The sequence below is a fragment of the Cottoperca gobio genome, chromosome 1 (genome assembly GCF_900634415.1).
Source record: "Cottoperca gobio chromosome 1, fCotGob3.1, whole genome shotgun sequence".
Classification (NCBI taxonomy): domain Eukaryota; kingdom Metazoa; phylum Chordata; class Actinopteri; order Perciformes; family Bovichtidae; genus Cottoperca; species Cottoperca gobio.
Genome location: NC_041355.1, coordinates 14,836,921 through 14,909,009, shown reverse-complemented (window position 1 = coordinate 14,909,009; position 72,089 = coordinate 14,836,921). Strand labels below are relative to the sequence as shown.

At 39.9% G+C, this 72,089-nt stretch overlaps 6 protein-coding genes across 6 annotated transcripts; 3 read left to right on the top strand and 3 right to left on the bottom strand.

The window, feature by feature from the left end:
* The first annotated feature begins 20,539 nt into the window (after positions 1–20,539).
* On the top strand, positions 20,540–22,399 carry LOC115012969 (ecto-ADP-ribosyltransferase 4-like). The gene is made up of 3 exons (XM_029438867.1): positions 20,540–20,585; positions 20,715–20,812; positions 21,338–22,399. The coding sequence occupies exons 2-3, from the start codon at positions 20,738–20,740 to the stop codon at positions 22,094–22,096; spliced, it is 834 nt and encodes a 277-aa protein (XP_029294727.1). The 5' UTR covers positions 20,540–20,585; positions 20,715–20,737; the 3' UTR covers positions 22,097–22,399.
* A 5,978-nt stretch (positions 22,400–28,377) lies between these two features.
* On the top strand, positions 28,378–29,788 carry LOC115013274 (erythroblast NAD(P)(+)--arginine ADP-ribosyltransferase-like). Its single transcript, XM_029439442.1, has 2 exons — positions 28,378–28,452; positions 29,063–29,788. The coding sequence occupies exons 1-2, from the start codon at positions 28,378–28,380 to the stop codon at positions 29,786–29,788; spliced, it is 801 nt and encodes a 266-aa protein (XP_029295302.1).
* A 4,208-nt stretch (positions 29,789–33,996) lies between these two features.
* On the bottom strand, positions 33,997–39,375 carry tppp2 (tubulin polymerization-promoting protein family member 2). The gene is made up of 4 exons (XM_029436405.1): positions 39,218–39,375; positions 37,367–37,558; positions 36,645–36,798; positions 33,997–35,373 (listed from the first exon to the last, which is right to left on the bottom strand). The coding sequence occupies exons 2-4, from the start codon at positions 37,555–37,557 to the stop codon at positions 35,182–35,184; spliced, it is 537 nt and encodes a 178-aa protein (XP_029292265.1). The 5' UTR covers position 37,558; positions 39,218–39,375; the 3' UTR covers positions 33,997–35,181.
* Positions 39,376–40,900: 1,525 nt separating this feature from the next.
* On the top strand, positions 40,901–44,316 carry ftr84 (finTRIM family, member 84). The gene is made up of 7 exons (XM_029430436.1): positions 40,901–41,473; positions 41,608–41,703; positions 41,906–42,139; positions 42,577–42,733; positions 42,834–42,890; positions 43,131–43,184; positions 43,769–44,316. The coding sequence occupies exons 1-7, from the start codon at positions 40,901–40,903 to the stop codon at positions 44,314–44,316; spliced, it is 1,719 nt and encodes a 572-aa protein (XP_029286296.1).
* Positions 44,317–57,869: 13,553 nt separating this feature from the next.
* LOC115009947 (ecto-ADP-ribosyltransferase 5-like) lies at positions 57,870–59,579 on the bottom strand. Its single transcript, XM_029434288.1, is given in 2 exon segments — positions 57,870–59,263; positions 59,381–59,579. Coding segments are annotated over 2 exon segments (825 nt in total). The 5' UTR covers positions 59,447–59,579; the 3' UTR covers positions 57,870–58,504.
* Positions 59,580–60,390: 811 nt separating this feature from the next.
* Positions 60,391–61,990, bottom strand: LOC115009938 (NAD(P)(+)--arginine ADP-ribosyltransferase 1-like). The gene is made up of 3 exons (XM_029434278.1): positions 61,907–61,990; positions 61,576–61,651; positions 60,391–61,481 (listed from the first exon to the last, which is right to left on the bottom strand). Exons 2-3 carry the CDS (start codon positions 61,630–61,632, stop codon positions 60,699–60,701), a joined length of 840 nt encoding a protein of 279 aa, XP_029290138.1. The 5' UTR covers positions 61,633–61,651; positions 61,907–61,990; the 3' UTR covers positions 60,391–60,698.
* Positions 61,991–72,089: the final 10,099 nt, after the last annotated feature.

The following is a 72,089-nucleotide window of genomic DNA, read 5'->3' as shown; positions in this document are numbered from 1 at the left end:
CAATGCTTTGGATGGAACAGATGGCATTGTATTCAGTTATCTTGTCTACACAGGCTACATAACAGGTTTACTTTCATCTGAAAAGCCATCATTGGAAACTGATTGGAAAAAAATGCACTTTCAAAAAATACTTGGTGATTGGATGAACCATCTGTCAATCAAACTCTTTCCGAAGCCAGCTGGAAGAAGAGCACAATCTTAATAAAAAAGCCACCAGTGCTGCTCTTCGATCTTCTTTCCAATGTAGAAAATATTCTCCAGTGCTGATATGACTGATGCTATTGTAGCATTTACCTGAACCTCTTTGGAAGCTGCCATTGCATTTTTGAACAAACAGCCACCTCTCTGGATCGTCTCACACACCTAAACCACACCTTTAGATGCCAGCAGCTCCTCATAGGATGCTGATTGGTCCGGTTACTGGCTGGCCGGACACAAACGCATTACTTGAAGCCTGACAAGATGGATTTTCTTGTGATATCGCAAAAATCCAGCTGCCGTGAAAGGTAATTACTTTCACTCACACTTTAAGAAAATGAAATGATGCTCCTGTGGGCTTAAGGTACCAACCAGGATCAGAATCCCTAATTACCTGTCAACTTTCCACTATCGCTGACTAATAATGGCATATAATGCTGCATTAGTATTTTTAAAACAAAGATGGAAATGAAGGAGTACGCCCATAAAAAATCCCTGTACTTGTTGCATAAGCAGTCTTTGCCCTCGGCACTGGTGACATGATTCTGTGTTTCACAGTTGGGGGTATCAGAAAGTAAAGCCCCCATGCTAAGAATAGGAAATGCTGCTGCATCCTTGCTATCCTGACTCTGTATGAGGCATATTTAGATAAACATTACCTCCCTTCAGGATGAAGATTTGGAGGTTGGTTGACTATCAAGTGCTTCCAATTTAAGGATGTTTAAGGATAATGTTTCATTGACATGCAGAAATACTCCTGTTCCAATAAAGAGATCAAAACAGTACTTCTTCAGTTGCTTGAATCAGTTTCTTGTCCTGGTAGCCATAGCGTTATTCTTAATAACATTATATGGCACAGCTGAGCCTCGCTTTATCCTCTTCACAGTTCCGAGAACTGTTCAGCTCAGCGCATTCCTCTTTCCGTGGCAAATAGCCCTTTGTACTCCCTGAACTGCGATAGCTGAGGGCGTGTCCACACTCGGCTTGTGAGTGAAAATAATTTGTTATCTCATATTTCCCCAAAAATGTTTATGTCCAGAACAGCTCAGTTTCGTGCAGTAAACCTCAGGGCTCACAGGTTCCAGTGTAATAAGTGCTCCATAATCTTGTTGCTGATGCTACAACTTTATGGTCCAATACGGCTGATATGCTTGCCCCATCTCGCATCAAGTTTCATCTTCATTTGGTGGCCCATTCCAACTCTTCTTCTTCAGATTCAGTGGCGTATACCTTATTTGTAATTATTCCCAATTGTTTGCTATCTCTCCCTCCATTACCTTGTGCTATAAAGGTTATGGAGGGACTCCTCTTAGTAGCCGGCCTTGCCACATGACGCAGAGCAGACATTTCATCTAAGCTAAATAATAATTCAAAACATCTACAGTTCGGAGGGAATTTGGCAATCATTGGGTACAATAACCAAATCTGAGATGTCCTTTTAATTATTATTTCACCCTTGTTTTCTTCTGAGCATCTGTAAGCCATTCATCGTTCCAAGAGAGCATCCTTGATGTAAGTCAAATATGTTCCTCTGCCATGAATATAAATGACAAACAGGCAGTGCTCTCTGTTATGAACACTGTCCTATTCAACCTGTGTGTGTGTGTGTGTGTGTGTGTGTGTGTGTGTGTGTGTGTGTGTGTGTGTGTGTGTCACTCCATAATGTGACAGCTAGCAGGGTAGTGAATATATCCCTGCTGAGCAAGTGCCCTTCTCATTTAGCCATGTGGATGTGCTCTTGAATGTATGCGGGTGTCTGTGTATGAGTGTGTGGTCTGGCATCCCTACATGTCTGTGATGAATGTTGCCACAGACAGCTTGACTGACAGCAGCTGCACCACCTCACCAATATGGAATCAAGCACTGTGTTATAAGTGCAGCATGTGTGACGAGAGAGAGAGAGAGAGAGAGAGAGAGAGAGAGAGAGAGAGAGAGAGAGAGAGAGAGAGAGAGAGAGAGAGAGAGAGAGAGAGAGAGAGTCAGAAATAGCTGTCCATTACTCTTGACTCTGATGTGGCCATTTTCTTTCTTTTTTGTATGAATGACTTTGTCCTGGGGGAAGATGCATACATTCTTATATAAGTTCACAACCAAAACATGCTTTTCATCAGATATATTAAGCTGTGTTAACCATAGATGGATGAAGACACACCCTTAATCACTTGTTTACGTATCAACACCTCGTTATTCTCCACTAGACAGCAAAGAAGAAGAACGACAGTTTTACAGATTGCCTGGGTCACATTGTCAAAGTCCTCCAATAATGCTGTAGCAGTTGACCTTCTATATCACCGTAACAGACAGATGTGGCTATCAATAGCACCATTATTATTTTAATTCATCACATGCACCTGTAAACCACCATCAGCAGTGATATCTACCATAAATTCGCCTGGTACCGTTTGAATGTAGTTGGGGGAGGGAGTTTATTTGTTGGTATTATTCGGGCAAAACATTTATAATAACCTATTAGCATATTGTAATTCAAGTGGTACCCCAGGTTATGTTGTTTTCTGTAAAAGGAAAAGAAGAAGAGAATGATTTTGAGAGTACAGCCCTTCTCCTGCAGCTCTCCTCTCTCTGTCACATAGGCTACCACTCATGCAGCTCTCCTCTCTCTGTCCTAATCAGACAAGCATGGGCATGTGCATGCACTTCACACAGTAAACTGTACTAGTCATTCACACCTGATCCTGGTTGTGATTGTGATCCCGATTGCTGTTTTCTCTACACACTCTTTGGCCTGTAAAGCCCTTTGAGACGACATACTGGGATTTGAGGCGAAAGGTTTCAGAGATGTCGAGAACATGTTGTTCTGATGTCTTCAGATGGCTGTAGGGATTTAATTAACTGAAGAAGGTGATCAAGTTTATAAAGTTTGGTCTCATTGATCATATCACCAGAGAAGTCTGTTCTCAGCACATCGTCTAAGACCCAACTTTCACCAAAGTACCAACAACTCCCTTTTGTTCTGCATCTTTCTACATTTATAATAACAGATGAATTCACCTTTGATTAAAAATAAATTAATTCAACTTATTTAAACTTCAGAAGTTAGTCAGTTGAAGTGACACAGCTGTGAAAAGTAACACGTTAGGACCAAGGACAGTGAGAGAGGAATATTGTATAGAAGTTCTTTGTTGCCAGTCTCAGACTCTTTCAAGGGGAGAGGAAGCTGGAATAGCTGAAGTAAATGCCTGCGCAGCATTTCTTTACAAGGTGTCTGAAAAATCTTCCCACAGGATGGGTTGGACAAAGTTGCAGTGAAAATAACATCTGAGTTGTTTGACCGCCTGAACAAAGCCAAGACCTTGGCTGAATGTATAAGAATGTCCAGTCAATACTTGTTTCCTTGTGAAGAATGATCTTGCCAACTTGTCTCAAAGAGAACAAACATCTCACGAAAGCAATCACTAAGATAGATTTTCTTTTTCCAGTTTGAGACTGTGTGCTGATTGTTGGCATTATCAGCTAACAGTGAGACCCAGGTGTTATTTTCCCATCTGCTCGACTGGCTGTGTACCATTGACCACAGCACTGTTTGGATGCAATGGGGTGTGGACTGGTACGCTTAAGTGGCACGCTTCTGTCCCTGTAATCTTCCTAATTGTTAAAGTTGGTGTTCTAAGACAGCCAGCAGGAACTGACAGGAAGGATGAAGGTTGCAGGACAGTATCAAGGCAATTATGTTGTCAGCATTTATTCTTTCTCAGATCTTTCACACACCAGAAACATTACTGTACTTTGTTTGACATTACACGACGTCCAACAACACTGAGCTTGCCCGCAGAGATAAAAGACACTTCAAGGTTGTTCCAGGGAAAGGCCGATAGTTAAAAAGGAGAAATGAGGGTGAGAAAGACAGAGACAGACAAAAAAAAAGGAAAGGGCAGATGTCCACAATGTTGGAGCCACTCAGCAGTTGCTCTCATTAACTCACAGTACAGTGGGCGCACACACACTCACATGATGCATCCGGCTAACCTAGAGCTGTGATGATTGCCGGTGACAACATCTTTGTATTTGTGTAATTACACTTTGGTTTCTTAATTAAAGTCTAGTTTTCCAAGTACTTAAGTACATTCCTAATGAAGCACTAATTAACTCTGTGTTACTATATTAGAGCCTAAACAACTATAAATCACAATCAAATTATATGATGATAAATGTATGTAGATGTAAAATACAATCTAAACTGACATCCCGACCTATTTTATTTTTTTTTTTAAACCACAACCCATCTGGGGGAGGTGAGATAATTAAACATCTGAGTCCCTGGAAAAGAATGAAAAGCCTGTGAATGATGAACTACGCTAAAGAGTCATACATGCTGAGCTATATTTATTCATTATTTAAAAAGGGTCTCTCTCACTTTAGCAGGTGTGTTGAATGCACCAACTAATTAAGTCAATGAGGAGAGAGCAGAGCGGAGGTGAAGGAACAAGGGATGGCTAAACGAGCATACAAATGAGTATGCAAGTGCGTGTTTCTTTTTTCACGTGTGCTTGAGTGTAATGTATGACTTAATTTTCTCATTTAGCTTTAATGGACAGGTGCATCATTATGTGTGTGAGGAACTTAGTTAGAAGTTTGCACTTTTCTCTCCTGGACAAAATTCCCTGCAGAGTCCCTTACTCCCACACAGCCAAAATCTGGGGCAGTGAAAACAGCCAGATCTAATGTTATTATAATGTGATGAGCATCGACTAGAGCCCGTGAAGTGAAAAATGACTTCTGGTGGTGTTTATCAATGCACCTCACCCTAAGGTTCTCCAAGGAGATGATACAGACTGAAAGTTTCACAAAAAGTTTACCTGGTAGAAATATGCACTGAAAAAAAGACCCAAATCATTTTCCTCAACTGTATGGTAAATGTACTGTGAAGTTCTGATGCGATGTGCTCCGCTGCTCATCAGCTTGCAAAACCGCTGCCTGTTTCTTTTTTATCAGGTCCACTTGTCATAAAGTCACCTCCAATCTCCATTTCATGGGTTCTTTACCAAGTCATATTGTTTTGAATTCTCCTCGAGCCTCAGCAGAGTCATTTTTTATTCATGCTTTCCCAACTTCAACTCAATTTCAGTCTCTAAGTATTTCAAGAGATGCTTCATGTTTAAAACTGGATAGCTAGATAGCTTATTAAGTAATTACAACACACCAATGCTAAATTCATAGAGCAAAGTTAAACACAGTAGCAGGATGGGAATGTTAATGCAAATCGATCAAATGCAAACACAGCTATATGCTAACTCAAGGAAAGATATTCATACAGGCAATGTATAAATATGTTTTTATTTTTCTTGTATTTTTCATATCCCTGCTTAATAATAGGCAAACGTGTGTAATGGTGGCAATTAAACATGTTACATAAGTATGTATTTGTTTGAAAACGAGAACGTATACCATACTGTTATCGTGTCATTCTCCGTCTCTCCCCCTCCCTCCCTCCCTCTCTCTCTGTCTCTCTCTCTCTCTCTCTCTCTCTCTCTGTCTCTCTCCCTTTCTCTCTCTCTCTCTCTCTCTCTCTCTCTCTCTCTCTCTCTCTCTCTCTCTCTCTCTCTCTCTCTTTCCTCATTTCCTGTCACCTCTCACTGTCAAATAAAGTCAAAAAAGGGAAAGTTACAGCAAATTTTTCTCTCTGGACAAACGTCTCTACCCATCACATTCAGTTGTATGGTCGCTACTTACTAATTCAAACCAGCCTCAACCCTAATTTTACACTGTGTTTTGTATCGGTACCTGGGACGCTGACATTGAGACAACTAATGAAAGGAAGCTGCACCAAGCACTGCAAATATGGTAAGAGAATGTGTTTAGCTCACTCTAATAATTAAATCTCTGATTGATGCACACACCATCATAAAATGTATCCAGTGGAAGTATTGCATGGGAACATTGAACAACACGGTTTCAGTCTCAAAAATCCCCACAGTCAGTATAAAACTCATTAAAGCACAGAGAGATGAGGTGAGAGATTACAACAGTGTGAGGTGAGTAACTACTAGCATGTATGGGCCATTATAGCTATTGACCTACTAGCATATCCACACCATTGCATAAATGTAGCGACTTTAGGCCTCCCTCGAAGGCCACTCCCTCAAAGATTATCATTATGAACGTAAACATATCATAATAAATGTAAACAACAAACATGGCTATTGTTAATACTCACAACTGTCAAGCTAGCAATTGGAAGACTACCGTAACGTGCAACGAGTGGACGGGCAGAGGGGGAGCTTGGTCAATGGGCTTTCTTTTGTTTAGCAATTGTTATTGGTTTTCCATTAAACCCACCATGCATTAGTTTCCAGTATGTATTGGAAATTACAGTAGCACCTGACAACTGAGTTATTCAAATGAATACAATTGTGAAAAGTACCCTACAGTACGAATCCCTTTCTATAATATTTCTTTTTTATTATTACAATAGAATAATCTGGTCTGTGTGATGGAGGAGGAGGTTTTGTGTCTGAAAGTCATAGGAGCAAAACAAAGAAATAATCCAAGGAAAATGAAATGTGTACTGTTCAATAATTCATTTAAATTAAATCAACATATGCCACCTTTATCCAGTTGCAAGCTCTGTTTAGTGCTGAATTTTATATTCCTCATTCATTCATTTATTAGAAAAGGCTGTACCACATGCATTACAGCATTGCCCTATAACATAATTAGCCTTTTCTGAAATCCAAGCATCTGGACATTGTGCACACCCTGTGCTTTTATTTGTATATGTTGCCTATTATTAGCCCGAGGTCTATGCTGGTGTGGCTTTGTCAGAAATTGGAAGCAGGGAAATGTGTGCAAGAAAATATGGTTCTGCGTGTGCCCATACACACGTGTGCATGTGTAGGAGAATGTGTGTATCTGCAGTGTTATTACTCATCCCTGACTGAATTTACATTGTCCTCTAAGTCAGCAGGGTGGTGCAACAAAGGTGTGTATGTGAGTGTGTGGCGGGGTGGGTGGATGGGTGAGAGAGACACTGTGTATGCAGATTCACTATGCATTATCTTACTATTGTGTGTCCATATGTGTGTGCGATTCACTGTGGTCTACTTGACCTCCTCTCCACCTCTTCCCCGGTCCTACTGCTTTCATTACCAGTAGCATGCTTCACACGGCCGCTGTCTGCCCACACACACATGCATATCCGGAGCACAAGACACACACACAACAGCTTCTCTCTAGTGATCACATCACCCTCTGTGATCTAAGGATAGTCAGAACAACAGCCAGCAGGACCGCTGTCTAACTAATCATCCACAAACTCAAGACAAGGCAAGGGTGTGAAAGAGGTAAAAGAAAAATCAGAGGCAGAGAGAGAAAGAGCGGGAAGCAGTGATGTATGGAGAAGAGGATGGGGGACATCGTAAGAGAGGAGAGAAGGAAATAAGTGAGCGCAGAGTATTTACAGGTATACCTTGGGGCTAGACCATAAAGACAAGAACACTTCATGTGAAATGCAGCAGTTTTTGTGTAGTAATGTTTAATGCTCACATTATTATTTACATTTACACTCAACATTAAATTATTTTCATTACCTGCTTAAAATACAGTTAATTGTTATTTAGATTTTCAAAATACAAATCAAAAAGAGCTCATTTTCTGGTAATTAATTTAATGGTCAATAATAACTGGTCATGATAACTGTAAAACGTTTAAAGTGTGTGAAACTAAGAGAATTAGGGAAATTCAATGTTTTAAAAGATAAACCGAAGTCATCCATTTTTCTTTTAAAATGTCAAAGGAGAAACTTTATTCGACACTATATTTTTCCAGGCATCATCTTTACATATAAATGACATATTTTAAATGCATATAAATTTGCATACAGTGGACTAACACTCATTTTGTCATGTAAGACAATATTTATATTGGACAGGAAAACGTGATATGCATAGAATGAATTCAAATAGAAAAAGAAGTTAATGTATTTTTTAACCCTTTAATTAATTAATGTCATTTATAGTGAAGGAGGAGAGAAGGCCGGCAAGCTAACCACTCAGTCAGACATAAAATAAATCACAAACTTTAACACTATAAAGATTTAATTTAAGTAGAAAACCTTTAGGCAATAAACAAAAGTAGCCTCAAAAATATGCAATATTAAAATAATCAGGCATCTGTTCTGACAGAGGGAACACCAGGCTTCTTTTGTGAAGTATGGGAGATCACCCGCTAGCAATGTGACGAAATAAAGATCTACGAGGGGATAATGCGTTTTAAACAGAAACTAATGGCATCCAAATTTGAGCAATACTCGTTTTCCCTACTGCACGGTCCTCTTGTCACAGCCTTTTCAGATATTTGATAACAACAAACACTTTATCTCAAGACAGACACTGTAGTACACCAAAGAAAAATACATACAGTAAAAAAGAGAGAATTATAAATATTAAAACAACCATCAATCAAGTGACATCAGTATCAACGGAATAAAGAGAATCATTGTGTACATATAATATACACATAATAACCCCTTATCAAATCTCCCCCTTCATTAGCTTGTTGCGGTAGTAGTAGTAGTAGTAGTAGTAGTAGTAGTAGTAGTAGTAGTAGTAGTAGTAGTAGTAGTTCTTCACTGCATCTTTAAAATGTCTTTGTTTTACCCTGATCCTTATTTACCTCGTCTGCCTCTACCCAAGTAGAGGGATTGCATGTGTGTGCATGTGTGTATTTGTGTGTGCTTGTCTTTATGTGAATAGATGAGGTGGGCACAACGGCCCCCATTAACCTGCCATTTCACAGTCCACAAAGTGCAATAATCTAAGGGCTGAAGACAAACACACACACACACACACACACACACACACACACACACACACACACACACACACACACACACACACACACACCCACACACACACACACACTCATTTAACAAATTGAAAAAGTGTGGGAGGTGATTGCTGTGACTACACTTGCAATCACACCACTTTATAGGGCCTCTAAGGCAGTCCCACACGCACACACAGAGAAAACTGCATATGATCTTTCCCTCTGGATGATATTATTATATCACATTACATCTGATAAAAGTTATTAAAGATCAGATGTCTGATGTCAGATAGCCTCTGGAAAATAGTGGGCAATATCTAAATGCCTGTTAGTACGCATTTGACTTTTTGGGCGTGCGTACATGTGTGCACTATGTGTGGGCACACATGTGCATATGTGGCTACGAGGCTCATTACTTGTCTGACATGTGTGTAGGAGGTGAGCGCACATGCAGCTGCCATCATGGGTCAAAAAGGTATAATCTTTTACTCAAAGTTCATTTTCCTTCCTCTTCTTTCCCACTTTAATTAGTGGTCCACCGAAATATTGCTAAAGAATTGCTACTGCCCTGTCAGTGACCTATTTTTCCCAAGGGGACAAGTAATATGTTTAACAATTAATTTCCGGTTGGTGCAAGAGTAGACAGTAGAATGGAAATGAAAATGGATAAGAAAGGACACAAATTATATTTACAAATTATCCCTCCCTATAACTGTCTCCCCAATTAAATATTTTTAATTTTAAACATACAGAAAACAAAAGAGAGAGAGAGAGAGAGAGAGAGAGAGAGAGAGAGAGAGAGAGAGAGAGAGAGAGAGAGAGAGAGAGAGAGAGAGAGAGTGTGCGGGAACGAAAGAAGAGAGGTGTATGGAGAAAAGAGAGCAGGCAGAAGAGAGAGAGATGAACCGGATGAGCGGGATGAGAGGTGACGTATGGGTTTTTGCAGGAAACATCAGCACTATACAGGATGTCAGTCAGCAAGTTTTTACACACACTGGGAAATGTTCCAAACCTTGCACCACACCCTCTCAAGGGAGGACACCACAGACATTACAGATCATGTTTTATACATTTATACTCTTGCATGGATCCAAAAGACACATTAGATTTTATTAATTTTTTTAGCTTTCTTAATAACATGACTATGTAAATCCTCACAAATTGGTAAAGAAAGCAGATTTTCTTTGTGTGAATAAATAATCCTAAACACACTGGGACATGTTCCACTCCCACATCTTCCACGAGGAAAACAAACAGATGCAACCTGCCTCTCACGAGTCCTTTTTTCCCCTCGAACAAACATAATACACACATAATATCAATAGTGAAAATAAACATACCACCTGCCAACTATATGTTCAACTTCTCTCTAGACTGACGAGCACTAGCGTAGGAAGTGTTTCTAAAAGACTGTATGTTTACCGCTCCATTAGAAACTGCCTTTAAATGAGAACACTGGCAATGTAGCATTGCACTTTCATAATCCATTGCACTTCCAATTGCACTTCCAATCTGTTCACTGTTGTTCTTGCAAGGACACACATGTGCCTTCACCCACTCTCAATAGCAATTCAGGAATGTTTGCAGTATCATGGACAATAAACTCAAAAAATAAACAAAGAGAACACATTGCTTTTCACTACACATGTGTCTGCTCACCATGATAACTCTTTTTGGACATGTTCCTGTGAAGGACCTACATTAATCACTTTTTCCCATCAGATTATCTCAGTGGGGTGTGCAAGACGCATGCCAAACAACAACACTGACTACAAATCAAGCCCGGTATTCCCTGTAGCACTGGATGAGTCCAGTGGACAATATGGGCTGTGGAACACACTTCAAACTAAACACAAACCCAAAATAAATCCCCTGGCCTCCTGAAATGAAACTGTGAATCCCAGTGGAAGTCACTGTAGAGAAAAGTGTGCCGACTGTGGGACACATTTCAAATTAACAACAAATCAATATGGCCAGACGAAAAACATTTTACCTCTTGAAAGTAGAATTCCTTTCAATGCTCCAGTCACACCAACTCTCAGCATGCCCCATATATCCTCCACTGTGAGATACTGCAAACAGCTGTAACAATCCAGCTAAACTGGGTACTCTCAAGGCAACAAAGGGTTTTTACTTTAGTCCTTCAGTTGAAGGTGTGATCAGTCAAAGGAACAGAGATCAGAAAAAATAAATATGTCATGACATACTCACCCCAAACCATCAGTAAAGGTTTTGCTTGCGCAGCTCAAAGAGAACTCTTTCAAAAAAAACTATTATATTTGCTTTAAGCTTTTAAATTTCATCATAATCCTCTAGATAGTTTTACATAATGAAATAATTTTGAATCCAAACAACTGCACTGTCAATCTAAAACTAGAATATTTACCTCATCATTTTGAGCTTTTGTTTACTGTGCTACCAGTCAGTACAGTATTAGTATAATATGCTGCCTTCAAGTGGTTTTCAAAACATTATAATTGCAGGTAGAGCATGCACCAAACACCCAAGTGGCAAATACACATGAGACACACAGACTTCACATTCCAAACATGCCAGGTTGTCATAGTCTCACTCTCTGTTTAATTTAACCATACATATTTAATTAATTTATTGAAATAGGACTAACAAAACAAAAAAAAGAAGCTACAGTGTGGTGCATTCAACTAACATGCCTGTCAGTAAATAATGATTTTATTTTTATGTTTGAGTGACTTATTTTGTGAATCCCTTATGTCACACTTATCCTGATGACAATACAATAATATCCTGATGGCAATAAAGTAATACATTAACACAATGCCAAAGGTTACTTTCCAAAATCAAAACAGTCAATCCTGGTAGAACTCAATGTAAAGAGCGTAAGGCACAACCTGTAACCCAACCTAATCCACACTAAGACCCCAGCTCGAAACTCAGATTGGCTTCAGACTTAACCAAAAACCAATGGCTTGGAGCCAAGAGGCTGTAAGAATAATGTGTCCTTCTATAAATAAAAACAAGCTTTAACATAGTGCATCTGCTTAAAGCTCTCGGTGAGCTCTATCTATTATCAAAAGCAATTTTTGCTGCAGTCACAACCAAAATCTAATTCAGTAGTAAAACATCAATAAGAAGAAAATAAATATTTTGGCTCTGTTGTTGTTGTACGTGGTCAGAATCTACTTCCTGCTGGCCACAAGCCTGCAACACAACTCCCCCGAGAGGGTGATAATGTGTTAGGACAGCTTCCAGTTCAATACAAGTACCAGCAAAGGGTCTATGAACACACGGACGCACATTATGTACGCATACATGTAAACATGCAGACAAAGTGTAATAGCAAGAAGTGCTGTAGTTTTAACACCTCAATAACAAACTCATAATTGCAAGTTCTCCGGGTCACCAGAAATATACTGTATCCGTTTCCTGAAACATAAATACGATAATGTTTGTTTTTTCGACCAATTTAAGAATCTGATGATACCTTCGGCACAAAACGCGCCAACTCATTCAAAATCAAGTACAAGATTAAACGAGAATTGAAACCTGGGTGACAGTTTGGTTGAGTAGGCTCATATTATGAGATTCACATGATGAATGTCCTTCTTTTTTTGGATCCTGTGGTTGTGGGTAGCACCTTTAAAGAGTACTCCACCTATTTAGCATTCCACTATAACATTGTCTGATTCCAAATGGACAAAAGAAATTCCAAAATTGACGCAGCAGACTTTTGTTTCTTATCAAAATCTGGCACTTACATTAGCCTCAATCTGACTTGATTGCAGACAGTTCAGTCTGAGACTCTGGTGTGTTATACAAGAAGCGACTGATGTTGCCTGCGCTACTAGCCTTAAACAGAGATAAGGAGTGAGCTACAGAGGTCTGGTAAAATTACTTCTTTCTAACTTTTTTTTAGTCACTACTGATGTTGAATTATTAGATTTTGTGCAGCGGCCTCTGGAGTCACACAATGCTTAATTTAACTGTTTGCACATATGCAGCACTGCCCAAGACTTGTAAACAGACTATGATGTGTAAAATTGTTGGAGCTCCCTGCTCATGCGTAGCAACAATTCTTGAGTTACACTGGTGTTGGGAACCTACAGCCGTTTGCTGAGAACTGTTAAGCCTACTTTTTCCAGATTTGTCTTTTAGGACCGACCGTGATCAACAAAACTACAACAAGGATTTCTTTAATGGTCGCCATTTGGATTGGCATATGCATGAGTTAACCGCTGATGCCAACTTGAGGTAAGACCTAAACAATGCACTGCCAGTCAGTCTTTTCAATGCCAATTGCTTTACTTTAGTCATTGCACTTTTCTTTCACACATGCACACACACACACTTAATGTCAGAGAGTGACTGCTGCATAAAGGGTTGATTCTCAGTCAGTCCTTTAACAGTGACTGGAAGCTATAACTCTGAAAACAACTCATGAACTCAAATCAAATCTTAAAGATTAGATGTATGACCAATGTGTAACATTTTCTCATTCTCATTTAGTTTAGTCGTGTAATACTGCAGGACGACGGTTGCACACAATCAATACAACTGACACAGTGTATATTCATAAATGTGTGTCGTTTTTTTTAAAGAGGCACCAGGGAATTTGCAAGTTGATGAATCCTGAATTCCTGTGAGGTCAGTAAACTCATGATGGCACTCGGCTACAGCAGCCTGGCCGGTCAGTGATGATTTACTAAATACCAAATATACCAAAGGGAGGAGAGATATTCAGCTCAGCTTTCTTGTGCTCACCCACCATTTAGGAGTTAGGACTGTTGAGTTTCAATGTGTCACTTCCTGCTGGTTCATATTATTTCCCAACAGAGTCAAATACCCAGCAGAGGAATTTAATTTGGGTAAATAGAGCACATCTACTTGGTCTCCATTAGTGGAGATGAGATGCTGTTGTCTGCTAAATCTCACCTTTTAGATTATAGGATGGGACTATGTTCACATTAAACTCTTACATACTGCAGCGCTAACCATGCCTTATGTCATGTGTCGGTTTCAGCAAAGCTTTTATATTTGGGAACTACATATTGCATTCAGAAGCCATGAGTTTTGAAAGTGATTGTTTACATGTCCCATTTGCACTGTCCGTCAATCATCATCCGTGTTGTCGCCACCTGACTGTAGCGCGGCCTCATGTCCTTTTTCATCAATTGTAAAGCCTGCGTGCCTCTGTTTCCACTTGCAGCTCTAACAAATGTGTAGCAGTCTGTTTGGAAAAATAAACACAAGCACAGGTAAACACACACACACACACACACACACACACACACACACACACACACACACACACCACACACACTTGCTTGCGCAGTGTCTTCATTAATATTTCTGGAAACTTCAGCTGACTCCTGACTTCCGACCACTGTTATCTTCAGAGCAATTCATTTGAAGTACACCAGGAAGTGAGAGTGATAGCACAGCACTGGGGACTACTGCCACTGCTGCTGACACTGTCTTCTACCTGATAGTGAACGAGAGCGAGAAAAAAAGAAGGAAAGAGAGAGAGGGAAAGAAGTCATAAATCAGAGGAGTAAAAAGGAAGGATGGACACTGAGCATTAATGAGATGCAAAAGTTCCAGTAACTCGGCATTAGCATTACCTTTGGACGTCCGCTGATTTGTTACAAGCAACAGTTCATCCATACAAAAAACGACACAGAAAAACATTTCACGTTCAATCTCATTCTGGGCATGCTCATAGCAACCAGCTTGTTCTGCAGATCATTTTGTAATTAACAGAAAATAGCAGAAAATGATTCATAGGAACACATTGCTCTTCCCTACATGATGGTTTATTAGCAACTTTTAATCATAAAAAGTATCTGTGTCGGTATTTGTGATTCTTGTCCTGGTATAACTTCGTATTTGATCAAATTTTTTGGTAATGCACATCCCTATTGCACAACGGAGTCTCACACTACCACAAAATGATGATAATTTGGAGGCGTTACAGATCACGTATGCTAAAAACAACCAGACACAAGAACGGTCACTCTGATGAACACATAACTCCAGTCACGGAGTGTCAATAACCCTGTAACATTGAACATCCACTGTAACTGTACTCACTTCTGATTCTGAGTTTGTTTGCACAACATATGAAAAAATGCATGCATGGTCACAAAGTTAAAGGTCCAGTGTGTAGGAATTAAGGAGATCTAATAGCATAAATAGAAATACTACTCATAACTATGTTTTAATTAGTGTGTCCCCTAATAATTTGAAAAAAGAAGATAACATTTGGAAAGAGACAAAGGAAATAGATGAAGTAAAGCGGTAACATTAGATGGGCGAGAGGAGAAAGCAGGAGACGGTAAAACTGATGAATAGAAAAAAGAGGAAAATGGAGGAGTGAGAAGCATGATAGAGGGAGAAGAGGGAGAACAGTCTCTCCTCACCTGCCACAGCATCTGTGGCCTGTCAAAGCTGCTTGACTTACTATATAATATGCACACACACACACACACACACACACACACACACACACACACACACACACACACACACACACACCTTTCGAAACTGTATGTAAAAGTGAGGGAAACAATGGACAGATTTACACACACACACACACACACACACACACACACACACACACACACACACCTTTCGAAACTGTATGTAAAAGTGAGGGAAACAATGGACAGATTTACACACACACACACACACACACACACACACACACACACACACACACACACACACACACACATACACACCTTTCGAAACTGTATGTAAAAGTGAGGGAAACAATGGACAGATTTACACACACCAACACACACATACCCAATGCTGTGCTGTCATATATGATAAATGTCTGTTTCTGCAGCCTCTGTGACCCACTAGAAGAGGATTCCTTCTACTGCATCAACTAGCACTAACTCACTGAAACATATTACCTATACACATCCTTTCCCTCCTCTTTTGTTGCCTCTCTCCTCCACTTCTTCCTCCCTCCTCCTACTCATCCCTCTATTCTCGATCTATCTATCTGCCGGATCTGATTCAATGAAAGTGAAACACTTCCTTCCACTTTTCTTTTGTCAGTTTTCCTCCCTCCATCATAAGTTCTCCAAACATCAATCGATTTTATTTCTCACCCGATCTTCAACCCTCCGTCCTTATGTCTACTATTGCATTACTACTGAGTTGAAATGTTCACCTCCATCTATTTATGGTTACGTCTGAAAACTCATCTTAATGCACTGGAACTTCAATACAATAACGTCCTCACAGAAAACCTTTTTCTCCATGGAAAAGTTAGTTCAGTTTCTATATAAACTGAATCATATTGTCTTGACACCGCCACATACCTGTCTCTTTCTGCATTCTCTCTCTTTGTCCTGTCTTCCTTTCATCCTGGTTGATATCAGCTGGGGCAAATACAATAAAACTAGAATGGCACTCTAAGAGCGCAAACCTCCGCGAAGGCCAATGGTGCGTCACATCCTCCTCGGCTGGTCCAATTTGGAAGAACAACTTCACAACTCGGGAAATTGGCTTAGGTAGTGGCTGTCGCTGTGTGTTGAGTCGTAGTGTGGAAACAACATGGAAGCCACACAGATGTGTTGTATTTCATTGCTCAGAACATTTAAACAACTCGTTGTTAGCTGTTCCGACTTGTAGGGGTGTTCACATGAATTATTCAAGTACGGGAACAAATTTTTCGGATTATTCTGACACCACATGAATGCAGCACAAATGCCCTATCATCTCCGATGTTTTACGAAAGTGAAACATAATTTGTTTATCTGCCCAGTGATTCGGATCCGCTCCTAAATTGAATGGGTTCCTCCTTGACCCATGATACACTCTTTCACCAAGTAAGAAAATTGGGCTGGTAGTTTCCATCTTCATGCAGCCATACTCAGCTGGAAGTAACTCACTGATATCTCTTTTATATACACCTCCTCCTCTCTGTAATGTGTTGGCCACACTGCGCCAATCTACATTATCTCCATCCTTCCTCCTTGCCTCCCTTCACTGAAACTATCCTTCCCTAAATCACTTCTGCCCCTCTCATGAGCCTCCCCATTCATCTCCCCCTTAGTCTGTATACTATCAGAACTTTATGCCAAAACATGACCCTCCTTGTTTCAGTAATGATGATAATTGCTTATAACACTACTGGCCACAACTCTGCTGCGTGTGACTGGTCTTCACTTTGACTATAACCTTCTGGGAATATCTTCCTTAGAATTTATTTTTACAATTGTTAACTTTTACAGTCCTGCCTGGACTTCAGCCACACCTCACAATTGTGTCTAGTTCACTTCCAATGCAGGTAGTAGGCTCTTATCTAGTGAATCAGAAAGTAAGGGTGTACCACGTCTCACTCTCATAAAGCAGAGACGAGATTGCATCGCCACCATGTGGACATAATGTAGAAAGCAAGATGGGGAGCCCATCATAGCTCACATTGTTCAAGAGGAATGCTCCACCCTGGACCGGTTGCTAATCAACTTCAGTTCATTCAGTGTAAATGACACCATATACTGTAGCACCAACCTCCCTCTTTGTCTGTAATATATCTGTCCATCTTTGCTGCAGTAGCCAGCTTCATCTCCCCTTCACTCCCTCCCTATTCCCTCTATCATTCAACCTTCTCCTCACTCCCAATGAGCAAGAGGGTATCTCTGCTCCCTCTCACCATCCATGCTTTTTGACTCTTCCTCTTTCTGTCCTATACTCTTTAGATTCTCTGTAATATTTTACAGTACAGAAATGTACTTTCTTAATTTCTCTCAAATGTCCACTTTCCTAAATCACTCCCACTTCACACTTTTCCATAATCTCTCACCATTTATTCCACACTATCCCACTCTTACCAGGTCTCTCTTTCCTTACATCCTTCTTCCTTTTTGCTCACTCACATTCTCACATCTACTATCCCAATCTCTCCCTTTTCCTGACCACCTCTTTCTCCCTCTCCCTCTCTTTACTAGAGCTGTATCAGTAATACAGTATGTACCCTGTGCTCTGACTCTCCAGTCCTTTCCTCTCCACCCATACTAACCACCCTCCCCTCACTGTATTTTTTAGCTGCATTCATTACTTTTTTTCTTAGCTGGGAATGCTGTAGATAATTCACTGAACAATACACCCTTCCTCCCCACACACACACTCTTACCTTGCTGTGTATGCTTTGTACAGCACTCATTCTCCGCTGGCTCTATTCTTATTCCACCTCTCCCTTTTTGCTCTATTACTGTGTTCCTATGTTGCTCTCCTAGGTATGCCCCATCTAAACCAAATATCAACTCTCCACCAATCCCTCCATCCTCTTGATAGCTTCACGTTCCCTGTTGGCTTGCACTGTTACTTTGCTCCTGTCGTCTCACAGTCTTCGTACCTGGCTCTGCCTGTATGTCTCTCTGCTGGGCCTGCTGTGTGACAGGAGACTCATGCCAAGCTTTCTCTATTTATTTTGTTTATCCTGTCTTCCTGAAAAACCAACCCACTTTTGCTCCTGTCTTTTATCGTCTCTCAGAGCATCTTGTATCTCCTCTCCCTCCCTCTGTTTTTGCAATCCATTCGTTCCTCCCTGCTCTCCACCCTTTCTCACTGTGTTGCCTCTACTGAGGATTAAATTGAAAAATAATCAAAATGCCGAAGGGGTGAGGCTTACCCACATATGCTTTGCACACACATGCACACACAATAACAGAAGCACAGTGTTGAGAACAACTCAGGCACAATAATGATTGCGGGGTCAAATAGTAGGACAAGGCTGCCACCTGTTGGAAATGTATTGAAATATATCATACCTAATAATTAATAGGCCTTTCTCACAGAAGACATTTTGACTTGTCACAGTAGGAAAATCACAGGTGAAAATAATAACAAATAATAATGAATTCCCTTCGGCTGCTTTGATTCCAGGGTCCTGGTATCGTGCATGCTGTCTCACCGACAGGTACACTGACAGGAACACCTGAATAGAACAGAGTCATCGTTACTGTTATTAGTAACACCTGTGCTTTTTCTATTAGGACAAGTCAAATATGAGTTGCTGTGAGATAGGCCTATTCGTCTTTTTTAACAGAAGACACGTTGCGATAAACACAGTGGGAAAAGCACAGGTGAAATTGATAACGTTAACGATGGCTCAGTACCTTTATATGTCCCAGTGAGCTATTCGAGTGAGCCCAGCATGCACAGGGCATCACCTAACTGGACTGCAACGACCATTAATGTTATTTAATACACCTGTGCTTTCTTTTCCTATTTTAATGTCTGCTGTGAAAAAGGTCTATTAGAAATACGTATAGCATCAGACCACTACAATAATTTAGAATGACCACGAAACCTGATACACATCCTCTAATTTAGTAGACCAGAAACAAATATCCTATATATGAAAGTTAAAGCTTCTAGACCTAGTTAAATGAATACGCAACTGCAGTACATGCACACATACAAACACAGACACACAAAGCTTTCGCCTTCCACTTTGCACTATTTCTCTTTTGTAAAGGCAACATATGTCTTTCTGTTTCCCTCAGAGTTACAGAGTTAACAACACAACACACACTGCATCTGTTTCCATACAAATTGCGCAATGGAGACGGTGATAACATATTTCCTGTCTGTTGATTTTCATATGAACAAGAAGATCAATGTACTTGTTCATATAGCGTTAGCAACATGGCTAGAGGTAGCAGACTGGCTAAAGTTACTATCTAACGCAAAAAAACAACCTTAAGAATCCAAAAGAACCAGAAACCCGGATCACAGTGCTATGATAAAGGAAGACTGTTTCCTTTGTTACTTACTGGTCTAGCTTAGTAGAAAGAACGTTTTTTTAAAACTCTGTTTCTATGCCTTCTTCTACTCCGGTTACCTGAGGATAGCTACTGTAAGATACTGTGTTTTGTTGTGTTGTTATCTATTTTGTTGAGTTTCCTCGTTGGTCTATGTCTAGGCCTTTTATTGTGAAAGGGAGATCACGTCTCGTAGACAAACAGAATTTCATAATGAAAGCGAAGCTTACCAATCTAAACGCCTATAGTGTCATTATTCATAGCCATTACATTATGCAATCAACATTTACTTCAGACGTGTACATTTACTACTAATAGGTTAAATCAAAAGTGTTTGTCTATTGCCACTTCAGGTTGGTTCATTCTTTTGGCCTAGTGGTCTAGGGCGCACATGTAATGATAACATCAGTCATCCTCCAATCCCTCAACCCCCTTTGTATGTATGTCTCTACTGCTAACTATCTAATAAAGACAAAAAGGAAGATGGGCACATCTAGTATACTATAGTAGTTTGACCTGTGCTGCAACACTTGGCAGTGATCAGTTTATACACAGTTTATTGACATACAATCCATATAAATGTTTTCTTGTTAAAGCAGGGTCTTCACGTTCCTCATGCATAAACCACATCGAGTGAGGCCTGACATTTCACACGTATGTTTTGCTGCTTGTGGCCACTGACAGGAAATTGAAGTTAACAAGACAACAGGTTCAACAATTGCTGTAACATTTCCTGTTTGGGACCAGGCAGGCTACATATAAGCCTTGTATAACTTAAATCCCTGACATCACTGACTGTCACTTATCTGAGGGGTGCTCAACACATTCTTCTCTGAAAACCTGGTGAGTTAGAATTTCAGAACCACACATTTTGAGTATGAAAAAATATGAGATTTGAATTAGAATTCATCATGCCTTTTCTTTTCTTAAATGATCACTGCTGATATATTTTGTGTTTGTGTGTACATTCAGAAGCTGTTTGCCTACCTGCCGTGATGAATAGCAACATGCTGATTTGTGCTCCGGTGTGTTTGTTCCTTTGCTTGATGCTGTCTGTAGTCTCCAAGAAGGTGAGTGGTACACTCCACCTGGTTAAATCTTAACTATATGAAAATCTGTGGAAATTCTTAAAATGCTGCGTTGAAAATTAAAATTCTGAAAAAGGTTCAACACTGAATGTTCTTAATTTAGCAATCAAGTTCATAAACAACATAGGAACTAATGTGGCGAGCCCAGCAGTATCTTCAGTATTCATAAGTAGCAGTATGGTATAAACAGGTATAGTTGAGGACAGTGAAGATGTACGGGACCTGGTGTCACCAGCGTGAGTCAAGTCTCATATACCTGTACAGTATATAGGTTTTCAGTAGTACCAAATGGCTCAAACGCATTGGTCATCAAGCTACACTTTGTCACACTACTCAAGTGAGTCTGTTATTATGCATGACATTTATGTTATTTGTTTTTTGTAGGTATCTATGTTCTGGCACACAAAGTGAACGTTCTTCCATAGCCTGGTTTCTCTATAGACACTCATGTACAGTGGTACAAACGGTGTCCAATTCGTGACCTTTCCTCTCATCTTTCTCATCTAGATTGTCAATCTACGAGAGGCAAAGCAGGACCCCATTCGACTGAGCATGGTTGAAGATAGTGTTGATGACATGTACTTTGGCTGCGACAAAACAATGACAGAAATGATGAAGGTTTACTTTGACAAAGAGAACCATGAAATATTTAAAACTGCCTGGAAAAAGGCAGGACATTGTGCAAACAAAAAACAAAAAGGTATAGACAAAGGGGATGAGGCTTTAACTAAGGATCACTTGCAAGCAATCTGTGTTTATACATCGGAAAATATAAAGTTGTATGAGATGTTCAATCATGCAGTCCGGACCAACAGATCAGGCTATGGCACTTCCTTCCCATTTCACTTCTTACATTTCTGGCTGACATCCGCTGTACAGATCCTAAATACAGACAATACAAAATGTCACAATACTTACCGCAGGACTAATGTTAAGTTTCGTGGCAATGTCAACGAAACAATTCGGTTTGGTTTCTTTGCCTCCAGCTCTCTCAAAAAAACACTGACCCGCTTTGGTAAGACCTGCTTTAAAATTAAAACCTGTTCAGGTGCTTTCCTGAAACATTATCCGGATATTGGAAATAAAGAGGAAGAGGTGCTTATCCCTCCCTATGAGATGTTTAATATAACTAAGAAAACGAAAGGTCCATCTGTGGATGGTCTGGGTGATTGTAAGGATGTCTATATCTTGGAGAGCGCCGGAGTTCACAGCAATGTAAACTGCCAAGCTGCACACCGAAAAAAAGACCTGTGGTTCTTCAACTAAAATCCAAGCTCAGTGCAATATATCCATAAATCCTTCTTGACCATTAAATTCATGCTTGGGGTTCTTTAATTGTTATTGCCTTTTCTCATACTTCCCGACAAATTTCTAAAAGGCATTTGCAATGTGTTTTTGTGCATTTATCAGTATTTCTATGTGCAACAAATATTCTGTATTTCTGAATGAAATCAATACATTTTTAAACAGCGACATTTGTTTTGTTTTCCTTGGTAAATATCAGTAGATAATCCATCAACAAGCTAATGTGAATATCATTTACTGTTTAATAGGCCTTTTCTGCAAAATTCTGGATTTAGGTAACATTTTATAATACTGATTCACATTTCTAATTGCCAAGGGAATAAGTGAGGGATTCATCTTTACTTGCAGTCAAGTGCGGATTGCCCAGAAAATCCGGGACCACACTTCTAGTGTTTTTTATCAAACTGGCGTAGTTGAGGAAGTACTCAGTGGCCCTGGGGAAATGCCGTGAACTCGCACCAAAATCACCCTTTTGAAAAGAAATGTATTTACTATAATTTATTTGATTTCACAAACTATTGCAGAACTTGCAATACAGGCAGAGAAATGATCACTCTCTAAAAATGATTATGTCTTCCCATTCCCTAAGGTCTGCTCCATTTTGAAGTCTAGCTGTCTCCTAGGATAACATTTCAGTACATTATATACCTGAAATAAATATGTTGTACGATGTCATCTTGGGTTTGACTGAGTATGTTTCATTTCATGTCTTAAGATGTACATTTTTTCTCTTTCTTACATTGCAGTCCTCACCACTTGTCCATTATTACTTACTGTTATATTTTTTGGTTATTATGTACTTTAGCATTTAGAAAGCTTGCATTAATTTAGTCATGAATGTTAGTCATACTGTTTAATAATAATATCACTCACAATATTACTTTAGTTTAAAACTTAACAAAACAAGCATCGGAATACATCTCACGACATTTGAATGACATTATTGGCAAAGGACGGGCAATAATGTAGCTTGTTACAGACTGTAACATAATTGCATTATATAGTGTATTTCAATCAACTTTTCAAAAAGGCAGAGTTAAACACAATATAATAAAGGAATACAAATGTAAAACATATATCCCCACATAACGTAAGAAATTAATAAGAAAAAAATGGAATAAAGTAAATTGCACACACATTAATATAGTGTGTGTGTGTGTGTGTGTGTGTGTGTGTGTGTGTGTGTGTGTGTGTGTGTGTGTGTGTGTGTGTGTGTGTGTGTGTGTGTGTTGTCCACAGTTGTTTTCTATGTGTGGCTTCTCACAGGAAATGTGGTTTTATGATGCTAGACAAAAGAGAAACATATGAGTCAGATGTGTTTCACTTTCACACATTCAAACCAATTTGCCTGTTGCTGTAAACTCGTCCATGCTCGAAACAGCCTTACTACTGGACAATAGCGTAGCAACCTCCAATATTTCCATTGAGAATCCAATAGTTACCTGATGGCAGTAAGGGTGAATGTAAGTTAATGTCCATACAATACACAAAACCATCGTCTTTAAAATCTGCATCCCAGTGCAGATATCAGTTATGTGTATTTGTCTATGTCGTGATGAATATATATATATATATATGACTGTTGACATTGCTACATGCAACTGTAATTTGTGCTCAGACGACTGGGAACTCAACTTTTAGCCTCTTTTTTTGCATTGACAGTTAATGTAAAAGTAAACACTGACAGACACTGTCTGTTTGTTTGGTTCTGATCATTCAGAGTTGTACGCTTTAAATATTGTAGTTGTACAGAAACTCTGCATATGGTGCTTTTATATGCTGCTGCTTTCTTCTAGTAGATAAAGTGTGGATGGAAACAAATAGTTTATAACACAATGGTTAGTAAGGGTATTTGAGTAGTTAGACAATGACCCACTGAAGGTAGGAAATGTGTCATCCGTCTGGTAAAACCAACCTCATTTCCTTTAGCAGCCACACAATGCTCATAGCAAAAACCATTTCAGGCACATGCATGCAAGCTAGACTATAACATGCACACTTAAGTACAGCACAGAGATGCATGTTACACCTAAATAGATGCAAAATGCTTTCATAAAAGATGCATGCAGTTCACTGACATACTTGCATCCTTTTAGGTGTGCGTGTGAATGCAAATGCAAATTGTGTGTTCAGCATTTATATACTGACGAGTGGCTGAAGTTCTTCATGACTTTGAATCATGCATTTTTTAAGTGATATTTTTCTGAAAGAAAACATCTTTGCCCCTGTGTGTTTGCTTCTCTGCTGGATGCGGCCTGTATATCCCATGAGGGTGAGAGGAGCATTCAGGGATAAATTCCAACTTGCTAATATTACTGTAAATATGATAAAAATCACTGGCCATTTCTAAATGTTTCTAAATGTTGACAGTGAATGCTCGGCAAGTCATTAAGCATGATACTAGAAGATAATGGCTTGGCCTTCATTTATGTTGTTTCCTTTGGTTAACAACATTATATTTACATTATAAGTTGACTGCTTGGATCTTGGAATCTGCCAATACCTCTAAATATTCTGTAAGTCAGAGGGGAGAAGGAAAGAGCAGACAATTACACAGATTTTAAACAAACCCTTGGTTATCCAAATACATTTTGAAGACAAAACACATTCAAATGGTAAAATAATTACTCAAACATTGTAAATATGCATCACAGTTTATTAAAGACCTTTGATCTGTTTAAATTTTGACCTATACCATATTTGCCATAGTTCTGCGCACTTGCATTTTTCATGTGCTATGTTGCCAGCATAATGGGTGCGCTTCCTTTTGGTTTGGCCCGAAAATAAAGTGGAACATGATCCATGAGTAAAAGAGTTTACTTGATCTCAACCTCAACAACGATTCACTCACCGATCATGTTTTTTGCCGCATCTTATTTTTAGCAATGTTTCAAATGTTCCAAGATCTCAACAATAAACTAATACAATGTTATCATAAGCACAAGAAACAAATGCCAACCCTACAAAAGTTATGATAAACCAGAGTCATCTTTTAAGGTAAAGACACATATCATAAAAAGTACAGTTTAAAATATATCAACTAAAATCCTGGTGGTTGACCTGTCTGACACAATTTGGCCAAGTTGTTGTTCAGGTTTAAATACATACACTGTCCTACGTGAAAGAAGTTCTCAATCCCAAAACACCTGAACCCCACAACCTCACAGCAGGTGATGATGACCTGTCTTTAATAATGAAAAAAATGTTTCCCTCCTCTCTAGATCCGTGTTATCTTCAATCTACTGAGGGCATCATTTGAATGAGCATGATTCAATATGCTGTTGATGACATGTACTTTGGCTGCAACAACACAATGACAAAAATGATCAAGGTTAAATACTTTACAAACTAGAACACTGGAATACTTACATATGTCAGGAAAAAAGCACAACGTTGTGCCAACAAGAAACTAGAACATAAAGATAAAGGTGATGAGGCTCTAACTCTGGATCAAATGCGAGCAATATGTGCTTATACATCTAATAATCAAAAGTTGTATAGGATGTTCAATAATGAAATCATGAATAGCATGAGCTTGTATTGCACTTCCTTCTCATTTCAATCCTTGCATTTCTGAAAGAATCTCCTTCCTTGCTTGAACCATGCCTATCTTCCAACTCGACCTTCATTTTGATCTCAACTACACACCTGTAAAGTTGTGTGACTGTATCTTTCATGGTTGTGATGATATTGTGCTGACAAAACAGACAGACAGACAGACAGACAGACACACAGACAGACACACAGACAGACACACAGACAGACAGACAGACAGACAGACACACAGACAGACACACAGACAGACAGACAGACAGAGAGGAAAAAAAAGTGATAGTGACATGGTAGAAGTCTGAGCAGAGAAATGCAAATCAAATAAACTTCTTATATTGTATATTGCAACCATCACAACCTGGAATTTAAATAATAAATAGACACACATAAACTAAAATGCGTGTGTGTTGTGACATCCCCTCCACTCTTTTCAATGTTTTGATTGCTGGCTCTTGGTTTATCTTGCAGGATCAGGGTTGTTAGCTTCATAAACAACACCTGGGCCCAGTGTGGTGTGTGTGTGTGCGAATACGTGTGTTTCCTCACATGCACACTTTTTAAGTGGTGGTTTTTCAAAGGAAATATGGTCAGCGTCAACTTCCGAGAATTGACACATGTCCATCCATAAATAAACTGATTCATCAACCCCTGATTCATCTCAAGAACTCATTGTCTGGAAATGTTTCACAGTTTTTTCTTATTGTTTTTTAATTGGTTAGTTATTTTATGCACAAACTGAAGCGAATGGCTGCTGCACTTTGTGTCTGAGGGAATACTTATTTAAAATATACACATTTTGTGGGTGATTTAATTACACCATATACTGCAGGCTAGCTTAAAGTCTTAGTTGTGCAAATTTTATGAGCTCATTCTAGTTTTGTGTTAAACCTCATTCTACACTCATTATTTACAGCCATGTAACACTGGGGAGTTTCTTCTCTTTTATATGACAAGGAACTTTTCATAAATCAATGAAAGTAAGAGGCCTTTATACATACCACCAGAGAGGTCCGAGTGTTGCTTGTTAGATGCAGTCCTTGCAGCTCCACAGTAAATGTTGGCCCTTTAATTAACAGTATTTCAGTAGGTTCAGTAGGTATATTCTGTTCCCTTGTTGTTCTTATATGTTAGCAGTAATTGAGGCCTTGAGATAAATAAACATGTTTAATAACAATGAAATGTTTTTGTTTCAGCCCCTCTGAACTGAACTGTCGGCCTCCCGCCGGACTACCCCGTCGGACTCCAGCCCAGCCTCCCGAGCGACTACTCCGTCGGACTCCAGCCCGGCCTCCCGAGCGACTACTCCGTCGGACTCCAGCCCAGCCTCCCGAGTGGCTTCGCCGGCCTCTCTGCCTGCCCGGCTCGGCCTACTGAGCCATGTTTGCCCCTGAGTACAGAACCTACATAATCCAAAACAACAACACAACTACCGTGAAGACAATACCTCTATGATGCAGTCTTAAAGCACATTGACACTTAAAGATTCATGAAAATAAGATGTGAGTAAATTAGACATTGTCATCACTTTGTCCTCCTCCTACAGTTATTTACAAGTATATGCAGAGCAGCTTTTGGAACTCAGACATTATGATTTGATGAGATCCTTTAGCATATAGAATAGAAGGAGACACCACTTACTTTGTGATGCAGGGAACTCTTTTATTAAAAGAGTCAACTTTTCGGTCACAAGGACCTTTCTCAAGACAAATCAAATAATGAAAGTGACACAGTGCTTGAATATAGTCGATAAGTCCACAGCTGTGTTGAAGGCATATCCCTGATTACACAAAAGAGATACCCGCTTATAAACATTTTATTAACATCAATAAGTTAATATACATTCAAGATCACTTTGATACTACAATACAAAAAATACTTTTCCAAAAATAGAAGCATATACATCTCCAAGACAAAGAACCAAGACAAATGCTAAAATCTGTCCAAAAAACTCCATCCATCCATCCATCCATCCATCGTCTACCGCTTATCCGGGGTTTTTTTCTTTTTTTACTGAAATTATTGTTTTTATTATTCTATTAAAACATATTTTAATGTAAACGTATTGATGTCTGGTTTAATTCTGGCAGACACTGCTAAGTGGCATTTAATTTAATTTGGCTTACTTGTACATTTGTGATTCTGTTACTTGTTTTTTTTACTTGTTCTTTGTATTTTTCTTGTTTGGATCTGACTACAAAGTTCCTTGACGCACGCAACCTTGTAAAAAAGTGTGCAGTAGATACACAGCACTGAAATACACTTACACATATACACACACTCGCCTACAAGCACAATCATACTAATCATACTATAACCACACAGACAGCCCACATACCAAGTACATGTAAATGTGCAAATTGTTCCTCTGTGTGTGTGTGTGTGTGAGGACTTGTGACCTGTCTGTCCACGAAGGCCAGGTATATATATAGTTGGCCATGAGTCCTCAAACACATGCTGAGGACCTGTTGTCTGATCAAAACCTTTGACCTGAAGGCTTCACTTTGTGCACAACTTCTTCTCATCCTGAAGAGTCCTGGTGAGTTGTGCTTTCAAATTAACTTTTGAGCATCATTTCTTTCTGAAATAGATTTAGCGTTTGCCATGCCACTGATATATGTGATAACAGTACACAGTGTGACGCAGCTCATTGTTCTTGACTTGTGCATGGAACAGTTTTCCTGACTGCAGTGATGAAGGGTAACCTGCTGATCTTCGCTACACTGTGTTTACTCCTCTGCTGGATAATGCCTGTAGACTCCATGACGGTGAGTGGAGCACCGGGAAATCGGTTGACATCACCAACAATGTACAAATGTTAGCAGTGAAGGATGTTTACACAATTACTTTGAACAAGGTGCTCACACATGATTTGGGGCCAGAAAAAAAGTTTAAGAATAAAATATTTAATTTAGAGATCAATGGCATACATGTATATAAAATCTCGCTTGAGATACTAGGATACTGTATCCTATGGATGCTTGTGGAAGTAGAAATCTTTGTTTTATTCACTTTTAATATCAATGAATCTTCTAATCTTCTAAATGAGATTGAACATGTTGGGGCACAAATTAATATTAACAGAACATAAAGAATTTGTTGCATGGATATAATTGTTCTCCTGATAATTATATATTATTGAGATACTACTGTACTTGGATACTTGGACACCATAATTCACTAAGTGTTCAGGATTTGTGCTTACTCAATAAAATGTGTGATGTTGGTTGTGGCACGACAACTCAAATGTAAAACCTGCTCTCAATCCTTACTAAGGCAATTACTTACATCATCTAGGTCAGGTTTTTATAAAGACACTCAGTAAAAGAAAGTACAGTTTTAACAATGTCTTTATCTTTCTATTTGTTTTCCTTTTAGATTCGTTTCAACTTCCCTCTGCGAGAGAACAGCATCTCATTGAGCATGGTTGAAGATTCGGTTGATGACATGTACTATGGCTGCAATGACAATATGATGAAAATAGTCCAAAATGTCTTAAAGAAAAAAGACCACATGTTCTCATATAAAAAACAATGGGATGACCAAAAAGGATGTGCTAAAACAAAATTCAAAAAGAGAGAGGTTAAGGCTCTAACCAAAGATCACATGCAAGCGATCTGTGTTTATACAGATAACAAACTGTACAGGGAGTTCAATAATGCAGTCCGGATAAATGGGAACATCTATAGCTCCTCATTCCCATTCCTCTCTTTACATTACCTGCTGACCTCTGCCATACACATCTTGAATAATAATTACCACTGTCGCACCACTTACAGACGATCCACTGATAGGTTTACTGGCAAAGTTAACCAAATAATTCGGTTTGGTTCCTTTACCTCCAGCTCCAACAGAACAGACTTGACACACTTCGGTAGGGAGACCTGCTTTATAATCAAGACCTGTTCAGGCGCTTCTTTGAAAAAATATTCAGTCTTTCCAGATGAGGACGAGGTGCTCATCCCTCCCTATGAGATGTTCAAGATAACTGAGATAATTAATGGTCAGAACAACATTGAAGGTCTGAAGGATTGTAAAGTTGTCTTTGTCTTGGATAGTGCAGGGGGTAAGAGCAATCTGAACTGCAAAGTTGCGCATTCATGAGATTTAAGTGGTTATTCTCCAACGAATGGGAAAAAAACATTATTCCATCTTTAAACCTTCTAACTCTCTTGTCACAACTGAATCAATTAAATGAAATACAGTATAGCTAAACATTCTTTACAATCCTTAACTTGAATGCTGAGGTTTTGTTTGACCATTGTGGGCTTGTTTTACACACTTCTCCAGCAATGTATTATTATTCATTTGTCCAATTTCTAAGAGACCTTTTTGAGACTTTGTTGTGTTGTTGTAATTTGTTGAAAATAATTCCCAAATAACTGCTTGTGCAAAATAAATACTACCAATTAAACTGATAAATGCAATAATGTTGCTTGTCTGTAGTGTTTTATTCAACTGTTTACACTAAAGTTCACAATCTAAACATAACAGCTGGGTTTAAAAGGTATCTGTTAAAGTGACATAAGCAAAACAATATATAGAGGTTGCGATGTGTTGGTGTGGCAGCTTTGACAAAGTTAAGCTGATTAAAAGTAAGTAATGCAACTATCTTTTTGCTTCTGATAAAAACAATAAAACATCATTTAAAGTAACTTGAACAACACTGACCACTGGTGGGCAGATGGAATTAATGGCAGGACAAATATTAAAATGTTCTTCACCAATCAAATATATGTGATTGTCGAAAACGACTATTTTGAAGAGCATGAGGAAATATATAAGCAAATGTTGCTTTCTCTGTCGAGAAATTTAAGACAATAATGTAACCATCACATTCTGGTTAGTGTTTGAAAATATTCACTGTGGATTACACATTTCTAATTTCTGCTCTTTGTCTTTTATAGTGTCCTTGAATTGTTTAAAACATGTAAAACCACCATTATGGTCCGTCAAGAATGATCTGGATGTTTGTTTACCAAATACATCACAGTCAGATAGAGCATCTAAATGAGCATGGTTGCAGACGCTGATGATGGATAGTCTTTTGACAATACGTAGAAATAAAACAGTAAATGGAAACATTTTCAAATGTCTGGAACGAGGCAGAAGGCTATGCAAAAAATAAACTTAAAAGATGACAATATGCATTAACTGCATACAATACTCCACCTTTCCATGCTTGCAGTTGCTTGGTTGAAGAATGCTGCAAAGGATTTTGCATATATTACAGTCTGACTGATATACAAAGGGGTGACCCTGAATAGTTTACTCTTCGATGATTCGAAAGAGCCTGATTCGATTGTCAGTCTCACTGTCGAATTATCTCAATTGCGGAAAAATGTAGTTATGAAACAAAGGATCATTCCATTCTGGCTTAATGGGGGTGCTGTAAGTCTATTTTTTACATAGAATAACTTGGTTTCTTACAATAAATCATGAGGTATAGCCTATTTTTTTATAAATATTAGCCTATTAACAATACTGAAAATATGCATCATGCAAATCTTTGCAAAATAATGTAAACAAATCACTGCAGTCCAGCATAGAATCTTAACATATTATATTCCAGCGTTAAAACCACCAGGAATCCTGATGAACTATAAAAGGTAAAAATACAGACGACCTCAGGGTGTTGCAGTAATATGTACAATGAGCTTGTAAAAGATGTTCCTTTTCAGGTGACTTTTATTTCCAAGTGGGTGAAGACATCTCTGTGTCCAGTCAACTGGCAGCCCACTGGTCTATTTCGCTAACTTCATTCCTCTCGCATACACACTTTCAACCCTGTGCTCCACAGGTGTGACCTGTGAGGGCAGGTTTAAAAGTTAAAGTTAAAGCCTTTTATTGTCATTATACAAAAAGTACAACGAGAGTGCAACTCTGTCCCAGTGTGCAAAGACATGCATAACATTAAAAACACGGCAGTAGGACAGACAACATAAGCAATCATACGGTTGGAATAAATTGTTAAAAATATTGATATAAAAATAGTTTATACTTTTCAAAGTGCATTCAGAGTGTGTGTATATGTGTGAAGATGGTTATGGTTATTGCATTAGGTGTGGAGGTTAAGCAGCCTGACGGCCCAGGGGTAGAAACTGTTATTTAGTCTGTTTGTCCGTGATTTGAAGCTCCTGTATCTTCTCCCAGAAGGCAGGAGAGAGAGCAGTCTGTGACCTGGGTGAGAGCTGTCCTTTATTATTGAGGCAGCGGGAGGTGAAGATGTGTTCCAGAGAGGGCAAGGGGCAGACACCGGTTTTCTCTGCCATCCTAATCAATCTCTGCAGGGCTTGTCCGCAGCTGAAAATCCAACATACCACACAGAGATGGAGTATGACAGCACGCTCTCGATGATCGCCCGGTAGAAGGACACCGGCAGCTTCTTGTTCAGTCTGTTTCTCCGTAGCACCCTCAGGAAGTGTAGTCTCTGCTGGGCCTTCTCAACTGCTGCAGTGGTGTGTGCTGTCCAGCTGAGGCTCTCTGAAATCTGAACCCCCAGGAACTTAAAGGTGGGGACCCTCTCCACTCTCTCTCCATTGAGGTGAAGGGGGGTGGGTTCTGGACGGTGTTTTTTTAAGTCTATGATGATTTATTTTGTTTTGCTTGTGTTCAGATATAGGTTGTTAGCTGAACACCACGCAGACAGCTTCAGGATCTCGTCTCTGTATGCCGACTCGTCGTCTCCCTTATAGATTTGGCCGACCACAGTGGTGTCATCTACAAATTGTATAATGGAGTTGGAGGGGTGAATGGGAGAGCAGTGTTTATAGAGTGTGTAGAGTAGAGGGCTCAGCACACAGCCCTGCGGGGAGCCAGCGCTGAGGGTGCGGGTGGAGGAGCAATAAGGGCCTATTTCATCACCGTCGATGTTAGGGCTATGGGCCTGTAGTCGTTGAGCTCTCTGACTGGTGTCTTTTTGGGGACAGGAATGATGGTAGCCTTCTTCAGACAGGATGGAATACTAGCTTGTGTTTCAGCAGGGACCACCCCGATAGGCTCCCCAGTGTATATCAAAATCTCCTAAAGATTGTATCTTACAGAGCCTGTGTGTATAAGTTGGTTATTAGGTCAGAGGTGTCATGTTGGCTGATATGATCGCTTAGTTTGCTATCTATGATAAGCCTGCTGCATTATCCTTCCTTCTGCACCTATTGGAAACTGATGACACCGGACCAAAGAAGGCCTTAGTTTAGTTTAGTTAAGGCTGGTGTTTCCTATAGTGTGTGTAAGTCTTTCTGTCAATCATGGCCGGACTGCGAGGAAGAAAAAGACACTTAGAATTATTTCATGATTCTGTAAGAACTTTCCACTGTGTGCTTTAAGCTTCAATTATGTATTCTGTATGTTCCTATTTGCATAATCAGCCCAGCAACAGACTATTGTTATCTGTATTTCCAGTGAAGAGCCGCCTTCCCCCTTTTCAGCCCCCCCCCCCCCCTCTTTCGACACCCGCAGACACCCGTACTCTGTATGACCCGCCAACGACTGGTTTGAATCGCACCCACTTCCCCCCTTGTGCTTTCTGTTCTCTAGATAGATAGTTTCTTAGAACTCAAGGGTGCGATCAGGAAGACTATAAATATTGATGAGGAATCTCCGTACTTTGAACTTCATTGCAGACTGCTTGACACTATCGTGGTTCCTTCTTGCATGAATAAAGAACTCAAAGATAACTTATTTAATCAAGTATATTTAATTCAGTATAATAGATTTACTTCTCACCACCCTTTTGTTTAGTTTGTATCGGCAGAATTTCACGACATTAGGTCATGTGTACTGTAGACATTACACTTGTGTAGTATTGCACAACTAAGGGTGAGATCTGTGATGCTGCACATCACCGTATCCTTACCCTCAACTATGTTTAAAGTTGCTATAATCAATATCTTTATATTACCAACGAGTCAGATGACTACATGTCATTTGAAAGGATTAATGAGTGATGAACACACATATATTTATCACTTGACTATACAGTTCTCCTATTGAGCTTTTTGGCATCTATTAAACTCTTTGTTTTGGATTTACAGCACACAACTTTACTGTCTTGGTTCCCTCTTTCATCACTCTCCTCTGCAGCATTTACAGGTGCAGCAGGCAGCTGTTGTAAGTGAAAAGCTAAAAAAAAATACAATTTAAAATGACATTTAGCTGGTAAATAGCATAAACACAAGTCCATAGAAATGTTAATTTTGCTTCAAATCTGCTGGAATTTAGAAGGTGATATTATGTCAATGTTGTGTTTACAGCTTGTTGTGCCCTAAATAACAGTTTCCCATGAAAAGAACACAGTAAATGATTACTCCACAAACGTTCTACCATATGGTATTTATTTATTGAATTATTTCTTCATAACGTATTAGATCTCAGTGATTATAGTGAATCATGAGTTGAGCATGGCGATGCAGAGAATACAGGCTATTAAGGAAGTCAATGGTACTATCCACACAAAACACAGGTGATTCTTACCAGCTCAGGCCTATTGTGTGAGATATGGAGGATCTTTAAACATGTGCAACATACAATGACCATTTTATTTTACAATACTCTAAATCCACTCCTGTGGTTTCCTTTTTGTTTGAGTTAAGTTTCTGTTTTTGGTTTTCAGAGGATTATAATGTAAACTCTTTCAATATATATGCATGTATATGTGTAATTTTCATATAGCTATTTAGAAGTTCACATTCACAGAAAAGTGACGTTCATAATTGATACAACCTTGGAAGAAAAGAAAATACATTATATGAGCATCAAGAAACACACCATAATGTTACCAGTAAGTAAGAAATGAGGAATAAATGTGATGTATCCTGTACTGTAGCTTCATCAGCACAGTATCATTCTATGTTCTTCACTGCTTGTTACATGTTTCTCTTGTAAATATAAACGTAATTCAATTATATGAATAAATTCCATGATAAGAAAAATAATTGGCACTAATTGGTCATGTAGCGAAGTGATAAGCTCAGCAAGTAACTACTTACGCAGTGTCATTTCTTGAAACCAGCAAAAGCATCATCTATTGCATCAAGGTAAGTGAGAATAGCAGCACATTACTGTATATTAAAGCTTCATGCTAGCGGCTACATCAACACAAAGGCACAGTGTTAAGCTATAGTTTCTATAAAGCATGCTTGGCTACAAGTACAGTTTTATCTTTTGGTCGCTGTAGAATGATTGAAAATATACAGAACACGACCATTTGGTCATGCTACGCCTCAGTAAACATGTATGTACTTACTGCAGCAAAAAAGTTCATTATTTTTGGATTATTTTCAGAAAATATTGCCTTTCAATTACTCATCCTGGTTGTCACTTGTGAAAACCTTGAAATTTTTATTTCATGGGTCTAATAAGTGTTATGAATGCTTTAGGCCCAAAAGACTACAGTATATTTTTTTTGTCTTGAAAAATAGAGTAGCCAATGAATTTAGTTTTTTTAACACCTCAAATTCAAGTTATTGAAACAATGTTATCATAATCTGTCATCAGAATTATGCTTCTTTCACTTTTTCATCATAAGTGCCGCTGCCCTTGTAAGCTCCCACATAGCCACTTTTGTCTGGGACGTCCTCGCGGCCGACCTTTCCTTTTCCTTTGCCCGAGTCGTCAAACCGCTCCTTGTGTGCTCCAGTGTACTTTGTGGTATCGGTCAGTCTGTCCACTGCTGAAGCCTTTGCCACTTTCTAAAAACAATAGAAGATTTTTAAAAAGCAGTAATTTCACTCCCTGTGCATTAAGGTAAGAACACACACACACACACACACACACACACACACACACACACACACACACACACACACACACACACACACACACACACACACACTGTAATAGCAATTTAAATGTATACTGTTTAAATAATGTTCTAATAATGTTACAAGTGATGATCTGCCTATTTTCTATGCATTTGCACAACTTTACAAATTCCCTTAGCAAGCCAGGGTCAACTGCCTTTTCTTGTCTTAATGGGGGAGGCATTGTAAGACAGGACACAGATGGTCCTCTCTCTTTAGATTTACATACTGATTAACTCTCTGAGAAAGAATCTTGGGTGTGCCATTTGTTTTAGTGTTTACATAACTGTTATCAAGGAGACGGTCAGGATACTATGTTGTTCCAAGAAACAAATGTTTATGTTTATATACCCAAAGCTAAAAGGTTTGAGTTTCCCAGGACTGGGTTCATCAGATTGGAGGAGATGACCTTACGAACATCAAAAGGAACTAATCTAACAGAGAGATCATCTTTGGTTTATTGCTTGTTTACAGTGAATAACAGATGTGCTGATCAATCACCTATTGACGGATGTTTTATTGTTCTATAGGTCGTCAGCAGTTTGTCCCCTGTCCCCTGCTGTGTTTATGACTCAGTTACTAAAAAGTCAAGGAACAAGTGTGTATAAATTGTTTATGTATCCTCATTCAAACTGTGCCCTCCTACAGACTACGTTGTATTCTGTAGAACTGGTGCCAATTTGAGATCTCAAATAAGTGCACAAAGACAACTCTGTCTCTATCACCATTTATTTGACTTTATATACATCTCTCCAGAGTAAAGCAGGAAAACTTCCACAACACACACACACACACACACACACACACACACACACACACACACACACACACACACACACACACGCACACATGCACGCATGCACACAATTATTATGTGGCACCATCCAGTGGTAGAATCGAGAATGACACTGGAATATATATGCTTTATATATTTTACATTATTATTTTGGCCATGGCACATAGACCAGATTTAGCAAACAAAACAAAATATATGTGAACACATTGTTATGAATCTCAAACAGAGATAGAAGCCTATCTAGGTTTCTTTCCCCAACCTTGACCATCTTTTGTTTTTGGAAGTGCGTCAATTGAGAAAGTAAAGTAAGTAGTTGGATGTTGAAAGGTGAGTATGTCGACGTTAGAACTGATGAAATACTCACAGTTACTCCGACGTTGGCAGGCCCCTTACCAACAATGAGACCATAGAGCTGCTGAAGCGACTCCTCTTTGCTTTTGCCTTTAAAACGTTTGGGAGCCAACTCTGTCAGGGCCTGGTTGAACTGCTCAAATGTGATTACACGAGCGGACTTTGCCCTGAGGAAACAAAAAGTGGTGCCAATGTTTTGCCAAAGAGGAAAGTAGCAAAATGATCCAAATAATATAATGTGCATATTGCTTATTAATATAATGCCATGTGGGTAGCAAAGTGTACTACAGTGGGCATATGAGGGTCAATACTAATACCTTTTGTGACCCCTTGACTCTTCCTCTGCACTGACATAAGGTTAACATTTTGGGTTTTTAGTGAAATGTCAAGGCAATATTGGCCTTGACATTTCGTATTGCCATGAAATGTGATACATAAATGGTGTCCAGAAGTAGAAATGACTTTGTCAATCCCCTCTCTTTTGATTTGGCGTCATGTCATCAGGTCAAAATGTGTATTTGATCCATTAATTGGCTTTCTCAGCAGCCTCAGCTGTTCTTAGCATGCTAAGATTAGCATAGATGATTGTTTAAGTAATACAACGATGATTTGTGAGTATAGTTTTGCACAGTTCATATTGACGTATGCTTTTCTTGGCTGTTAGTTACCCTGTGACCGGGTTGTTGCATTCTGAATGTTTTAGCTGTGAAAAGTTGAGCCTGAATGACATCTTACTTGAATTTGCTGAAAACTATGTCAACATCTGTCGTGGTGACGTTCTTGCCGTCGATGATGTTGCAGTCCTTGCAGAGCTTAGCAAAGTTCTTGCCGTTCATCTCCTTCCCTCTGGCCTTAGTGTCTCCATGGACTGCAAACTTCTGGAAGGAGGTCTCTATCTCTGCTACAGACACTGAGACTTCAGCCATACTGAAAGATACACGTACAATATATGTAGTCAAATAATATACATATCAGCTTAATAGTCCCATATGGTTGCATTGTCCTTACACTAAAAAGGCCCTTCAAAAAGTGATAATGCAACATCCTAACCTTGGTTGATGTTCATTTACTTTTTATCCTTATGATCCTATTAGCTGATTGATGGTCAGCGTGCCAAGAAATGGCTGCCATCATAGTTAGTCTAAGTGAACCTTTCTCTCTCTCTCTCTCTCTCTCTCTCTCTCTCTCTCTCTTTCTCTCTCCACATCCATCATTATGTTGCCGTTAATCAAGCTACTCTCAGGCCAATTTAATTAAATCAGCTCAATATCCAAATGGCTGCTCTGCTGTTCAATCTGAACAAACATGCTCCTTCTCTTTCTTTTCTCCTGCTCTCTTACGGACACACAGACACACACCGACACACACTTGTTACTGCTGTTTGCTGAAGAACAGTATGGATGTACATTCAGTAAGGTTGGGTAATAAACAGTGACATAAAAACCTGATTTATAAGTAGAAATGAAAAAATACAAAAATAATTTATACTTTTTTACATAGAAAAAGTGTATCTTAGGAATCATTTACATCAGGGATGGGGAACCTCCCTCCGGCCGCGAGAAAACCAAAAAGCAATCCACTAGCAAAAACGGCAATATTTTAAATGGGCGACTGACTGTTTTTCCTGGCCAAGGTCAGGGTCCTTGAACACAACACGAGCGGAACGTGTCATCACGTGGTCACGTCATGTCAAAAGAACTTCAATTTTAAACGAGACTGTCATTAACAACAGTGAACGCAGCATGGCGTGTGTAAAACAGAGAAAGCTGGATGCGGAATGTCGCACTTTCCAGGAGAAATAATCTCGAGCGTCATTACTGCACGAAACATGCCGAACTGCACGAGCTGAAAGGACGAGTGTGCAATACTCACTTTCACTTTTTTATTATCAACCACTTGGTACTTATATTATTTTTTATTCTATTTCATTATTGTTTACTGCCTTTTTACTTCATATGTTCTTTTGCTGTGACAAGATACATTTCCCCGTTGTGGGACTAATAAAGGATTGTTTTCTGATAAAACGGAAAGATACATGGATAAAAAAGTTGCTTTTTTGCACAGCATAAAAGAAAGTGAAATGTGAAATTAATGGGCTGTGTCTTAAAACATTTTTGCAGAGGTTATGAGTTCAATAATTAGAATGGCCCTTGATAGGAAAAAGGTTCCCCACCCCTGATTTACATGGATGCTTAAAGTAGCAGCTTGCATTAAATGTTACACTCCTTTGGGGAACACTTTATTTGGTGGAGGAAAATTCAACGGCTGAGAACTGTTTCAGGCGTTAAACCATAAAAACATAAAGCATATAGAACATGTATGTAAATGTCACAAGAGATCCAGTGTTGCATTTTTGCCTGGTTCTATGTACATTTGGTGGTGACATTGAATATTAAGAAAATCTACTGTTGCATCTAAAATAATCCACATACAAATTACAAATTATTTGTCATTACTGAGGCATGAAATAAGACATTTAGTGCAAGTGTTAAACCCTAAGACTTGTTTTCTGCTGCTGTTTCTATTTCCTCTTGTTATATTAGGTGAATGAAACGGTGATGCTGAAAAGGAGAGAGTAAAGTGTACCTGCTGCCGTAAATGGATGGATGCTGTGAGAATATTCAGAAAAATCCTGATTTGCGTACAGCTGCTCGACCTCTTTGTCTTCCTCCGCCTTTTTCTTTTTCTTCTTTCTCCTCTGCCTCTCCTCCTTCCTGCCACTCCCAGGCTTTCTCACAATGACGACAGAGATGGAGAGACACAGAGAGGCAGGAGGAGAAAGGGAAGGGGGAGGGAGGAGGGAGAGAGTACCGACCAGCACAGTCAATGACATCATGGGCACTCAGCCTCTCTTGTGTCTATTCACTCTCATTAGCTCCTCGTCTCTCGACTCTCCTCTGTAGAAAGATTTATCGTGTTGTGTTTATTTCAATTAACTATTCTATTCACTAGTGACTCATATCTTCTAAAACCTCTTCTGTAGTCCAAGTTTTAACGCAGGTGCTACATCATTAAAGATTAGTACTCTCTCCATTCTTCTCTCTATACTCTAAACTCATAACTCATATCTGTCAGGCCCGCTGTCCATTGCTCTCCCACCCTCTCTCTTTTTTTCTCTCTTACTGTCATTGTTACAAGAGCCCTCTTGTCCAGACAAGAGGGCTCCTTATCAGGAAAACAGAGTAAGCGTCTTTACACACTGATGACAGCAGGATCTTTTTTGTGGATAATCATGTGTATGCCACCACTGTAATACTCAGCTGTTGCTATTCACTACATAGACTTACTATAGTCGACTGTTATACTAAAGGTCATTCAGGCATTATTTCCATATACAGTATACACATCTATTTTCACTCTTATTCAACCCTTTCCAGTAATACACACAGTATACTATTTATTCTAAGTAAGCATTGTAGTCATTGATTTATATATGAATGTTTCATTATTGTCCTCTGGTACTGCAGTGTTTTACCTTGCATTGTTTTTCAGGTTTTCAATGTGCTCCTGTGGGTTCCCACATAGGTCTACTGACACTGATGCTGTGTGGTTTATTTACAGGATAAACAGAGCATGTTTTGACATCATGCACCATCATGAAACTGCACAGTCAAATGGTCAGCTAAACGGAGGAACTAAATGTTCCCATATTAAAAAATGACAATACAGCCATGTGCCAATTCCTCACCCATAATAATGTTGGTTTTAGGTAAGATTACAGACAAACCAACAGTAGACAGTAAAACTAATCCCTGAACAAATCACTGACTGGTTTCTGAGTCTTTGGTTTTAGGCAATTGGCAAACACTCTGCTGACATTAGATGGTATGATGATCCTTGTTTTGTAAATATAAAACATGTTGATGACAATTTGACCTTACTGTGTGAGTATACACAGTATACTGAAATTCCTGCTTGTTGAGCAGATTCCACCGTAGTAGAAGTAGACCTCAGTACTTTCACTCAGATGCTGGGAAAAGGGTTCTGTGGGAGGACATCACCTTGTGTGACATCTCTGTGTGTTTACAGTAGAAACAAAGCCTTCCCTTGATAAATATCACCAGAACAGCATTCTCTCGGTTTGAAAAGGAGTTGTAGGATCACAGGAGCCTGTGGTTGGACTTTCTCTGGACTTCATACTGACTAACAGAACTTGCTTTACCATCACTTGGCAGACTTAGTTTTATTATTTATCGGGGTTTTATCCATCACACAAATTGACTTTTCTGATCCTGAGTTTGTCCAATATTTGTTTCATCCAACATCATCATGGCTGAGTCTAGTTTCCCTTTACCACCAGAGGATTACTGTCCACTGTGTGTGGATGCACTGAGAGACCCGGTCACCATCCCCTGTGGTGACACCTACTGCCTGGAGTGTATCAAGATCTACTGGGACCAGTTTGACCACATGGGTGTGTACAGCTGCCCACAGTGCCGCGCCACCTTCACACCACGGCCCGTGCTGAGACGTAATCTGCCCGATGTCAACCACGAGCCGCGACGACAGCTCCCGGAGCTCACTCCTTTCCCCGATATGCACCGGGAATCCTTCTGCGATTTCTGCGTTGGCCATCGCAAAAAGGCCGTTAAGTCATGCCTCATGTGCCTGGCCTACTATTGCGAAACGCACGTCAAGCCACATTATGAGTCATCCACCTTCAAGAGACACAAGCTGGTGGATGAGACGGGCCACCTGGACAGAAAGATCTGCCCCCAGCATGAGAAAGGCCTTGAGCTGTTCTGTCGGTCAGACCAGATGTGTATCTGTGTGCTGTGTACTGTCAGAGAGCACCGCAGCCACAACATTACCTCAGCTGAAGAAGAGCGCGTAGAAAAACAAGTGAGTCTGAATTGGTTGTGAGTCAACATGTGTGACTCTGCCTGACATATTGGCCTTGTATGCACTGGATAAATTGCATGACAAACTGTGGTTGGCAAAAAACCTGTCTTTTAATTTTTACGTTCTTCCAACAGAAAGTCCTGGTGGTCACCCAGTCTGAGGTCCAGTACATCATTCAGGAGAGGATGAAGGAGCTGCAGGAGCTCAAACATAATGTTGATGTTCTCAAAGTAAGATCAGACATTTTCTAATTAAACATAATTGTGTATAAACATTTTAAGATGCAATATGACAATGTGTTTTTGGGAGGAGGTATAATATGTTATACAATAATGTCCAGGATAAAGATAATACGTATACAATTAAAATGTTATCAAATATCACACCGCACCCAGTCCTAAAACTTCTTGACAAACTGGTTTTCTCTTTTAGAGTAATGCCCAGCGAGCACAGGCAGAAAGTGATAAGACCTTCCACGAAATGCTGCAGGCGGTGGAGCGCTGGAAAGCTGAAATCCATCAGATGATAACGGCCAACATGCAGTCGGCGATGTCGCAGGCTGAGGGTTACTTGGACCGCCTGGAGCAAGAGATATTGGAGCTACAGCGCAGAGATGCAGAGCTGCGGCAGATCCTCGAAACAGAGGACAACATTCACTTTTTGCAGGTGCTCAAAGACCCTACAGGGCTGCAAGAAATATTTTTTTTTTTTTTTTTTTTACACATTATAAACTGGAATCTATGAGCTGCATGTACTCTGGTTGCTGTCTTTCCTTATTTAGGCTTTATGTATTTATAAGGCTAATTATTTATGTATTGTATCCAACATATAAATACTGCTAATTATAAGGCTCCTCAAATACAGGACCAATGCTTTTTTCATATAAAGAAGTTCTCAGCAGTATTAGTATCAGTATAAAAGTATAAAATAGCTATATGACAGTAGATATACACTACAAAGTATATCTACTGTATATCTATAAAACATGAATGGTGAATAAAACAGGACAATAACTGCAGGTATTGTTATTTTGGTTAGGCAAGGCCACTTTTTAGTTTGTGTCTCTGACTTGTTTACTGCAACCCCTATCTCTTGCTGAATAGAACTTTCCGACCCTGTGCGTTCCACCTGAGGCCATGGTGCCCAAAGTGCTCATCAACCCTCAGTTCTCCTTTGGAGAGATGAGCAAGACGGCCACCGAGATGAAGGAACATGTGGACGACATCTGTAAGAAGGAATTGAGCAAAATCTCCAAGACAGGTTTGTGTTTACTAGATGATATTGACAACATATTTTTATACTGTGAAAACTTTAAAGTGGGCTGGTAACAGGCTGACGTAATGCTGTATCATCTTCACAGTTAGTGAAACCCCGGTGTACATACTGTTGCCAAGAAATGGAGACAAACGACTCAAAGGTGCGTGTCCGTTTACTGAAATATGTAAAACTTTACCTTTAAGCACACATGAATATAGAGTATATTGATTTTGTATTTGGGTAGAGAACAACAAAGAAGTAGATAGAAGGTTTCAAAGTTCTCCCATTTGATTTATATAATAATGTAATTGTCCTTAGAATTATTTAATTATTAAAAAATTAGACAATAAGATAAAAAGTGGGACAAAAGTATGTGTGTCCATGTTTTCATATCCAACAGTTCCTTCCAGAGTTGATTTTCAGGAGCCAAAAACCAGGACGGACTTCTTAAGATGTGAGTAGTGTTTATAGTCTAGTTCCTTGATGACAGCAATATGCATTTGTTTATTAATAAAGTATTATCCAGACATGTGACTCAACTATTTTGGTCCAAGTCTCAAGTAAGTCCCAAGTATTTTTTGTTTTCCTGTGCAAGTCAAGTCCCATGTTAAGTCATTTGTTTCACCCAAAAATACTGCAGTCTTACCTGCAGTATCCGGTCTTTATAAGAATCAGAATCAGAATTTGGTTTATTGCCAAGCAGGTTTTCATATACAAGGAATTTCTTTCTTTCTTTCTTTGGTGTTTAATTATATGTATAATTATAGTGCAAACATAAACACAGTAGGAGAAATTAAAAAATAAGGAGAAAAGACAAGGTATATGTGAATGACATCATCGGCTAATTTATACAACCTGACAATAAATTTAATTTATAAATATTGATAGTCAGTCAAATAAGTGTCTCAAGTCAAGTTAAGTCACAAGTCTTGAACTTCCAAGTAGAGTCTTAAGTCGTATTTTCTTGATCAGTGAGAAAAAGATAAATAATCAAGAAATGTGTGTATTGTGTATGGCTGTGTATGTGTATTTGCTAAGACTCCTGCAAGATGTCCTTCGATCCGAACACAGTCTATAAAGAGCTGGTCCTGTCCGATGGGAACCAGAGGGTCACGCGGAAGAAAACAGTCCAGTTTCACACGGATCATCCAGAACGCTTTGATGGCTTCTCCCAGGTGCTGTGCAAGGAGCCTCTCACTGGTTTCAGGTTTTACTGGGAGGCAGAGTGGAGCGGGGAGTTTTCCATCGGGGTTGCCTACAAGAACATCAGTCGCAAAGGGAAGAATTCGCACAGCCTGCTGGGATACAACGACAAGTCTTGGAGTTTACTCTGCTCGGACTCAGGCTACTCTGCCTGGCACAACAAAGTAGACAAAGACCTTCCTGAAGCTCCCAGGGCCACACGAATTGGTGTGTACCTAGATTATGCAGGCAACAGTGTGGCCTATTACTCAATATCAGAAACGATGGAGCTCATCCACAGATTCAAAGCTAAGTTCAGTGAGCCTCTGTATGCTGGTTTTGGTGTGGGCTCCTCTGTTACCCTCTGCCAGCTGAAGCAGAAGCTGAATCCTACGCCTTACTGAAATAAAATAAATAAAAAACTGACAGGTACTGTTAAATATTGACTGAACAGTACAATGCAGTCATTGTCTGCAAAAATGAATTTTAAACTCTTGCACAGATTGTCATGTTGTTGTGACCACACTCTGCATGTTCCTGCAATATATGATTATAATGTCTCAATGAACGTAATTTCAAGGCAATTATTGTAGATACATATGCCAATGTGTTTAATTCATGAAAGTTGCGGTTTGGAGAAATAAAAAATATATATTGATTTAATACAGACACCGCAAGTAACAATGCAATTGTCTATTGCTAATAACAAAAGGTTATATTAAACTGTGATGTGTGCTTTATGCTGTGGCTATATTTAACTATTTGCAGATGGAAGACAAAACTCTACATGTGCTGTGTGTGCACAGTAAAACCAGGATGGGTGCATATGCTTTACATAATCATACACTTAACATGCACCACAGTGATAACTGCCCCCTCCACACATACACATACACATACACATACACCTGGATACCCAGTGACTTGACTCTTTGCACATATTTATTCATATTATTTATTATAGTGTGTTCACATTTACTGATGCTATTTATAGTTTTCTCTGTTCATATCAGTCATATTTATATACCTGTGTTAGAGGTGTACATTACACTGCACTTTATTGCTTCTTTGCACTTCTGGTTAGATGGTAACTGCATTTTGTTGTCCCAGTACTTGTGCAATGACAATAAAGTTGAATCTATCCATCTATAAGAATATTGAACAAACCCTCTCAATAAACTGTAAACTATAAAACTATATAAACTATAACCCTTAACATTCTTCACAGCCTTCAACAAGCTGCACCAACCATATAAACTACAAAACAAGTTGGACAACGTGTTTTCATTACTTGCAAAATTCCAAAATTCACACAGCCCGCTGTGAAAATTAACATTTTCATATTTATAAGACCATCTTTACTGTACTACAAACACATTGTCATACCAACTAATAAATGGACAGGGGTCCTTAAACTCAAAATTAAAGGTGTAATGGCTTGTCAACATTATATTCATGGTCCCTGCACGTTCTGATAATAAGCTTTGATTAAATCCGACTAGAAAATGATTCGCACCCTCGCCTCTTCTTCACCGTCGGCCGGAGGTTGCTTCGACAGGAGTATGGTGGCTGGGAGACAAACAGATCTTCCATTAGCAGTCAGCATAAAAAAACAATTCATCCGACTCTCGGCCGAATCGTCAAACTCTCTGTTGCTGCTTAGACCCAGCCAGTGCTCCATCAGCCCGCTGTGACTCCCAGTGTTAGAATATACGCAGGCCGAATCCAAGCCGCCGGAGACGCAGCAAGCTCCCCTCCCGGGAAGCAGTACTATGTCGGCGCAGAGGACGAAACAAAAACACGAGTCGTCATATTCGTACTAATTTCAGTAGATATCTCTGCAACACTACACATAGACGTCTTTGTTTTAATGTTTTAAGTTTAAATACTGCCCCTCTTTCTTTGGAGCAGGAGGCTCGGAACTACACATTGCACCTTAAATGACCTCACCTGAGTGTGTGGGTGTCACCTGTGCAACAAGGGAAGGACCCAAACGCAGGACACAAACTTGGAGCAATAGGTAGGAGGTTTATTGAAGGGGTTTCCAGGGAAAGGGGATGGAGGACGGAGAACATCCGGCTTGTGGAGGCAGAGGGTGAAGTGGGTAGCAGGTAGCAGGCAGACAGATACACAGAGAGAGAAACAAGCAGGCAACCCAGGTAAAACACAAGGAATGACAGGAGGCGTGGCCGTGACAGTACCCCCCCCCCCCTCAATGTGAGCCTCCAGGCAAACCACCAGGCTTGTCGGGGTGGGACCGATGGAAATCCCGGATGAGAGAGGGGTCTAAGACTAGACGGCGTGGAATCCAGATCCGCTCCTCAGGGCCGTATCCCTCCCAATCAATGAGGTATTGGTACCCCCTGCGGCGCACGTCCAGCAACAGCCGGACGGTGTAAGCCGGGTGGCCATCAATGACCCGGGTGGTCGGAGGGGAAGTGGCTGGAGGGCACAAAGTACTGACAGACACCGGTTTCAAGTGAGAGACATGGAAGGTGGGATGGATCCTCATGGACTTCGGCAACTTTAGTCTCACAACAGATGGGTTGATAACAGTGACAATCTCAAATGGACCAATGAAGCGGGGTGAGAGTTTCCTAGAATTAGTCTTTAGGGGAATGTCCTTAGACGACAACCAAACTTTCTGGCCTGGTACATAGGTGGGGGCTGGGATCCGGTGGCGATCGGCCGGTTCCGGTCAACAGTGCAAGTGTCCCTCCAAACCCTGCGGCACCGGCAGAGATGAGCCTGGACTGACGGTACTGCAATGTCATCCTCCTGAGCGGGAAACAAGGGGGGTTGAAAGGCCAAGGAAACTTAAAAAGGGGACATACCGGTTGCAGCGCTGGACAGAGAGTTGTGAGCATACTCAATCCAGGAGAGTTGGGAGCTCCAGGAGGAGGGATTCCTGGCGGTGACACAGTGAAGAGCGGCTTCCAGATCCTGATTGGCGCGCTCGGTCTGGCCGTTAGTCTGGGGGTGGAAACCAGAGGAGAGGCTCACCGTGGCAAGGGATTATTTGATGTACTTCTCCATGGTCTCCCTTCTCAGGACGTGACAGGTTGTATAGCTGACTGGAAGGTAGGGGAGCACCAGGGAGTAAGTCAATGGCACAATCATAGGGGCGATGGAGAGGCAAAGCGAGAGCACGTTGCTTACTAAAAACTTCACCGAGATCATGATATTCGAGGGAAATGCTGGAAAGGTTTGGAGGCTCAGAGACTAGTGGCGTGATTGACCCCTGTAGGTGGAATGGCAGCCTGCAAGCATGATGAATGACAAAAGGGACTCCAAAAGGGACTCCACTTTTGACTGGACAGTCAAAAGTGGAGTCCCTTTTCAAAATGGGGGTTGTGATGCTTTAACCAGGGTTGTCCCAGAATAATAGGAGCATGAGGAGAGGAGATGAGGTGGAATTCGATCAGCTCATGATGGTTACCAGATAGAATGAGGTGCACAGGACTGGTCCGGAGTGTGACTTTGGCCAGAAGTCTCCAATTCAGGGCATTAGCATTGAATGGGGAAGCAAGGGATTTGACAGGAATGCCAGCTTGTGCAGCAAGGTTACTGTCCAAGAAATTCTCATCCGCACCAGAATCCACTAAAGCCAACAGGGGTAACGACTCTTGATTCCAACACAGGGTGGCGTGAAACTGCAGGCGTTCGAAGGGTGGAGAAGAAGTTTGACTCACCAGTTTCCCCACTTTTACCGGTGAGCTTAGTCTTTTGGCTGAAAGGGGCAGGAAGCCAGGAAATGGCCGGTCCGGCCACAGTACAGGCACTCCCCTGCTCTCATCCTTCGGAGCCTCTCAGCTGGAGACAGTCGAGCACGACCCAACTGCATGAACTCTGGTTCGGGCTGAGGGTTAGAACTTGCACCCCCAAAAAACCCCAAGGGAGGGCCAGCTGCTCTAGGGGGCTCTGGCTCAAGGCGCCACTGAGTAACCTGGTCAGATATCCTAATAGCTACTCTGATAGCTTCATCTAAGGACCTAACCTCCTCCCTGAGAGCCACCTCCTGACCAATATCCCTGTTAAGACCAATCTGAAATGCAGTGATAAGGGCAGAATCATTCCAGCCCTGTCGCAAGTGTTGACCTGCGAGCTGCCCCCGTACAGGGTGCTCAAAAACAAGGCTTAATTCAGCTGAAAAAGCTACAAATGACTGGGCTGTGGTGGAGACTTGCACATAGAGGGCATTGTACAAGTTAAGTGGGGCTCCCTCCAACAGATTAACAATGTAAGCTACTTTAGCTACCTCACTGCTGTAGCGGGATGGCTGGGCATCAAAAGCTAGCGGCTCGTGGAGGCAGAGGGTGAAGTCGGTAGCAGGCAGCGGGCGGGCGAGCGGGCGGGCGGGCGGGTGTGCGGGCGAGCGGGCGGGTGGGCGGGCTTGATGATTTAATGGATGGCAGGAGTGAGGCTTGGAGCAGGTGAGTTGACTGAACTGCAATCAAGGGAGAGTGAAGGGGGCGACACGCCCACAACACAGACACATACACAGAGAGAGAAACAAGCAGGCGACCCAGGGAAAACACAAGGAATGACAGGAGGCGTGGCCGTGACAGTACCCCCTCAATGTGAGCCTCCAGGCAAACCACCAGGCTTGTCGGGGTGGGACCGATGGAAATCCCGGATGAGAGAGGGGTCTAAGACTAGACGGCGTGGAATCCAGATCCGCTCCTCAGGGCCGTATCCCTCCCAATCAATGAGATATTATATTTCATATCACATTTTACATGTATTTTTAACTTTATATGGTGTCTTCTATGCTATTGTTATATGTTTTATTTATTTGGAACTTTTACAGTCAGAATATTTGTCCATCTGATCCTAGCTCACATGATTTGCAAGAGAAATGATCCAAAGGTACAACTCTGCTTTACATGTTCAGAACAGACACTAAGCACGACCCGAGCCTTATATGCAAATGTATAGGTGTCGGAGGCAGTCAACCTGAAAATTTTTACAGAAATGTTGACAACTGCTATAATGAACACACTGACAGCAATAATATCAGTGTTTATCACGACAACTATAACCGTTGTGAAAAGTCAACCCTGTAACTTACATGTATTTCTATGGCAGCAATGCACTTGGTAAATGGACTACACATAATGAGATTGTAATGAGATTAACACATTTTAGCTATTGAGGATCCTGTTTAATTCTTTTCTGCCCTCTACTGTATATGCTGAAGTGTAAAACTTTGTAGAAACATACTCAATGTAAAATTTTAAAGCAGTATTGTTGTGTTTGTAAACCAAAACTTAAAGTTGCTCTGTGGAGTTTTCTTGTAAAAATAATCAAAAGTGTACGTGCACATTCAGTGTTCACGCCACTCACCAAAACTCATTGTGTGTTACCTTAAGCTCTATGTGTTGCATGCATTTCCTTCTTCATAAAACCAATGCAAAGCTCATTTCTCTTAAGAAATACTGCAGTGTTGACATCTTGTTTATGACTTTTTAATGACATACTAAACTATGATTTCTTATTACTTTTTTTTGCCAACTATACTATGACTTTTTATAACACTTTTTAATGACATATACAATGAATTGTTGTAGGACTTTTTTTAATGACACACTATATTATGATTTTTTAAAGAACATACTATACTATCACTTTTTAATGGCACACTATATTATGACCGTTTTTTATGCCAAACTGTATTATTACTTTTTTTATAACTTTTTTGTGATATATTCAATTAACTTTTTATGGGATGCTATACTATGACTTTATTTAATCACTATTTAAAAGGCAGCTCACAGCCTGGAAACATGTTGAGCCCTATTTTGAGAAGTAATTTGGTTATTGAATAAAATTTCCATTTTTCAGCCTGCTTCCTGATGGATTTTATTATGTCAACAGCAAACCAAGTAATAAGAAGGTCCAAGGCTGAGCGTCAGTTCAAATCTTCACTTCCCTGCTTGACCAGAAAACTGCTCAACTCTACCAGGTTTGAATCAAGGATTGTGTAGCTTTTTATTAAAGGGGTGAATGTTTTGAATTATGTACAGTACGTTGTTTTTGTGCCTCTCAAATTGTTGTAAAGGTTTATTGTTATGAAGAGTTATTGCACACTTTTTTCAAAGAAACATTTAATTTCAGGTTAAAACTTATGAAGATGTCTTTTGTTCTTCTTTACAGACATACAATGAACAACACGACTGACTTTTTTCATATTGTGCAAGTGGTCATCAGTGCAACCACATTCAACAACTTCGTGGGTCTACCTTTGAATGTTTATGTCGTGTGGCTGATAATGGCAGGGACCAGAGAGACTTTGGCCTCATACTGCTTTTCTCTCAACCTGGCTATGTCTGAATTCTTATTCGCTTTATCCTCTATATGGATTTATGTTTATTTCGAGATAAGATTATGGTTTTCTTTTGAAATCTACATGTTTTCACGTGGCCTTCAATCTACAGCCCGTTCCTTCTTCTTATGTTGCATCTGTGTCGAGTACTACACAGGGGTCGTCCATCCCGTGTTATTTCTTAGGTTTAAACCCCTGAGGTACAAGGTGGCCTGTTGCTGTGTTGTCTGGCTGATTACCTTGGGGTCCTGCTTCTACTCTATGTACACATATAAGAACAATCTGTATCTTTATGGGTATTTCATCCAGTATTTTCTCTTCTTCTCAGTAATGCTTTTCTGCTGCTGTTCAGTTCTCAGGGCTCTGAAACGCCCTGGACCAGGAGAAAAAAACACAGAGAAGAGGAACAGCAATAGAGTTAAAAGAAGGGCCTTTAAAATCATTTTCCTTGTCATGATTTGCTCGGCCATTAACTTTTTTTTGTATATGGTTACTATTCCACTGCAATGTTGCTTACGCAATGAGTTTCCCAAAGCCATAACCATTAGCACATGCTTAGCTTTAGCAACTGGGTTTTTACAGCCTGTCCTCTACCTGCACCGGGCTGGAAAACTTCGATGCTTCAGGGAGCTATGAATATCACTGTCAATATGCATATGTATGTATATGTACTATGTAGTGTAATATACTGTGTTGCAGTGTTTTCTGGTGCCTAACAATTTTGGTTTATATTTACATTTACAAAGCACAAATTTGCAAGAATATACCATAGTGCTCTTATTAAAACTGCTGTAATGCCAGTTAATGCTCATGACTCATGATTGTAAAAAGAAGTTTGCTTGTATTCTACCTTGATTGTACTTGAGGTGTAAATCTTGTGGTGGCATCTTTTTTCAATTATGTAAATTTTAATTGGTTGTGGCAGATAAACAGTACAATAAATCTTGTACATTTATTCATATTTTTGTGCTTCATTTATGTTTATGTTTGGTAAATTAATAAAAGTCTGATTGTCTGGTATTTGTTGACTTGAGGAACATGGGAGGACACCCCTTTGGGCTCATGTATACTTATTGTACCCACAAAAACACACATAATTCATAGCCTATATATTTAATGTTGTTAGCTCCCGTGTGAATTGTAGACACATGAATCTGGTGTTCAATAAAAAGTTGGAAAAAGCTGAAACAGGTGTGTGAGTAAATCCCGTTACTGATAATAGCCTCTTAGCAACATTAAAAAAAGATTCCTCTCAAGTTATTCTTCTGTAATGTTTTAGTAATCTGTTGATGATTGGTTGCATGTATGATTCTCATTTTCACATTTAGTCAGAGAACTGAGGTTGAGCAGGTGATGCATTACAATCACGAAGACTTCTGTGAATGTATTGAATATCCTATATTATTAATATTATGAATGCAATTATATTATATTCAATTGTATTCTCTGTTAGGTTTTGCCTGAACATTTGATAAAGCTGTGAGGCTGATCTCTTTTTGTTCTGTTTCTCATGAGTCTGCCAAACAATAGCTACATTGTGAGGCTGCAAGAAACCAGAATGGGCGGCACGTGGGTTCTTACCGCTCAACCTGGCAGTGTTTGAGATTCTCTTCTGATTGCTTTCTGTTGAAAGGTTCCTCAGAATGCTCTGTGTGGCCGCCCGATGCTGCAGTGCTGTATATGTATAGAGCAGTTTTCTGTCTGTGGTTCACCCTGTGCTGTTCCTCAGGTATAATCCACTGAGTTAAAAGGCAACCTTTTCTGGGGTGGCTTGGGCAGTTATCAATAGATGTTTTGTATATCACGCACTCTTTCCCATGGCGAAGGATCTTGTTGTTGCGAGTGAATGCGAATTCAATTATCAGTGATGTCATTCTGCTACTTTTCTAAAAGACCTTGGCCAGGGGAGGGGGGGAAGGAGAGAGAAAACCACATCAGGAGAAGCACTTTTCTCACTGTCTTAATGATCATTGTGGCATTTGTGGGGATATACTTCTTTAGGTGTGTTGATATTCTCTCCAGTCTAAGCAGCTAGTTTTCACGTGGTAAGACAACTGTTCGTGCAGTATAGCCGTGTGAGGATATGCACGGGGTGAGCTTTCTTGGGCATTTCTGTCTGTGTATGGGTGTTCATTACTGAGCAGTGGAAACGATACTTATATATGGAGTGAGTCTAAGATCAAAGGTCTTTATTAGTATACTGTTGTACTGAAGATGTCTCCCATTGAATGATTTAAAAACAAGTCATTGATTTGGCTGTAACAAAAGAAATGAGTTTATTTTACTATTAAAAAGAAGATAACCATAAGCCGTTCAAAGAGTCAGACTTTTGTATAATCTTCATTTGAATAGTGGTACTATATTATTAGTATTAGAATTGGTAATATTAGGTAAATGATCTCCTTTATATCTCTTGTAGTGGTTAAATAGACAGATAAGTCATGTGAGACTGTGTGTAATAGTTTACTTGTATAAATAGTTATCGAATAAAATACCTGCCATTGCAGTTTGTTTGTACATTTTTGTCTTGTCATTTTCGTTGTTTTCAAGGTAACACAGGTTCCAATTGCAAACAGTTACATACAATAGATTTGACTAAAACTGCCCTGGCTATCCACATTTCTAAATCAGTGTAAAAAAAAAAAAATACTCAAAATTTCAAATCAACAACTTTAAAATGAGTTAGGCGAATTAATGCCTTTCACATTGAGGGTGTCTGAAATGCGTACCTCTCATCATTAGTTCTTCCTAGTTTAAAAAAAATAAAAAAAAGGATTTCCAGAGTAGTTTCACCTGATGCCATGCATGTTGAGAAGTATATGCATATAAGCCAAAAATGTTTCTAAATAACTGAATTTGATCCGTTAAGAAAATCCTCCACTAAACATTTAGTCAACTGAACTCATGTTTATGAGTTCTGCAAGTGATAATTAAAGCATTTGAACTTGAAACTGACAAACTCATCTAATTACACTGAGATAATAATGACAGTCTTTTTCAATATCATTTATGAGTTGTTACAGGATAAAGTAAAACACAGAGACACATTGATGTTCCTGTATTCCCCAACTAAAGAACAAAGGTTCAGAGAACTATGTTTGCAGTGTGGAGGGGCCGAATGAATCCAAACACTGATTTCCAATTATTTTTATTTGAGTCATACACAAAGTCACCACAATCCTAACAATGCTTACAGTACAACACAACACAACTGAGCATCTAATCTTATTTATTTCACAAATATTAAGTTGCAGATGTGGTATTATGCAGTCAGCTTTCTCTGAATGGAGGCTTACTCACTGTCTGGGAAACAGTTTGCATTTTATTTCAATATATATTTTTATATTTTCCACTGGATGGCACTGTTCCCCTCTTTGTTGGTATGTAAGTTCCTTCTTATTAATGATCACATCTGCATCTCTTAATTACAGTAAGAGAGACATTTTTGTAAAGCTTCAAAACATAGATCTGATTCATCTCAAAAACAACTCATCTACGCTAGCGCTAACATTAAAGATTTTATGTTCGGTGGTATTTATATCAGAGCTGTTATATTGTATAACATTTTACATGTGCTTTTATGTTTCTGGTCTCTTACTATCTTTCATATATTAATATTATCGAGTTCTTTGGCGTGATGATTTAATCACAAATGTGAAGCCAGTGCAGACATATGGCATTCAAGTACAAACTGTCATGCGCTATAATATTAGCAGAATGCAAGCTATGTGGAGAAGAAAAAAACACTGCAGAAACAGAAATAACTTTATTTAAAAACTATGTACAATGCACATACATCAGCTCATCTCATACCAAATGGTTACAGAGGGGAAAAGAAGTCAATTGTGTAGCTACTATCTATTTTACATTACATTATAGTATAGTATGAGCACAGGTAGTTTATGTCATGCTATCTTAACTTTGGGCTGTTTGGCCATGTTGTCATTATGAAGGCTGTGTTAAAAAAGCACTGCAGTGCTCAAAGCTTCTAAGGGAGGGCTTCTTAGTAAAGGGTAAAGCAGGGCTGGTAAATAACTCCATGTGTTACATTATTCTGTATAGTAAAACATAGAAAAGGAGGAACAGCAACCTAATATATTGGGAATGACAGAAACAGCTACTTCAAGTGTAGTTATTCTTGAAAACAATTTACACAACCATAATTTTTTTACTAGATGTTTCTCAGCCCTGCGGAGGTAGAGAAGAGGAAAGATAGCCCCAAGCCAAACCATTACAGCATGAGCCAAGGGCTGCAAGATACAAAGTGTGTGCAACTCCATTATCTTAACCAGGAAGGACATAATGACCAGGGGCACAAGTCCAACAAACGTAATCACCTGGAAGATCAGGACTATATTAAAAACCCTTTCCCTGGTGAGAGCCGTTTCAAAGCCCTGAGAACTGATAAGCAGCAGAAAGTGTTGATGATAAACGCACCAAGGAAAGTGCTTGTGTTAATGTTCAGTGATGCCAGATCTTCGGTGCAAAACAACATTTGGAGTATACCAATGAGGATGGTGTACAGCAAGATAAAACAACAAAGACTCATCCTGTACCGCAAGGTTCTATACCTGAGGTACAGCACAGGGTGTACGACTGCAAGGTAGCGCTCTATGCAGACAGAGCTCTGGAATTGAATCCTGGCTGTGAAAATTAGGTTACTAAAATACTAAAGTACTTCCCCTAAAATACTTTTAGGGGAAGTCACACATATGTTGTAAGATGAGACAGCATAGCAGAGTGGTAACTAAATGTAATCAAAGAACAAAATATTTATTTAATTTTTTTTAATTCTTTCACAATTTACCTTGAAAAGGTAAATCAAATCTAGAAACTTCAAAAGCACGTACCTTGTCTTACCCTGAGTTAAGAGTGATTTAATAATCATTCACAAAGCATCTGTTTTCATCTCATTATCAAAAACCAAATAATGTCCATGAGTTATTTGCTTGCATGCAAAACATGTAGTTATGTGTGAAAGATTTGACTAAAGAGGTGTTAGTGTTCCTCAGCGCTTGTGGTAAATGGAGATTAAACTAAGCAGCGCTAGATTCAGCAACCATGGAAAGTTTAAATGTAAATATAATTGTAGTATTATTTACCCTGCCTTTATTTCCAGCTGCACACCAGTGGCCAGAGTTGGCCAAGTTACTTCAATTACGTTTTACAGTAATTACTCAACAGCAAAATATTTACATAACTTTCTGTTACTTAGTCAAGGTCTGTCAAAGGTCTGTCAAAGGTGCCTCCAAATAACTAGAAAACGAGACACTTTAGTTTAAGAACTGCCAACAGTTTGGAGGTATTTACTCACTATCAACAGCTAGCTTAGCTCCTGGTAACTGCACATAGCAGCACACTATTGTTAGGCAGTGAGGTTCACACACTAAAACCAGGCAATTCCTGAATGTCTTATCAGTGGCTTGCCAACCAGAGTAAGAGAATGCAACATGCAAATAAGGACATTTTGGAACAACAGCCAGTCATCTAACACCATCACTGATGCAACCTAAAACATTACATAGCGTACAAGCAATATCACTGCATTAAGCAGTTTATTGACTAGCATTCATTTAGCATTTAAATCCCAACATCACCTTAAAAAAGTAACTTAGAAGTTGTACTCAGTAATTAATGATATAGTGCTGGAGAAGCCAACAATGATCAAAAAAATCCCTAAGCATGACATTTGAAGAGCATGCAGTTCAGATTGCTCTTACCCCCTGCACTAGCCAAGACAAACACAACTTCACAATCCTCCAGACCTTGAATATTACTCTGACCATTAATTATCTCAGTTATCTTGAACATCTCAAAGGGAGGGATGAGCACCTCGTCCTCATGTGGAACAACTGAATACTTTTTCAAAGAAGCGCCTGAACAGGTCTTGATTAAAAAGCAGGTCTCCCTACCGAAGTGTGTCAAGTCTGTGCTGAGCTTACGGCAAATACAGGTAGGCCTTTGGATAGGTAGAAAAGAAGTACTACAGGAAGTATCTGAGTATCAAACTAATTAAATTCAACTTAGATTCAAAACTCAAGGCACAACATTTACATACTATATAGGGCCACTTTTTGCATTTCCTTTATATCTTTAACAATCTGTTTTTCTTGGTTAACCTTTACACTGCAAAATGCTATGTTCTGAAAGCGCTATGAAAAGGAAGTTGTCGTTATTATTTAGTGACTGAGAGGGTACAGTATACTTTTAGGGGAAGTCACACATATGTTGTAAGATGAGACAGCGTAGCAGAGTCAGACAACAAGGAAGACATTTTAACATGACCATACAAGGAGAATTTAAGTGAGGATACAACACAGAGCTTTCAGACACATACAGTGCAAGTTACACATGTAGCTACGTGTAAAGTGATTCTCTCTGTCAACAAGATCCGTTTTTTCTGTGCAACAGTCACGTTTCTCAAGCTCTACACCAGGGGTGGTGAACTCCGGCCTCCGGGCCCACGAGACCCGCAAGACCATTTCATCCGGCCCTCGAGGTATTTCATAAACACACGCAAAAAATCCACTAGAAAAAAAACAACAATAATCTAGACAGCAATAGACGGGCGATTGACTGTTTTTCCTGGTCACGGTCAGGGTCCTTGAACACAACACGAGTGGAACGTGTCATCACGTCATGTCAAAAAACTTCAATATTATACGAGACTGTCGTTAACATCAATGAACGCAGCATGGCGAGTGAGAAGAGAAAAAGCTGGATGCGGAATGTCACACTTTCCAGGAGAAATGGACGAATGATTATTTCTTTGTGGACGTAAAAGGCCAGTGTGTCTAGTTTGTGCGGACGCGCTTGCTGTGATGAAATGTGCAATACTCACTTTATTTTCTATCAACCACTTTGTACTTATATTATTTTTTATTCTATTTAATTATTGTGTACTGCCTTTTTAATTCATATGTTCTTTTGCTGTGACAAGATACATTTCCCCGTTGTGGGACTAATAAAGGATTGCTGATTTCTGATAAAACAGAAAGATACATGGATAAAAAAGTTGCTTTTTTTTCACAGCATAAAAGAAAAGTGAAATGAATGGGCTGCGTCTTAAAAGAAATTGCAGAGGTTATGAGTTCAACAATTAGTATGGCCCTCGAAGGATGTTGTAAAAAATGAAATGGCCCTTGATAGGAAAGGTTCCCAGCCCCTACTCTACACTTTCAAGTCATTTTTCCTTTCTCCAACTCCTTTTAAAGTATAGAAATGACATTTTCTCCTAAAAATGCAGAGGAGATGACGGGACTTTCTTCCACCTGGAGTATAATCGGTGGTCTTCCACACAGGCAGCATAGAGTCCCAAAAACATCCATCAAAAGTACAGTGTATGTTGCCTGAGAGGCAAAACCCACAAAACACTTGCTACTGCTAAAACTTAATTGACATGAGCACAAGTTATTACTCAAAGTGATAACTTGTAACTTTTTGATCAACAGCGAGACAGTGTGAAGACAGTGAGAGGACAGCGAGAGGACAGCGAGAGGACAGCGAGAGGACAGCGAGACAGCGAGAGGACAGTGAGAGGACAGTGAGACAGCGAGAGGACATTAAGGTATATTAGCATACAAATTAAACTGAAACTGTAAAAACATTTGACAAACCTGCAATTTGTGAAAGACAAGCGGGTGTTTATTGTTTTTTTCTGGACACATTGACATTTGATACAATAACATTGTGGGAAGGATTATGCTTCCAGTTTAAATGCAGATTACATGGGAAATACTCAACACAATGTATTATACAGTGACCAACTCTTGATATTCAACACACATTTCCTCACAGAAAAGCGACCGACGCTTCACAGATGCTTAATCAGTCTCTGAAAAGCTCTTTAATGCCATTTACTATTTCTCATTCACCCACAGTGTGAGTTATTTGGAACAATCCACATTAATACTCTTCATAATATGTTCAGCATTTTATTAAATCCACTGTCTCTCTCTGTTGGGCTGAAAAGTGATTTAATATTCTCAACAAGACAGATCCATTATAACAATTACAATTACTTATAATTTATATTCATTTATCTATATGGTCCTTTCTTTAACATGTGTTGCACGGTATAACCTCCACACCTCTGGCTATTCAATTTTTAAATTTAATTTGATATTGTCAAATTATTAAAGAAATAATGTCGTTTCCTGTGTGTATAACAAAGAATTCCATATTCAAATGATATTTGATTAAAGATCATTTGCAATACTTAATATAGTACATTGCAAAATTGCATTTCCTGTGTGAGCTTGCTTATTTCAGAAAAGAGCACAATTCAAATTGGAAAGAGGCTCGCGTGTACTTTTGACTTTATAGACCACTTCACATGGAAGACTCAGATCGTCAGATCGGGTCTTTATCTCTGTGACTTTAAAGACCTCATAAGGAGGAATCAGAATTTCTCCTTCTAAATCGCCAATCTTAGAGTACAGCGAGATATCTGCTCCCAAGCATGTGACAATCTCAAAGCATGACTTCTCCCCAAAATTGGTGCTGGTGTACTGACCCATTGAGCTGGAGGTGAAGGAGCCAAAGCGAATCTCCTTGTTGAGAACATCTCGACTAAAGTAGGTGTTGACTCTGCGGTAGCCAGTGAGACATCTTTCCCCTTCAGGTTTGCGAGCGTTGAGAGTTTGGAGGGCGTCAGTCAGGAAAAAGTGAAGGGTGTGATACCTGAAACTGGTATCGTACTCATGTTTCTGGGTTCGAACTGCATTATTAAAATCAAGCTAGATGTTTGGCTTGTCGAGGGTATAAACATAAATAGCCATTATCTGTTCTTTCCCCAGGTAGGTGGGAGGTCGCTTTCTGATTTTACGCTTCCATTTTTGGTTGTGGTATTTCTCTGCTTCATCCCAGGCCTTTTGGAAGTTGCAGTCTCCGTTTTTTTCATTCTCCAAGTATTCAGTTTGCACCTTAGACTTCATTTGGACTTTGCAGCCATCATACATGTCATCAACAGAGTCTGGAGCCGTATCCAGTTGAAGGCAACTATTTAGCCTGGGTTCAGCGAAGCGCTTTAAAGAAATAAGAGACATTATGAGAACACATTAAGTTGTTTTATGGTCTGACTTACAGTAAATTGGTGCACAGCAGTTACACTTAAGCTAGCCATCATCCAGCATATACGCTACCATTGCAATTCCTGTAGAGAGTCCATATGTGATTAGCATTGCTGCCCAAACTGCCATCATTGCCATCTTCCACCAAAACCTGGAGACACTGTTAAATAAAATAATCTCTGGCAACTTGTGGAGTCAGAAACAGCTTTCAATGTGACAGCCTTGTCTGTCTATGCAGTCTTCCCTGACAGAGGGTTCAATACACTTATCTAGTAAGCAGTTAGGGAAGTTAAACAGTGGGTGTAATCTACAGTAAGACACATCAGTGTCATACAATAAAGAAGAAACAGTTTTGCAAGATAAAAATGGCCATAAAAGGAAACCATGGCTTATCTTCACAAATCTGTAGCTTAGAGTACAGCATCTCCTCCAGACCATGTGACAAGTCAGTGTGAGGACGTAAGAGCCAGAAACGCTTGTTGAAATCAGCTGACTATTTGAGTTTCATACAAAACACATTGCACCCAGTTTTCATATTAATGTTATGTCTTTTGCAACAATAATGAAAAAAAAGTTTGAACCGCATGAGTTTGGACCTGTAGAATGATGTGTTCTCATAGGTCAGACAATCAGGAAGAAAGCATAACAAATAAGGAGTTATAGAGTCAACTTGGGACACAGTATACACCTTTTTTTACAATGTTACTTTCAGTAAGCAATATTCTTATAATTGTGTGTAAATTATTGGATTTTCAGCAACAAGTTTGGCTCTGTTGCCTTCCTCTAACACTACTTAATGCCATGCATTGATATGGTCTATAAATCGCACCCTTCCCAAAACAGAAAGCAAGTTTATGATCTCCCACACAGTCTTTGATCAGGTTTGGAATATGAAAATAAAGTATACCTACCAGTGTATGTATATTACATTTCACACACACACACACACATTTGTATTTCTATGAGCTCAAGCAATCACTAGGGTTGGCTCATGTCTAGTCTGTCACTAGGCTTATCCTATCAGTTTTGAACTGATAGTCAAGTAGTGTGTGTGCAAAAGAAAATGTAAAAGCATTTCACAAAAGGCACAATTTGTGAAACAATGGAATTTTATTACATTTGTTTTTCTTTGATGCATTAGAGTTATCTTAGTGCAGATGACATGGAGAATACTACATCAACACAGTTAGAGATCTAAATAAGTTCTGCACTTATTTGACCATTATAGTTGTAATCATTCAAATGTAAATATACTGGCACAGTCCTTGTGTATATTAAGAGACTAGTCATGACATCATGCCTTTATTTAAATCATATTGCAAATACATTTTGAAAAAAAAAAAAGTCAAATCAATATGTTATTTTGCGGTTTTGTTAACGTCACATTATGTTAAAATGGGTGAGACTGCTTATTTCCAAAAAGAGCACAGTTCAAATTTGAAATATTTTTTCGTACACTTTTCAGTTTATAAACAACCTGACATGGAAGACTCTTCTGGACAGATCTCCTCTCAATCTTTGTGACTTTAAAGACCTCATAAGGAGGAATGAGGGCTTCCCTCTCAGACTCCCCGAGTTTAGAGAAGAGAGAGACGTCTGCTCCGGAGCATGTGATAATCTCAAAGCATGACTTGTCCCCAAATCGCTCAGCGCTGGTGTACCAACCCATGGAGCTGGAGGTGAAGGAGCCAAAGCGAATCTCCTTGTTGAGAACATCTTGACTAAAGTAGGTGTTGACTCTGCGGTAGCCAGTGAGACATCTTTCCCCTTTAGGTTTGCGAGCGTTGAGAGTTTGGAGGGCGTCAGTCAGGAAAAAGTGAAGGGTGTGATATCTAAATGTAGTCTTGTACTTAGATTTCTGTGTTCGAACTGCATCATTAAAATCAAGGTAGAGGTTTGGCTTGTCGAGGGTATAAACATAAATAGCCATTATCTGTTCTTTCCCCAGGGAGGTGGAAGGTCGCTTTCCCTTACCCTTCCATTTTTTGTTGAAGTATTTTTCTGCTTCGGTCCAGGCCAAAGTGAAATTTTTGTCTTTGTTTTTCTCATTAATCAGGTACTCCTTCTTTACTCTGTACGCCATCTTGTCTTTGCAACCAGTGTACATGTCATCAACAGCGTTTGAAGCCAAATCCAGTGGAACTTGACCATTTAACCTAGTTCCTGCAGAGCTCTGAAAAATCATAGAAATAAAAAGCTTACATGGTGGTAATCTTTCCTACTGAGCAGTCACGATTAAGCAAGGTGCCACCCAATTTATACACTACCTTTGCAATTCCTATGGAGACTATTAGCAATGCAGTCCAAACTGCCATCATTGCCATCTTCCAACAGTATAGAAACCTACACACAAAAATACTTCTTTCAGTAAACTAAAGAAATCTTTAACATTTTCTGTGTAAATAATTCAGCTATCTTATTTGAATCTGCTGGCTTCCTCTAACCTTGCAGAGTAATGTTAATTTCCCTGACATAAAAATAATGATGTAAAATCAAAAAAGATTGAAAGGGACTTGAAGTAGACTCCTTAATATTTGTTTGGAATGCAGATTAACCATCTAGACGGGGATATCAAGGGCAGAAATGTGTTTCACTTACCACAGTTCGGCTCTCTCATGGTGTAGCACTGCTTTGGTGACTTGGGTGTAATCTCTTAAAATGAGCTCCTGCTTGTGTTTCACCAGCTGCAGGACATTCCAATCAGGGGCGGGACCTTCCTGAGGACTACGCAGTCAACTAATTTCCTCGTTGATTGTAACGGATTATATTGGTCTGTGTATCTGGGAATCACACATTTGTACGTAAGACCGTACCTCAAGACAAGAAGTGTTTTAATTCTTTGTAAAAGACATTTCAAGACACAGGATGAACAGTAAACCGTACTATACATGTGTATGTAGAAAGAGTCCATGTACTGTATCTATATGGTGTTATCCAAACTGCTCTGTTGGTCATTTTACAAAAAAAACAAAATAGCACAAAATATTGTTCATTAATGAAATGTACAATACATTATTTCTACAGGGTAAAATATTATATCACATTGCATACAGTGGGGTAGTTACTCTAGATATGTTGAAATGGTATGCTACTTTTAATACTATAAAAATGATTGAATGAATTCAATTGATTGATTGATTTGTTTGTTTGAGTGCACTGCCCGTATGGGCTTAAGACACTAGACAGAAAATACAAACAGGATGGCCACGTGACAATCTTGCCAACACAACAATCTCGTCAGTAAAGAGCCAACTCAACACATTACCTAAAGACAACCAAAACAAATTAGGGTTTTAAAGTGATTCTTTTTCTTCAAACAAATGAGGGTGGTGATGGCCTAGTGGTCTAGTGATATGACTTCCAAACAGAACATTCCCTGTAGTTAGTTCACTGTAAGTCTGGACTTACAAGTCATGTCTGCTAAATGACCTGTAATGTAAAAATGATTCCTCTCTGTAGATGGTGCAATGGAACACAAAATGAAATTCATCCTCACCATAAATGCATCAAGACTTTATCTGCTTGCCTCACCAGCGATAAGGTACGCGTTCTTAACTGAGAGGAACCGCTGCCCTCTCTGTAAATGTTATACGGTTGTAGTTTCTGGTTATTGAGCTTTTTGACCAAATCTCCTCCTTCCATTCGTTATCCCTTTTTTTTTTTTACTTTTTACTACTGCAAATTCATCCTCAAAATTAGACAGCAATCATATACTTTATACATATATTTAAATACATATTGAGATTATATTCTATTTTATTACAACAGTTCTTTGTATCTTTTAGATACTTGGCTCTCCAGTCCTGGTAGAACATTTCTCAATAACTCTAATAGTTTTAGGGTTTGAATAACCCTAAAACGTAGCAAAGATGGTTGGGTTGGGATTTGTATGTTCTATTACTGAGACCATTACATTTATGTTGTTGTTCAGGGGAAATATCTCATTTTTATGTCAATAATTAACAAAAGAGTTGAAAATGGTTTAGTATTTTTTTATTATATTTTTTAGTTTCAGTTTAGCAAAACATTTTTATTTCCTTATAACTTTCAAAAACAATTGATACATTATCTCAATGACAAACATCACAAGCTAAAGTGTCCCATTAAGTCACCCCTCTTTGATCAATGGCTAACTCAATATCAGCAGAATATTAATCAGCTCCAGCAGAGCACTAAATTAATTATTATCAACAAGATGAACAAGATGCATGCTAACATCATCGCAATGCTGCTTGTTTGCCAGTAAGTTAAACTGCCTTCATAATATGTTTTTATTTGCTCTTGATTCAAATTACAATTTAAATCTCTCCTTGGTTATTTGGTGCTCTGTAGCTTGTAGATCACAATGCACCATGGGTCATCTGTCAGGACATCAGTGATTTTGAAGACCTCATAGGGAGGGATCAGCACCTGTCCCATTTGGTTTGTGGCACAGTAATGTGTTATATCAGCACCAAAGCATGAGTAGATCTCAAAACAAGAAACATTGCCATTAAAATCAAATGAGTGCTTGCTTGAAGTTACCCACGTGAAAGCATCAAAACGCATGTTGTGTTAATGACATTGTCGTCAAAGTGTTTCCGTGTCCTGTGATAGGTGGTTCTGCACGACGTCTGATTGGGACGCAGAACTCGAATGTCATCCGTCAGGTAGAAGTAGAAAAAATGGAACTTAAATCTGTATGTGCCGTACTTTTGTTTCCCTGTATTCACTGCTTGGTTGAAATCGTGTTGGATATCTTTCACCTTTGTGTACATGTACACAACAGTAGCATGATCTTCTTTCAGGTGCATGAGCACAGGGTGTCTTGCACTGCTTTCAGCTGAAGCCCAGGCAATACCGAAGTTTCTGTTGAAGTGCCTCTCAAACACGCCAAACAGGTCAATCACAGAGGCTGCTTTAGACCAGCAACCATCAAACATGTCATCAATGGAATCTGTCGCCATATCCAGAGGTACAGCAACAGTCTTAGTTTTCTGCAGTGACAGATAAGAAACAGTGAGAAAAAAAAGGTTTTTTGCATATTCAGTGTAAATTTGCAAACAAAAGTAACCAGTAAAATGTGTAGAAATGGGTCATGATACAAAAGGAGCGCAACCACCAACAACACACACAGGGTTGCCCAGTTCCTGTGTGACTTCAGCTTACACACTGGTCTTATGCCAAACTTCATATCTGAAAGAGAAAAAAAACCTCATAAAGCCGAACTAAAAAAAATACTAACCAAAGTATGTATGTAAATGTATTTTCCAACTCTTTCAAAATCATGAATATTCATTGGACTTTGTATAATAATATTAATATGAATATAATATTCATATTACATTTAATTTGTATTGTACCTTTCCTACAAGAAATGCAGAACAAATTGCTTTACAAAAAGAGGAAATAGACATAGAATGAACATAAAGGCCAAGTTAATAGAAAATAAGATGGGACTAAAAACACTTAATATCACTGCATAACATAAAATGGAAAATAAAACCTACTGAATAATAATAATAATAATAATAAAATGAAAGTAAAGAAAGTTAACAAATATTAAAATCAGTATACGTATTTGCAGCACCCAAAATTATATATTTTTAAGACAAAAACTCAGGAAGTAGGTCTCTAAGGCTTTAAATAAACACAGCAGAGCCTACTTTCCACATATTTGTAATATATGATATATATTTAATATATTCTATTTGCATGTACATTGACTCCTTTGGTGTACTTACATCTGCAAGTAAAAGTATGAGCCGAGTGGCTGACCGTAAACAGGACCAACATAATATTTAGTTGTAGCCTGATCCATCAATAAACACCCTTATATTCTCTACCAACAATATATAACACCAGATAGTTTTTGTTTACCGGGAAGAGCTGAAGTGCGTTGTGAGCAAACCAGCTCAACAGGTTTGATAGCCCAGCTGTTGCAGCCAGGAGCTGCCCACCCAGCACCTCCCTACACACCCTGCCCTCACCTCCCCCAACACAGCCACCCAGGCTGTCCTCATGCAACCCCCCTCCCCCCAATCACCCCATGGACAATGCATCTTGATGGACCTGCTTGGCGTTGATAAAAAGATCATGTGAAGAAATGGTTTTATCATCATTTAAAGTAAGGAAAGGAGAAGGGGAAGCAAGGGTGGATATTTGACAGAGATATTTCACACTTCTCACAGCAGAGCAGAGGAGTAGTTAAATATTAAAGTCCTTTGACCTAAGAGATATTTGACAGAGGTATTTCATACGAGTCACAGCAGAGAAGACAAGTAGTCAGATATTGAACTCCTTTAGCCTAAGGGATATCTGACAGACACATGCTAGTCACAGCAGAGGAGACTAGTAGTCAGGTATTGAACTCCTTTAGCCTAAGGGATATCTGACAGACACATACTAGTCACAGCAGAGAAGACGAGTAGTCAAATATTGAACTCCTTTAGCCTAAGGGATATCTGACAGACACATACTAGTCACAGCAGAGGAGACGAGTAGTCAAATATTGAACTCCTTTAGCCTAAGGGATATCTGACAGACACATACTAGTCACAGCAGAGGAGACGAGTAGTCAAATATTGAACTCCTTTAGCCTAAGGGATATCTGACAGAAACATACTAGTCACAGCAGAGGAGACTAGTAGTCAGGTATTGCCTTAGACTGAAAAGGTTAAACCAGCGTGTTTAATAACGGCTTTATCTGGATTTGACCTTAAACGAAATTTGGGACTCACAGTGACGATTGTGTTTTAACTTACTTTGTACAACGGGAACAAAGGGAAGTAAAGTATCGACCAGAGAAGTCGAAAGCCCGCTTGAGTTTTTTATGAAGACCAAGTATGGTGAGAAGAGTTGTAAACATTTAAAAACCTGCCAATACTACAGGTTTCCAGATGGGGGTTCACTGAGTTTAGCACAACTCTCACGATTGGGGAAAATTATGCAGGAAAAAAAAAAGATTTAAGGAAGTCAAAGAAAGTGGAAACTAAGCAATTAGATGACTTTGACAGTCATAAGGTTAGCTTTAAAATGTGGGAAAATGAAGCAAGAGAAAGAGAAAAGAAAAAAATGTGCAAAACTGTACCGACGGTGGAGACACAAGGCATGAAAGATATGGGGAGAACAGACAACAATTCTCAGGAATCTTCTTTGTATCCTTCTCTATGCAGAGTGGACCCTGACCTCCACGCATGTCCTCCACATGTTCCCGTTACATCACCGTATCAACAACCTCTACGTCAGCCACCACCATCGCCTGCTGCGCCATCTCTGACACACCGATGAGCAGCCTGCTAAACCTCATCTCATCTGCAGGGAGCAGTGGTGCACTCCCCTCCTTTAAGGATGAAGGGACCGAAGAGGCAGACAGAAGATCATATCATCACATTCATGATACCAGAAGTGGAAGAAGACCTCGACCCTCTCCCCCTAATGAAAAACCCTCTTTTAACCTTCCTATGGTGCAAGTAGCAGGATTAGAAGGCTCAATAATGGTACAGAGACCATGGACAGACAGAGAGATGGTGGATGCAGTGGGTAGTGGATGAAGTAAAAGAAGCGCTTGAGGTTGCTTTCCATGCAAGAATAGACATGAACAAAATCACTACCTGCAGACAAGAGATTGGTGAAAATGTCCAAGATTACTACATCAGACTTCACAATATCTTCAATGAACACAGCGGTCTCCAGGAACCCCGTGACCTTGGAAATGAAAGAGGCTATTGGGAGTGTCTTCTTAAACAATGCTTTCTGCAAAACCTCCTCCCATCTGTCTCATCTGCAGTAAAATTGAGCTGTGTTGGCTATGAAGAAGCTCGCCTACTCGAGGTCATCAGACACGCCTGTCATGCTGAGAAACAAGCGGTAATGAAGGAAAAGGAGGAAACAGAGCAGAAAGAAAAACAAAAGGAGACATCAGAGTTCGCCATGATACAGGCTGTATAATACATGACCTGGAGCCAACAAAAACACCAGCAGCAACATGGAGGGATGTCTGGCTACAACAGAAGAGGCAGAGGGAAAGAGAGAGAGGACAAGGCTACAACAGGAAAGGCTTCCAACCACTTGGGAGAGATGTGTGTTACATTTGCCGCCAGAGGGGCCACTGGGGAGCTGAGTGTTCACATAGAATGGACAGCGGATTCCAACAACAGAGACCCCACTTTTCCTCACCTCAGACATCAGATTGAACCGAGGCCAGTGGAGAGACATGTGGAGGGGGAGGGAGATACCTGACTACAGAGACACAGGAAAAAGGAAGTAAACAAAGCACACACACACACACACACACACACACACACACACACACACACACACACGCTCATGCAATGAAGAACAGCTTACTCAGCTAACCACACACTCTGACACACACACACTCATACATGAACAACATCAGACAATCCTTAGTGCAATTGCATTTTTAGAAGAAGCTAACAAACCAACAGCTCAGGTTGGCACATATACAAAGTATTCAACTGAACCATTTAAGGTTTTACCTGAAACCAGTCTAGTGGTTGGTGGACAGGTTCTTACATTTTTGGTTGATTCAGGAGCGACATATTCGGTCATAATGAAATCATCTATATTTCAACCTAAAATGAGTGGTAAATATGTGTATTCCCAGGGCGCATCTGGTCTCACTCAAAAAGAAAACTTCACTGTGCCTATACGATGTTCACATGACATAGATGGGGATAATTTAAACACAAAACATTCTTTTTTGTTATCTCCTGCCTGTCCAGTAAATCTTCTAGGTAGAGATTTAATGATCAGGCTGATAATTAGTCTCATGTCCACCCCTAGTGGTCTTAAAGTGATTCGAGAACACCCCATAGATCACACTCTGGTTCAGTACAGCCCATCAGATCTATATGTCTACCAGACCATTGTTATGAGGACATATTTTACAAAGATGTAAATTATATTCTCCAGTGCTCTTCTTTTTTTTGTGATCTCAATCTCATTGACATCTAAACAACAGGAGGTGTTCCGCGTTGACTGATCAGCTGCTCACGTGTCCTTGTCCAAATCAGCCAGTGATCAATGGAGCGATTTGGATCCCTTCACAGCAGAGTGTCTCTCTATTTCTGATTGGGAAAACACAGAGGATCCTGAGGTCATGTATTCGCCCTCTACAAGCCTGTATAAGAAACCATTCTTTCTTATTACACCTGCCTTAAGATCTGTGTATTTATTTGATGTGCACGATCCACTGAAGGACACACAATCATCTCACATGCTTCTCTCTGATCCTTCCTTTCTCCAGCTCTTCAGGAAGTGCCGGCCTCCTTGTGGGCGAATGGGAAATCATTAAGAATGCACAACCTGTGATAATCACTCCCAAATCACACTTTCGACCCTGTAAATCACAATATCCCCTAAAACAGGAGGCTATTGATGGTATTACACCTGTTTTTGATTCTCTTTTGCAGGCCGGAGTAATTGTCCCCTGCCCGGATTCACCTGTTCGAACACCAATCTTCCCAGTAAAAAAGATCAGAGATGAGGGACAACCAACCGAATGGCGATTTGTACAGGACCTCAAAGCAGTGAATGATGCAGTACAGCCTCGTGCACCTAATGTACCAAATCCATTTACAATTTTGGCACAAACACCTTCAGCTTCACTGTGGTTTTCTGTAGTTGACCTCTCAAATGCTTTTTTCAGTGTTCCTGGGCACGAAGACAGCCAGTTCTGGTTTGCTTTCAACTTGAAGGGCAAGGTACACTTTCTCTTGTCTCTGTCAAGACTACTGTGAGTCTCCCACACTCTACAATGAGGCCCTTAGGTCCAGTCTTGAGCCACTGGCACTCAGCCCTGGCACTGCTCTGTTGCAGTATGTAGATGATCTCCTCATTGCTTCTCCATCGAAAGAACAGTGTCAAAAAGACACTATCACCCTTCTCAAACACCTTGCCTCAGAAAAACATCACCTTCTTGGGTCATAACATCTCAGGGGAAGGCAAACCCTTGTCCCCTAAGCGAGTCCAGGCCATTATAAGTCTCCCAAAACCTAGGACAAAGAAACAGATGATGTCATTTTTGGGCATGTGTTCATATTGTAGGACATTTATTCCTAACTATGCTCAACTTGAACAGCCTTTAGGGACACTCATTCATGGCAAAGGTCTCTCCTCAGAGGACCGTATAGCTTGGACAACTCAGGCTGAGGATTCTTTCAAAAACTTGAAACTTGCTCTGCAATCATCTCCCACTCTAGGTCTACCTCATTTAGAGAAGCCATTCACACAGGCAGTCAATGAAAAGGGTGGGTGTATGACCTCAGTGAAAACAAAAACATGGCGGTAAAGATCGACCAGTAGGCTATTTTTCATCTAAGTTAGACGTTGTAGCGACAGGTCTTCCTCGCTGCTTGCGTGCAGTTGCAGCGGCAGAGAAAGCTCTGTTAGCCTCTCGTGATATTGTAGGTTACTCTGACGTCACCTTACTTGTTCCTCATGCAGTCTCACACATTCTGTTGGAACAGAAAACATCACACCTCTCTGGTGCTAGGTGGTTGAGATATCACACCACCCTCCTAGACATGCCCAATGTTACTGTGAAACGTTGTACTACACTTAACCCTGCTTCTCTTTTGCCCACTCCAGATAATGGCGAGGAGCATAACTGTTTGGCAGAACTAGATATTCTGTGCACTGCCCGCCCTGATCTGAAGGACACACCTCTCACTAATTCTGACCTAATTCTTTTTGTAGATGGCTCTGCTTCCAGGGATCCCACATCCGGCATAACACATGTGGGTTTCTCTGAACATGATACACTCATTTCCGGCTCTCTTCCTCATCACCTCTCAGCACAGGCAGCAGAGCTGATTGCTCTCACAGAAGCCTGTAAATTGGCCTCTAACAAATCAGCCACTGTCTACACTGACTCCACTGACCGATGCGTTCGGTGTAGTACATGATTTTGGGGCATTATGGAAACATAGAAACTTCCTAAAATCAGATGGTAAACCCATTCTGCATCACACTTTGATTTTGGCACTTCTAGAAGCTGTCCTCCTACCAACAACTATAGCTAATTGCAAATGCTCTGCACACACAGGGGGCATTAACTCTGTGTCACAGGGCAACGCCAGAGCAGATGCAGCTGCAAAAGCTGTCTCCCTGCTCACCCCTCCCCCTAAGGACACACGTATGTCTCTCTCATCTCTCCTCTCCTCTCTCACAGCTCTTCAGTCTATGGCTACGCAGATGAGCGCCGCCTCTGGTCATCTTGTGGCTCCATCTTTACAGACGCCACCTGGTGGGGACCAGATGGTAAGCCCTGCCTTCACAAAAGTCTCTTTCCGCACTATGCAAAATTGACACATGGGTTAGACCATGTGTCAAAGGGAGGAATGTTAAGTCTAATTAATGACTTTTGGTTCACAAAGGGCTTTTCAGCCTATGCACAAAAACACTGCCAAGCATGTGTCAACATTGGCAGACCAACTGCAGTAACACAGTTGCTCACCCAACACCTACACGACCTTTTGAGCACCTTATGATGGACTTCATTGAACTAAGCCCATTAGAAGGCAAAAAGTATTGTCTAGTAATGGTCGACATGTGGTCAAAATGGGTAGAAGTTTTCCCGGCTAGACACGCCACTGCAGTTACAGTGACCAAAGCTTTACTCCGTGAGATAATACCTCGCTGGGGCATTCCAACGAAAATTTCAAGTGACAATGGTCCTCATTTTGTTAACCATGCCGTTTCTGAACTGAGTTCATACCTAGGTATTGACCTCAGAAACCACTGTGCCTATCATCCAGCCAGTGGAAGAACTGTGGAGAGAGAGAACGGGACCATAAAAACAAAACTGGTCAAATGCTGTGATGAAACAGGCCTGTCATGGACACAAGCCCTGCCAATCGTACTGATTGAGAAATCGGCAATGAGAAAGAGAACACGGTCAGGTCTGTCACCTTATGAAATTTTGTTTGCAGCACCTCCCCACATTGGTGTGGATCATCCAAGACAACTACCACCGTCCACAGACACTTGTGAACATAACATGCTAACCTACTGCATTAACCTTTCCTCCACTCTTTCCGACATAAGGAAACAGGTGACAGCAGCTCTCCCATCACCTGCATCGACACCACTCCACAAATTAAAACCAGGTGATTTTGTGGTGGTAAAAGACTTCAGACGAAATAACTGGAAATCCAAACGGTGGCAAGGCCCGTTCCAGATCCTCCTCACCACCCACACGGCTGTGAAGATGGCAGAGAGAGCAACTTGGATCCACGCTAGCCACTGTAAAAAGGTGCCTCACCCCACTGACTCTCCAGAGTAGCACGAAGGGGGTAGCACCACACAAACTACAACCTAAAGATACAAGACAGAGAATCACCGAGGGTGTCGTTGAATCTAACTGGAAGGAGTTAGCCTCAGTTTGAGCAACGAGCGTCTTTTGACGTATGCAGTTACACTGCCCTCAAATCATCCGATTTAGGAGAAGTCATCAAGTGACCTGCAGACGAGTTTCTGTGTCACCCACGAGGGATCTACACGTCAATACGTCCATTCCAAGTTTCTCATTCTGCACATACATCACACAACACGCCCCAGAAATCAGAATCACCTGAGTCTGATTCTGATCTGATACAATGACAACTTTCTTTAGGTCACCTCCCTGCTTGCTCTTTGAAATCTCAGACACAGTTCTGAACAATAGCCACTTGCACTTCTTTTCATCCAGCCCATGATGACCTAGTCTAAATCTTTGTGAAGTTCTAGGTTTGATGTTTTAACGCCTGTGATGAAATTCTACATATTTGTTTTAGTT

Coding starts and splice junctions, on each gene's coding strand:
- LOC115012969 (XM_029438867.1), top strand. CDS start 20,738: ATGAATAGCAACATGCTGATTTGTGCTCCGGTGTGTTTGTTCCTTTGC. Junction 20,813..21,337: donor TGTCTGTAGTCTCCAAGAAG/GTGAGTGGTACA, acceptor TTTCTCATCTAG/ATTGTCAATCTACGAGAGGC.
- tppp2 (XM_029436405.1), bottom strand. CDS start 37,557: ATGGCTGAAGTCTCAGTGTCTGTAGCAGAGATAGAGACCTCCTTCCAG. Junction 36,799..37,366: donor ATAGTTTTCAGCAAATTCAA/GTAAGATGTCAT, acceptor TTGTTTCCTCAG/GGCAAAGTCCGCTCGTGTAA. Junction 35,374..36,644: donor CTGCCAACGTCGGAGTAACT/GTGAGTATTTCA, acceptor TATTGTTTTTAG/AAAGTGGCAAAGGCTTCAGC.
- ftr84 (XM_029430436.1), top strand. CDS start 40,901: ATGGCTGAGTCTAGTTTCCCTTTACCACCAGAGGATTACTGTCCACTG. Junction 41,704..41,905: donor ATAATGTTGATGTTCTCAAA/GTAAGATCAGAC, acceptor TTTCTCTTTTAG/AGTAATGCCCAGCGAGCACA. Junction 42,734..42,833: donor GAGCAAAATCTCCAAGACAG/GTTTGTGTTTAC, acceptor TCATCTTCACAG/TTAGTGAAACCCCGGTGTAC.
- LOC115013274 (XM_029439442.1), top strand. CDS start 28,378: ATGAAGGGTAACCTGCTGATCTTCGCTACACTGTGTTTACTCCTCTGC. Junction 28,453..29,062: donor TGCCTGTAGACTCCATGACG/GTGAGTGGAGCA, acceptor TTTTCCTTTTAG/ATTCGTTTCAACTTCCCTCT.
- LOC115009938 (XM_029434278.1), bottom strand. CDS start 61,632: ATGGCAATGATGGCAGTTTGGACTGCATTGCTAATAGTCTCCATAGGA. Junction 61,482..61,575: donor TCTCCATAGGAATTGCAAAG/GTAGTGTATAAA, acceptor ATGATTTTTCAG/AGCTCTGCAGGAACTAGGTT.